The sequence below is a fragment of the Panthera leo genome, chromosome E1 (genome assembly GCF_018350215.1).
Source record: "Panthera leo isolate Ple1 chromosome E1, P.leo_Ple1_pat1.1, whole genome shotgun sequence".
Taxonomy (NCBI): domain Eukaryota; kingdom Metazoa; phylum Chordata; class Mammalia; order Carnivora; family Felidae; genus Panthera; species Panthera leo.
Genome location: NC_056692.1, coordinates 12618138 through 12687168, shown reverse-complemented (window position 1 = coordinate 12687168; position 69031 = coordinate 12618138). Strand labels below are relative to the sequence as shown.

Here is a 69031-nt window from a genome sequence, read left to right as displayed (position 1 = left end):
TCTGAATCACAACCCCACACGCCATTGAAGGGGTCCTGAAACAGCCTCCCGATAGATGGATGAGCTACACACGTATGACTCATTACCAGAGCCTCCTACTCAACCCTCCACGAGTGCGGTTCCACCCCAGTGCAGCCCTCAATCCTGCAACACTGCTGCCCGACCCTGACCTAGGTGCTCCACTACATGACTTCGGGAATCCTGGAACAAGTACACGGATTCCGGACGGACCTGACCGACCGGCCCCTCTCCGATGCTGAGGCTACTTGGTTCACTGATGGCAGCAGCTTTGTGCGAGATGGACACAGGTATGCGGGTGCAGCAGTGGTCACCGAAACGGACACCGTATGGGCGGAGGCTCTACCCTCTGGAACGTCAGCCCAGCGAGCAGAGCTCATAGCCCTCACCAAGGCGCTGATGCTGGGAGCTGGAAAACGGCTTAACATCTACACAGACAGCCGTTATGCGTTTGCCACAGCTCATATTCATGAGGCAATTTATCAGGAGAGGGGTTACTGATGGCAGAAGGACGGACTATAAAAATTAAGCAGGAGATACTTAACCTGCTTACGGCCTTATGGCTTCCTGCCAAGCTAGCCATTATCCACTGCCAAGGGCACCAGAAAGCTGATAACCCAGTAGCTAGAGGTAATCGAAAGGCTGACCAGGCAGCCAAGGCAGTAGCCCTTACTTCAGTCCCCACCATGACCATATAACTACTGGACCCAGGAGACCCAGTTTTACCAGACCAGCCCAAATACTCCCGGGAGGAGTTACAGTAGATCAAGAAACTCCCCATGGCCTAGGAGATAAAGGGATGGTGGTATACACCTAACAAGGAGCTCGTGCTGCCAGACCGGCTCGGAGTCTCAATATTAGAGCAAATGCATCGGTCTACTCACATGGGGGCCCGAAAATTAAAAGACTTAATCCGACATGCCGGAATCAAGATTCACCAACAGGACACCAAAATAGAGCAAGTTGTATCTGCCTGCAAGACCTGCCAACTCACCAACACGAGAGCCACATCAAATAAAAAAGGAACCAGGCTCAGAGGCACCAGACCGGGAGCCCAATGGGAAGTCGACTTCACTGAAGTCAAACTAGGAAAGGACGGTTATAAATATCTTAGTATTTACAGACACCTTCTCTGGCTGGGTGGAGGCATACCCAACCAAGCATGAAATGGCTCAGACGGTGGCTAAGAAGCTACTAGAAGACATCTTACCCAGGTATGGTTTTCCTGCCATGATAGGATCAGACAATGGACCAGCTTTTATCTCGCAGGTAACGCAGGCAGTAGCCAAGGCGGTGGGGGCAAACTGGAAATTACATTGTGCTTATAGGCCCCAGAGCTCAGGACAGGTAGAAAGAATGAATAGAACCCTAAAAGAGACCCTTACCAAATTAACCATGGAGACTGGCGGGGACTGGGTGACTCTCCTACCATATGCCCTTTACTGGGTTAGGAACACTCCTTACACCTTGGGTTTTACTCCCTACGAGATCATGTTTGGCAGGCCACCCCCTGTTATTCCCAACCTTCGAGCTGAACTTCTTGCTGAGTTTAAAGATCAAGAAATTTTTCTTTCCTTGAGAGGGCTCCAGAGGGTGCACGAGGACATTTGGCCGCACCTCCGTACCATCTACGAGGCTGGCCCGACCCCGACACCTCATCAGTACAGGCCGGGAAACTGGGTCTATGTCAAGAGACACCACCGAGAGACCCTCGAGCCACGCTGGAAGGGACCCTACATCGTGGTGCTGACAACCCCTACCGCTCTCAAAGTAGACAGCATCGTGACCTGGGTCCATCACACCCACGTTTGGACAGCGGACCCCTCCTCGATCTGGAAGGACTTCGTCATGTGATGGGCTGTCAATCGGGACCAACACAACCCACTCAAGCTCAAGCTACAGTGCATTTGACCCACCTAATATTGGTAACTCTGTTAGCTCTGCTTGTCACTGCTCATGCTGCCGGGAGTCCCCACGCCCCCCCAAAACATCACCTGACAGATCATAGACACCAGCTTGGGGACAATACTTAATCAGACCTCCCAGAGCCACCCCAGGGACACTTGGTTCCCAGAACTCTGCGTTGACCTCCAAACTCTGTTCCCCTTGTCACCATACACCCCCGGATTCCATGCGCAGAACCTTTACAAAATAGAAATGCAGCCAGTCCCATGATTGGGTCCGCAAGCTACACGACAAGGGGGGAATGAAACAGCGGACCTACACCAGCCAACTCCATCTTATTTTGTGTCCTCTACCTTGAGTGACTATGTCCCCAACATGGCCCCTTTCCGGGAAAATCACAGAAACCTCAGACCACACCTCCTCCCCTTGAGTAACCTCCCACTCACCCGTTCAAACTTCCCGATCAAAACATGCCTGGCGACCTGCGTAACGGGACTCCAACCCTTCCCCAGCCAATCGGCTGAGGCCACGACCCTTCCCCAGCCAATTGGCTGAGGCCACAGCCATTACCTCACCAACTGCCCCTAGACCCCTATAAAACCTTTGTGCTTTTGAAACTCGCTCTCGGGGCACCTGGGTGGCTCAGTCGGTTGAGCGTTCGACTTCAGCTCAGATCGCGATCTCGCGGTCCGTGAGTTCGAGCCCCGCGTCGGGCTCTGGGCTGATGGCTCAGAGACTGGAGCCTGCTTCCGATTCTGTGTCTCCCTCTCTCTCTGCCCCTCCCCCATTCATGCTCTGTCTCTCTCTGTCTCAAAAATAAATAAATGTTAAAAAAAATTAAAAAAAAAAAAGGAATTAGAGAAATCTGTGACTCATTAAAAAGGAACAACATCAGAATCATAGGGGTCCTAGAAGAGGAAGAGAGAGAAATAGGGGTAGAAGGATTATGTGAGCAAATCATAGCAGAAAACTTTCCTAATCTGGGGAAAGACACAGACATCAAAATCTAGGAAGCACAGAGAACTCCCATTAGAGTCAACAAAAACTGACCATCACAAGGCATATCATAGTCAAATTCACAAAATACTCAGTCAAGGAAAGAATCATGAAAGCAGCAAGGGAAAAAAGTCCTTAACCTACAAGGGAAGAGAGATCAGGTTTGCAGCAGACCTATCCACAGAAACTTGGCAGGCCAGAAAGGAGTGGCAAGATATATTCCATGTGCTGAATCAGAAAAATATGCAGCCAAGAATTCTTTATGCAGCAAGGCTGTCATTCAAAATAGAAGGAGAGATAAAAAGTTCCCAGACAAACAAAAATTAATGGAGTTTGTGACCACTAAACCAGCCCTGCAAGAAATTTTAAGGGGGACTCTGAGGGGAAAAAAGATGAAATACATACATACATACATACATACATACATACCAAAAGCAACAAACACTAGAAAGGACCAGAGAACACCACCAGAACTCCAATTCTTCAAGCAACATAATGGTAATACATTCACATCTTTCAGTACTCATGCTAAACGTCAATGGACTAAATGCTCCAACCAAAAGACACAGAGTAACATAATGGATAAGAAAACAAGATCCATCCATATGCTGTTTACAAGATACCTTCAGATTGAAAGTAAGGGGATGGAGAACCATCTATCATGCTAATGGTCAACAAAAGAAAGCTGGAGTAGCCATATTTTTATCAGACAATCTAGACTTTAAAATAAAGACTGTATCAAGCGATGAAGAAGGGCATTATATCATAATCACAGAGTCTATCCACCAAGAAGGCCTAACAATTGTAAACATTTATGCACCAAATGTGACAGCACCCAAATACATAAATCGATTAATCAGAAACATAAAGAAACTCATTGATAGTAATACCATAATAGTAAGGGACTTCAACATCCCACTCACAGCAATGGAGAGACCATCTAATCAGACAATCAACAAGGGGGCACCTGGGTGGCTCAGTTGGTTGAGCATCTGATTTCGGCTCAGGTCACGATCTCACAGTTCGTGAGTTCGAGCCCCATGTCAGGCTTTGTGCTGACAGCTCAGGGCCTGGAGCCTGCTTTAGATCCTGTGTCTCCCTCTCTCTCTTCTCTTCCCCTGCTCACACTCTGTCTCTCTCTCAAAAATAAGTAAATATTTAAAAAAAAATTTTTTTAAGAAAATCAACAAGGAAACAATGGCTTTGAATGACACGCTGGACCAGATGGACTCAACAGATATATTCAGAACATTTCATCCGAAAGTAGCAGAATATACATTCTTCTCCAGTGTACACAGAATGTTCTCCAGAATAGACCACATACTGGGACACAAATCATCCCTCAACAAGTACAAAAAGACTGAGATCGTACAGTGCATATTTTTAGACCACAACGCTATGAAACTCGAAATAAATCACAAGAAAAATTTTGGAAAGGTAACAAATATTTGGAGACTAAAGAACATCTTACTAAAGAATGAATGGGCTAACCAAGAAGTTAAGAAGTTCATGGAAGCCAATGAAAATGATAACATCACAACCCAAAACCTCTAGGATGCAAGAAAGGTGGTCATAAGAGGAAAATATATAGCAATCCAGGCCTTCCTAAAGAAGGAAGAAGATCTCAGATATACAACCTAACCTTACGCCTTAAAGAGCTGGAAAAAGAATAGCAAATAAAACCCAAAACCTGCAGAATACAGGAAATAATAAAGATTAGAGAAGAAATTATTGCTATCAAAACCAAACCAAACCAAACCAAACCAAAACAAAACAGTAGAACAGATCGATGAAACCAGAAGCTGGTTCTTTGGAAGAATTCACAAAATTGATAAACCACTAGCCAGTTGGATGAAAAAAAAAAAAAAAGGAAAGGAACTAAATAAAAAAAACCAATAATGAAGAAGGAGAGATCACAACCAACACAGCAGAAATAAAAACAATAATAAGACAGTATTATGAGCAATTAAATGCCAATAAAATGGGCAATCTGGAAGGAATGGACAATTTTCTAGAAACATATACACTACCAAAACTGAAACAGGAAGAAACAGAAAATTTTAACAGACCCATAACCAGTAAAGAAATCGAATTAGTAATCAAAAATCTTCCAAAAAACAAGAGTCCAGGGCTGGATGCCTTTCCAAGGGAATTCCACCAAACATTTAAGGAAGACTTTACACCTATTCTCTTGAAGCTGTTCCAAAAAATAGAAATGGAAAGAAAACTTCCAAACTCTTTCTATGAAGCCAGCATTACCTTGATTCCAAAACCAGACAGAGACCCCACTAAAAAGGAGAACTAGAGACCAATTTCCCTGATGAACATGCATGCAAATATCCTCAACAAGATATTAGCCAACCAGATCCAACAATACATTAAAAAAATTATTCACCACGACCAAGTGGGATTTTTACCTGGGATGCAGGGCTGGTTCCATATCCACAAAACAGTCAATGTGATTCATCACATCCATAAAAGAAAGGACAAGAACCATATGATCCTCTCAATAGATGCAGAGAAAGCATTTGACAGAATACAGCATCCTTTCTTGATAAAAACCCTGAAGAATGTAAGGATAGAAGGATCATACCTTGAGATCATAAAAGCCATAAACAAAAGACCCAATGCTAATATCATCCTCAATGGGGAAAGATTGAGAGTTTTCCCCCTAAGATCAGAAATACAACAGGGATGTCCACTGTCACCACTCTTATTTAACCTAGTATTGGAAGTATTAGCCTCTGCAATCAGACAATACAAAGAAATAAAAGGCACCCAAATCAGCCAGGAGGACGTCAAACTTTCACTCTTGGCAAATGACATGATACTCTATATGGAAAACCCAAAAGATTCCACCAAAACACTGCTAGAACAGATTCATGAATTCAGCAAAGTTGCAGGATATAAAATCAATGCACAGAAATCAGTTGCATTCCTATATATCAACAATGAAGCAACAGAAAGAGAAATCAAGGAATCGATCCCATTTACAATTGCACCAAAGTCCATAAAACACCTAGGAATAAATCTAACCAAAAAGGTGGAAAATCTATACAATGAAAACTATAGAAAGCTTATGCAAGAAACTGAAGAAGACACAAAAAAGTGGAAAAAGATTCTATGCTCCTGGATAGGAAGAACAAATATTGTTAAAATGTTGATACTACCCAAAGCAATCTACATATTCAATGCAATCCCTATCAAAATGACACCAGCATCCTTCGCAGAGCTAGAACAAATGACCCTACAATTTGTATGGAACCAGAAAAGACCCCAAATAGCCAAAGCAATCTTGAAAGAGAAAACCAAAGCAGGAGGCATCACAATCCCAACTTCAAGCTGTAATACAAAGTTGTAATCATCAAGACAGTATGGTACTGGCACAAAAACACTCAAATCAATGGAACAGAATAGAGAACCCAGAAATGGACCCACAAACGTATGGCCAACTAATCTTTGACAAAGCAGGAAGGAATATCCAATGGAATAAAAAGTCTCTTCAGCAAGTGGTGCTGGGAAAATTGGACACCAACATGCAGGAGAATGAACCTAGACCACTTTCTTATACCATACACAAAAATAAACTCAAAATGGAAGAAAGACCTAAATGTAAGTCAGGAAGCCATCCAAATGCTACAGGAGAAAGCAGGCAAAAACCTTTTTGATCTTGGCCGCAGCAACTTCTTACTCAACGCATCTCTGGAGGCAAGAGAAACAAAAGCAAAACTGAACTATTGGGACCTCATCAAAATAAAACTTCTGCACAGCTAAGGAAACAATCAGCAAAACTAAAAGGCAACTGACAGAATGGGAGAAGATATTTGCAAATGACATATCAGACACAGGGTAGTAACCAAAATCTATAAAGAACTTATCAAACTCAACACCCAAAAAACAAATAATCCAGGGAAGAAATGGGCAAAAGACATGAATAGACAATTCTTCAAAGAAGACATCCTGATGGCCCACCGACAGACACATGGAAAAATGCTCCACATCACTCTTCATCAGGGAAATACAAATCAAAACCACAATGAGATACCACCTCACACCTGTCAGAATGGCTAACATTAACCACTCAGGCAACAACAGACGTTGGCAAGGATGCAGAGAAAGAGGATCTCTTTTGCATTGCTGGTGGGAATGCAAGCTGGTGTGGCCACTCTGGAAAACAGTATGGAGGTTCCTCCAAAAATTAAAAATAGGAATACCCCAAGACCCAGCAATTGCACTACTAGGTATTTATCCAAGGGATACAGGTATGCTGTTTTGAAGGGCCACATGCATCCCAATGTTTATAGCAGTGCTATCAACAATAGCCAAAGTACGGAAAGAGCCCAAATGTCCATCGATGGATGAATGGATAAAGAAGATGTTGTGTATATACATATGATTATTACTTGGCAATGCAAAAGAATGAAACCTTACCATTTGCAACTACGTGGATGGAACTAGAGAGTAATATGCTAAGCAAAGTTAGGCAGAAAAAGACAAATATCAGTGACTTCACTCATATGAGGACTTAAAGACACAGAACAGATGAACACAAGGGAAGGGAAGCAAAAATAATATAAAAACAGGGAGGGGGACAAAACAGAAGAGACTCTTAAATATGGAGAACAAACAGAGGGTTGCTGGAGGGGTTGTGGGAGGGGGGATGGACTAAATGGGTAAGGGGCATTAAGGAATCTACTCCTGAAATCATTGCTGCACTATATGCTAATTTGGATATAAATTAAAAAAATAAAATTTAAAGAAAAAAAAGGGAGTTAGTAGTTTGAAAAAAAAAAGAAAAGCAGGAGATATGTAACAAAGATCTAAGAAATGGGAATACATTTTAGTTGAGGGTAAAAGAAAGTAATTTTGTCCTAAAGGAGACTGGTTCTTTGGAGAAAAGTGGCTTAGGTCAAAATCTGAATGCAAAAGAAAGTTGTAGAAGGTCTGTAAAGAGAAAGCCTTAGAAAGAATTTTGTGTGGTCAGACTAAGATTTAAAATATGAATTTTAGTGGCACCTGGGTGGCTCAGTCGGTTGAGCATCTGACTTCGGCTCAGGTCAAGATCTCACAGTTTTGTGAGTTCTAGCCCCGCATCAAGCTCTGTGCTGACAGCCCGGAGCCTGGATCCTGCTTCACATTCTGTGTCTCCCTGTCTCTCAGCTCCTCCCCTGCTCATGCTCTGTCTCTCTCTGTCTCTCAATAATAAATAAATGTTTAAAAATTTTAATAAAATTAAATAAAAAATTAAAAAATGAATTTTAAAAGCACACTGTCACAAAATTAAAATTCTGCTTTTCTCTCTATTAAAAAGACAACGTTTTCTTGGAATGTTGGTTTACTCTTGATATGAAAATGTAAACCAAGTTTGTTTGTTTGTTTGTTTTCTTCTATTTTGTCTGCCCAGAAAACCCAAGTTTCTGTGTTTTGTCTTTATCTGGTCTTTGGTAACTTAAAAAAAGTTAAAACTTCTCAGTATTGTCAGAGCTAAGTTTTGGTAACAACTATATAACCCTACATATTTGCCTTAAAAATCTCTTATTGCCACCTTGGTTAAATAAATAATTAAGTTTTATAATGATCCATAACTCTATTTAGGCATGTACTTTAAAACTTCCTGAGGTGGCAATAAACTTCCCTAATATTTGGATTGTAAATGAAGTCTTTTTGACAAATTAGGCTTATTTGGTTACTTCCAAAGCACTGTCAACAAATAATGATAAACCTTAGTTTGTGTTGCACTTGGGCAAATGTTGTAACTGTTCAAATACACACACACACACACATATATTTATACATACATATATATGTATAAAATTCCTGATGTTTTAATTTGTTTTGGATAGAAGGTCCTCACTTGATATCCTGATCATTGGAATGTTATGTCATAAATAACTAAATTTCTTTGTCAACTGCATTATAGTCTTTTGTCTTTTATAAAATGAATTTCATCTTCAAGAAGATTCATAAAAAAGTACTTTTTAAGACAAATACATGTTTTTGATATCTTTAAAATTGTAAAACTTGGGGGCGCTTGGGTGGCTCAGCTGGTTAAGTGTCTGACTTCGGCTCAGGTCATGATTTCACAGTTTGTGAGTTCAAGCCCCACATCAGACTCTGCTGTCAGCACAGAGGCAGCTTCAGATCCTCTGTCCCCTTCTCTCTCTGCACCTCCCCTGCTCATGCTCTCTGTCTCTCTCAAAAATAAATACGTAAACTTTACAAAATAAAATAAAAGCATAAAACTGAAATGGGCAAGAATTTCCTGAACTAATGGGAAAAGCTGCATTCAAACTGATCAAGAATTAGTAATATGAAACTAAATGAACTGAAGAAAATGAATATAGTTTTAATGATCTTGTTTTGAAACATTGCTGGTTCTCTAATATTTGCTCTTCCAGATTAAGGAAATTTTCTCTTAGGCTATCTATAATATACAAAAGCGTAATAAAATATTCCTTTGTGAACAATTAGAAGCATTTAACTTTTCTCTCTGCCTGAACGGTCTGAAATTCAGAAACCCTCAGTGAATATTCTTTCTTTCATAGCAATTATAATAATTTGTGTAAGTTCAATAACAATTTGTTCTGCTTGCAATAGGACACCATTGGAAAGATTGGTTACTTTGCCAAGGCTTTGACTGGAAATGTCATATTTGAGACACATGAATAGACTCAGATATGACCATACAACTTTAAGGAACTGAGGTTGACTTTCTGAAATATGAAGCCATAAAGCCCCTTGGAAATGTTGACCTGATACCTTGTTTATCCAGCAACCTTACCAAGGTGAATAAAGAATGTCACTTCCTGGCAGGTGCAGGAACCTCGGATATTTTGAGGAATTCACCCAAATCTACAAGTATTGTAGGCATGTCTGAGGACAAGTACTTGGCTTGGCTTCTGGCCTTGAGAGGCTACTAAAATTTCAACAGATTCCTTACAAAAAGTTCCAGAAAAGCAAATTTTAAAAGATTTATATGATCAATCGCGATTCTTGCTGAACTTACGTACATAATTAGGCCAAGTTTGTTAAAATTGGACCTGTTTTATAAACACATTAGTCTTGCTTTGGCTATCTCTGGAAATAAGGGTGATCATGAAAAATTAGGTTTCGATAACATATCTTTGCAGATGTTAAATTCTAGTTCTGATTGTCTTTAAATGTTTTTTATCAAAGCTAACACCTTGAGGTAAACCTAAGAGAAATTGCCACAAAAACTCACGTATAGACAATCTCTGTGCCTGTTGCTCTATAGACCATTCAAAAAGATCATCAGAGGTATTTGAATTACAAACCAGAAATACCCATCTTGCTTCCTGCTGCTGCCTGTTCCCACTCCATCTGAGGACACTTAAAACCTGACATCTAGGGGCGCCTGGGTGGCTCAGTCGGTTAAGCGGCTGATCGGCTCAGGTCATGATCTCACGGTCTGTGAGTTCGAGCCCCGCGTCAGGCTCTGTGCTCACAGCCCAGAGCCTGGAGCCTGTTTCAGATTCTGTGTCTCCCTCTCTCTGGCCCTCCCCCGTTCATGCTCTGTCTCTCTGTCTCAAAAATAAATAAACGTTAAAAAAAAAAAAAAAAAAAAATTTTAAAACCTGACATCTAAAAAATCTTCTCACCTGCAGCACACGAGACTAAGATACTGGGTTTATAATTTGCTCTAACCATTAACCTATATTTTTCTTTTGTTTCCATAGAAGTGCCTCTTATTAATTACCTCATTGCTTACTAAACAAATCATTTTGACAGTTAACACCACCTGCTACACAATTAAGGCCTTAAATGACACTCAAAACTGCATTATATTATTAAACACTGAAATAAATGCATGAAGCAGTTCTACAAAATAAAATGGCATTAGATGTTTTAACAGCTGCACATGGTGAAACTTGTGTTCTCATAAAAACAGAACACTGTGTATACATTTCAGATTACCACAAAAATTCTTCTGGGTTTCTGACATAAATACTCAAAGTTGGTGTTTTAAACAATCCCTCTCTTTCCTTTAATAATTGGTTAAATTCCTGGACTAAAGGAAGAGGTTTGTCAGCTATCAAAAGACTCTTTTTTTCCTAATGTTTATTTATTTTTGACAGAGGGAGACAGAGCATGAGTGGGGGAGGGACAGAGAGAGAGAGAGAGAGAGACAGAATCCGAAGCAGGCTCCAGGCTCTGAGCTGTCAGCACAGAGCCCGATGCGGGGCTCAAACTCACAGACCGTGAGATCATGATCCGAGCCGAAGTCAGACGCTCAACCGACTGAGCCACCCAGGGGCCCCTCAAAAGACTCTTATTTGGGCTTCTTTTTTCTTTTTGTTATTCCAATCATGTTTCGATGTTTTTTTCCCATGTCTCTCCACCTGGTGCTGAGACTCCCTCACTGCCTTAACTTCAAGCTGACAGATGATCCTTTCTACTCAAGGAGATACCCATAGGTTATCAACTCTAGATACAGCTGCCTTAACCTTTCCTAATCCTATTAAATTCTCAACTGACCAACCTTGACCCACAAGTAAGGATGAGGACATCTCTACCCTCCTGTTCAACAGGAAGGAGTTACAGAACTTGAGACCTTCCACCTTCAACAACCTTAAAGATTTAAGGGTCAAAGTTGTTGGCGAGGAGGGAAATGATGAGAGAAACAAAGGCAAGAGAAATAGAGCTTAAATTAAATCTTACAGCCTGCAGCCCACTGACAGATACCTGAAACATGCAGAGCGTGACCTTCCTCAAGGACCTCATGGCTGCATTCATGCCTTCATGTTTATGTTTTATTAAAGACTAAGATAAAAATCGTCTTATCTTAACAGCAGCTAGCCCCTCAAGGTCCTGAAAGCCTCACTTCCAAATTCTTTAGAGACTTACACTATCCTAACCCCCACTAATTAAAAGTATACAATCAGGGGCACCTGGGTGGCTCAGTGGGTTACAGTGTCCCTCTCCTGATCTTAGCTCAGGTCACGATCTCACCATTTGGGTTTGTGAGATGGAGTCCCACGTCAGAGCTCTGTGCTGGCAATATGGAATCTGCTTGGGATTCTCTCTCCCTCTCTCTCTGCCCTCCCCCTGCTCGCTCTCGCTCTCTCTCAAAATAAATAAACTTTAACCAAAAAAAAAGTATATAATCAATCACTCCTCACAATTCCAGTGCAACTCTCTCTGCCCACAGGTCCTGTCCCTATGCTATAATAAAATGACCTTTTTGTACCCAAAATATCTGAAGAATTCTTTCTTAGCCATTCACTTTCAAACCCAAAATTTGCAAAATTTCGTAATTTAATCATCTTCCACCTTCTTCTTTCTCAAGATTGCGTCAACTTTTCAGGGTCTTTTGTGGCTCCATACAAATTTTAGAATTATTCTATTTCCGTGAAAAATGCCACTGGAATTTTGATAGGGATTGCCCAGAATCTGTGCATTGCTTTGGGTAGTGTGTTTAACAACATTATTTCTTCCAATCCATGAGCAAAGAATATCTTTCCATTTATTTGTGTCTTCTTCAATTTCCTTCATTAATGTCTTATACTTTGCAGTGTATACGTTTTCACCTCCTTGGTTAAATTTATTCCTGGGTATTTTGTCCTTTTGGATGCCATTGCAAATGGAATTGTTTCCCTTTTAGTTGTATATGGTAGAAAATCAGTATGACTGTCTTCATGAACAGGTCCTGCTATAAAAGATGAGCTTCATTTCCATTCTGTTTATGATATGTTCCATTAAAACTGGAATACTTTTGGGGGCACCTGGGTGGCTTATTCGGTTAAGTGTCTGACTTCAGCTCAGGTCCATGAGATCTGGCGGTCCGTGAGTTCGAGCTCCGCATCCGGCTCTGTGCTGACAGCTCAGAGCATGGAGCCTGCTTCAGATTCTGTGTCTCCCTTTCTCTCTGCCCCTCCCCCACTCGTGTTCCCTCTCTCTCTCTCTCTCTCTCTCTCTCTCTCTCTCAAAAATGAATAAGTGTTAAAAAAAAAAACTGGTATAGTTCCCCATAGTTATCTCCTGAATAAAAGCAGTAATAGAATAAATAGATCCCTTTTGGGGCCAAGTTTCCAGTGAAACAAGAAGCTTATATAGCCTTAGGATTAAAGAAGACTGGAAAACAATTATTCCATGAAGCTAATGTGAAATCATCATCAAATGAAATGCTCCTTTGATCTGTACAATTAGTAAAATAATGGAAGTTTTTCTCTTTTTCACTGGAGAGTCAATTCATGACTTGTCTGCATAATCACTATGAAAGACGCTATAAATATCCAGTGCTTTTTATTAGCTTCACACAGCTCATACACGTGTTTAAGCACACCAGACTCAAAAGTTTCAACAAGCCCATTATATGAAGTGCAAGTTGTATGTACAATAAAAGGAAAGAAAATTATCTGTAGGCTCCTTGTCCAATGTGGGGCTTGAACTCATGTGTCACATGAGCGTCATATGCTCTACCGACTGAGCCAGCCAGGTACTTAGAAAATCCTTTGTGACAATAAAATAATAGTTTGGGATTGGTGGCTTTTCAATTAGAAAGTAGCAGTGAATCCTTCTGCTACTTTACACTTTTTAAAGAAAGCCTTTCGTCTACTAAGATTTTACAAGGTAATAAGTTGTCTGGGGCGGTATAAATTAGCTCCTGCTAAAATTTACTGGTTTAAAACAACTATTTACGTCATGCTTCTGTAGGACGGACAGTTTTAGTCTGGGCTCAGCTGGGTGGCGCTTCTCCTTTCAGCTGGGTTCTTTCACGTGTCTAAGGTCAGCTGCAGCTTGAGACATACTGGAGGCACCTGAGCCACGTGTCTCAGTATCCAGGAGGCTAGCTCAGTCTTCAAATGGGGTTCTAAGAGAGAACAAAAACTTGAGGTCTATGCTTGAAACTGGCACAAGTCACCTCTGTCGCATTCTATTTGTTAAAGGAAGTCACAAGGCCAGCCCTGATTCAGGTGGTGGGGAGACAGACTTCATGACTTAACGGGAAAGTCTTCAAAGTAATACTGTAAAGGGATTTAGACACAGAGGGAAAAATAACATACCATCTTCCTCTCCTCGACCATAATTATTCAAATAAGTCCCACATACAAAATATACTCCCTTCCTCTCAAGACCCCAGAGAGGTTTACCCAATCTTATCATGTTTCAAGTCTAGGATCTCGTCACCTACACTGGGTCTGGCTGCCACTCTCGATCGGAGGACTAAGTGATTGAAAACGCAAGTTATTTTCCAGTATGTACACTTGACATATAATAGTGAGACTGAGACAAAGTAAGCACATAGATCCTCCTGGTTTTTTTGTTTAAAATTTTTTTAACGTTTATTTATTTTTGAGAGTGCGGGGGGGGGGGGTGCATGCATGAGCAGGGGCAGAGCAGAGAGAGAGGGAGACACAGAATCTGAAGCAGGCTCCAGCCTCCAAGCTGTCAACACAGAGTCTGACGTAGGGCTTGAACTCATGAACTGTGAGATCATGACCTGAGCTGAGGTTGAACGCTTAACTGACTGAGCCACCCAGGCGCCCCTAGACTCTCCTGTTTTGAAGGGGGATGAATAGGTAGCATGTGCAAGTCACTGATCCATAACAGTTATGAAATTTCACTAGACAACTGTTGCCAAATCTCCCTACTCTATAGGCAGAAACTCTTTCTTTCTTCCTTTCTTTTTCTTCTTTTCTTCTTTTCTGTCTTTCTTTTTCTTTCTTTCTTCCTTTTCACAAAAAGTTCTATCCAAAAAAATATGACAAATTTCTTAGTATAATGTTAAATTGCAGAATAAGAAACGTATAAAACTAGAATTTAAACAATAGATCCTTTCACTGTGATCTTTGGTATACTTTTATTTTATATATTTATTTTATATAATTATGTGTATATTTATTTTATTTTTATTAGTATATATATTATCCTATTTTATACGATTATTTTATAATTTTATTGTATCAATTTTATATAATTTTTAATATAATTATGTAACTTTTATTTTCATATCATTGCATTTTTTATTATTTTATATAGTTGTTTTATTTTGATTTTACATCATTTTTATTTTCTACTTTGGAGAATTATCGATGGCCATTAGTTAGCTTGTGACAAATCATTGCTGATTTCTTCCATGTTATTCATGTACCTTTTTAGCCCTCACTGCAACCTTCACTCTCCACCTGTGTTCACCTTCCTGCTTCCCCTCCCTTCATCCTAGCCAGCCATACATTGTCATGAGAGAGCATATTCAACTCTTAATTTTGATTTAGGTAAAATCATGAAACTGGGTCACTTTTTTCCTCTCTTCACCTCAAATAACCCCTACTGATACCTTGCTTTGCAACAAAACTTTCTTGTCCATGCAGACCAATTAATGGACACTGGTTACACATGCTCACCACAAAATGTAAGTAAAATTTATAATATATTCATCAGAAAACGTAAAGTGTGCAACAATCTTTAAAAAATAGTGATACTTAGGGCACCAGTGCGGCTCAGTCAGTTAAGTGTTAGACTTTGGTTCAGGTCATGATCTCATGGTTCATGGGCTTGTAGCCCCATGTCAGGCTCACTCCTGTCAGTGCGGAGCCCACTTTGGATCCTCTGCCCCCCTCTCTCTTTGCCCCTCCCCCACTGGTTCTCTCTCTCTCTCTCTCAAAATAAATAAATAAACTTAAAAATTGATTTTAAATGCCATAAAAATAAAAATAGTCATACTTCACTGACTCATTTATATGTAAGGAAATGATCAGATTCAAAGTACTTGTCTCCTCTCTCGTTCTCTATTTCTCTAAATTACAAACTTCAAATTCACACTACAGATGATCAGAAATAACATCAAGTGTTCTGTGGGCCGTGTCAGATTGTGCAGGATATTCTAGTGAAATTGGGCCCACGAGTTACAGAGATTTATCATCGAGGGCAATTTGTTTTTCAGATGCTAACTCTGAGTATGTTATCATCAAAGGCATTATATTTCAAATTTGAAGATGCCAGTATTTGGATGTGGTTTCTAAATATGTCGGGGCGCTTGAGTGTGCTGACAGCACAGAATTATTTGTTTCCTAAACATGAGAAAAGATCATCACGTTGTGAGCGGTCAGATTTTTGGTGGTCAGGTTGGTTTTCACTACGGTTTAGTTTCATTAAGAAATATTGGTATCTAAACCTCATTAATAAATATCATGATTGTTTAGTCGGGAGATGCTGTTGTTTGTCTTGTTTTGAGAGAGAGAGAGAGAGAGAGAGACAGAGACAGAACCAGTGGGGGAGAGGCGCAGAGGGAGGAGAGAGAAAATCTTAAGCAGGCTCCATGTTCAGCACGGAGCCCAATGTGGGGCTTGATCCACAACACTGGGATCATGACTGAAGCAAAAATCAAGAGTTGGGACACTCAACCATCTGAGTCACCCCAGTACCCCTGTGTGAGATGCTGTTTAATATCCTATTCAAATATCTGAGACCTGCCATTCAAAAACATAACAGTGCCTTTCTTGGTCTTATCAGGGCCATGAAATAATCACACCTCATTTCTCATTTCAAACACCTGTTTGGGGCACTTGGGTGGCTCAGTCAGTTAAGCGTCAGACTTCAGCTCATGGTCTCACGGTTTGTGAGTTCAAGCCCCATGTTGAGCTCTGTGTTGACAGCCCAGAGCCTGGAGCCTGCTTCAGATCCTGTGTCTCCCTCTCTCTCCCCCTCCCCCACTCACGCTCTGTCTCTGTGTCTCTCAAAATATATACACGTTAAAAAAAAAAAAAAAAAACAACCCAAAACACTCGTTTGAGCCTGCTTCACAGCCAGAGCTCCTTGTGAGGGAGTAGCAATCTTGTACCTGCTGCTGTGGTGGTTGAAAACGATAGACAAAATACAAAGTCGTATCAGTGAAAACTGAGTAACAATTTTGTAAAAATTATATGTACGCATATACAATTTTCTTAAAGACTAACAAAAAATTACCAAAATGTTAACAATGGCCATCTCTGCATAGGAAAAATTTTATTTTCTCCTTTACACATGTTACATGTTCCAGATAGTCTACACTAAACACATATAATTTTGCACTCCTTAAAAAGAAAGAAGAAATGAGTGCTCCAACATAAGAAATAAAAGCCACAATGGGGAAACATTCCGGGAAGCCTACCAGTCACAGGTGTGTGGATTTGGGCAAGGTGCCTGATTGTGCCTGGTCACATTTATGCTGGTTGATCATTATTATATGTGTGTGTGTGTGTGTGTGTGTGTGTGTGTGTGTGTGTATATATATATATAAAGTTTTCAAGAGATCATTTCTTCATTAGAACCATTGTCTTTTGCTAGCATCAATTGGGAGCAGAAATTTAAGATACTTCACTGCCTTTCCCCAAAACAAGTCATGATCAAATTTCTTCCTGCATCACTAAAACTAAACTCTTCAGCATGCAGTGTAGATACTTGTATATAAAATTTGCAGTTGAGGGGCACCTGGGTGGCTCCGTCAGTTAAGCATCCAACTTTGGCCCAGATCACAACCTCAGGGTTTGTGGGTTCAAGCCCCGCGTCGGGCTCTGTGCTGACAGCTCAGAGCCTGAAGCCTGCTTCAGATTCTGTGTCTCCCTCTCTCTCTGCTCCTCCCCTGATCGTGCTCTGTCTCTGTCTCTGTCTCTAACTGAAAAATAAATAAAAATAAAACTCTGCAGTTGAAACCAGGAGCACTTGTGAATTCCTTAGGGAAGACCATCAGGAGCCTGAGGAGGACTGGTGATGCCCACACATGTGTGAAGTGCAGAACTGGAAACCAGTATCACTGGGCATCTACAAAAGACCCCGTGACGGTCATCTGTGTGCACAGGGAAAGGGAATTCGGAGTGCCAGGAACAAGCGGAAACCAATGCACAAAACACAAAGGCAGTTGAACTTCTTGTGATTCCTAGACAAGAATTATCTTCATCTGGTTTTAAAGGTATTAACGTAGTTAGCAAATCAAATCTATCCTCTTAAGTGTTCACTGTCAGCTCAGAGCCTGTCACGGGGCTCAAACCCACATACTGTGAGATCATGACCTGCACTGAAGTTGGATGCTTAACCAACTGAGCCACCCAGGCACCCCTGCTTCTTTTTTTTTTTTAAATGGTACCCCTGCTTCTTTTTTCCCTCTTGTATTGCCTTCCCTGCACTAGGTTCACATTCAATTCCCAGTTTTCCTATTCCTCTCTCCATCTGCTGTGAAGGCTCTGGCTTCTCCTGGGCTGTGATCTGCTCTGTGAAATCCTGAACCTCTAGGACATCTCATTCCGCCCTGGTCCCCCTGACCCTATTGGGTAAGACTTATTTGGTCACAAACATCTTTGCCCACTATGCTCATCCTGACTATGCAACATTGCTGGCCAGGTCCCTGCTGATCACTGTACTCTAAAGCTGGGGCTGGCCACGTAACTCACTGCCCCAGACATTCTCAGTATCAGGAAGAAGTTATCTACTTCCTGTACTTAGGGTGAGGAGCAGCAGACGTTGTGATATGTAGGAGGTCCCAGTGAGGCTAGGGAACAGGCAGAGTCAGGGCTGAAAGGACAAGAGGTTGTCTTTGAGGCAAAGCTGACCAGGGAGGCATGGCCAGCCCTTTGTCCATGGACAGCTGACATCCTGCTGACTCAAGCAAGCTCATACCAATCAGGGTTCTGATGTCCAACCCAAGTCAAGGAAAAACTTCACATCTTCAGTTCCCTGTACCAATTAGGTACCTGCGAATCAGGGACAGCCAAGGGGAGTCAAGGAGCACCGAGCCAGGGAGAGGTCAACCCTCCAAGCCAACAGGGAGAGCACAGACAGCCATGGGGCTGGCCAATCACTACCTCTCACTGAGGGGACCTGGTAGGAAGCTGTGGCCTGAACTCATTTCTAAAATGCTCCTAGATGGGGAAAGGCAGAACTGACCATTTCTAGATTCTGTGTAGCAGTGGCCCTGAACTCCTATACCTGGCTCTCAGTGGCCTAAGGTAAAGACAAAAGGAAATGTCATTCATTACAATCACTCATTGTTGCATTTATTTGTTCACTCGTTCAGTATTTAGTGAGCTGTGACCATTCTTATCACTAAGGATACAAAAATGAAACAAGTGCAATCTGTCTCTACGAAACTCACTGTCTAGTGGTGACACAGGGAGTTAAGGCCACCACAGTGTACTAGAGCTACAGCTTGATCTGTCCAGGAACCAGAAGAAGCTCTGAGTTGTTTCTTGAAAGGCAGGGAGAAGTTTTCCAAGCGGATAGAGGGATAGGGGCTGATTTGGAGAGAAGGAGTTTGTGACAATAAATCAGAATCCCGTCACCCTCTCCTCCTCACACACATGCTTCAAACACACTAGTCTCCTTGACATTCTTTGAAATCTCCAGGCACTGCCCTGCTGCAGAGCATTTCCATGTTCACTTTGGTCTGCCTGAAATGTGCTTCTCCTCTTGCATTTAAGTGGCTCGTTCCTTTTTTGTCTTCATAGCTTCTACTTAAATGCCCCCTTTTAGAGCTTCTCCATCATCCACTGCAAATAGCAGCCTCCCATCTCTCTCTGCCCCCTTGTCCTGTTCTACCTTTTCTTGTAGCCTCAATAGCCTCAGAGATGGAATCTTAAGCCCATATGTAGCTTTGGGTGAAGGTGGATATGGAGGGGGTGGTATGGAATTTCTTCCCCCAGGCTTTGTTGGAAGGGAAGCTGCCTTTCATCAGAGATAACGCATAAATATCAACTCTAAGTAAATTTAAGATTAAAGGTGGAAGACAGAAAGCATGAAATCTTTAGAAGTGTACATAAGAGAATGTTATTATGTCAGGGGAATGAAAAATGTCTTTAAGAGTCACACAAAGTGTAAAACATAAAGAGAAACATTGATAAATATGATCATATTATAATTAAGAACTCATGCTCATCTAGAGACATCATGAAGAGAAGGAAGAGAAGAGCCATGAAGTGGGAGGTGATACCTGTAAGAACTTTCACAAATAAATATTAAAAGATGGCAAAAAGAAAAAAAATAGGCATCTCATGGAAGGGGAACTATGGATGGCCAATGAGGATTTTAAAAGATGCTGAATGTTGGGGCACCTGGGTGGCTCAGTCAGTTGAGCATCCAACTTCGGCTCAGGTCATGAACTCCCAGCTCGTGAGTTCAAGCCCCGTGTCAGGCTCTGTGCCAACAGCTCACAGCCTGGATCCTGCTTAGGATTCTGTGTCTCCCTCTCTCTCTGTCCCTCCCCTGTTCACACTCTGTCTGTCTGTCTCTCTAAAATAAAATGCTGGGGCGCCTGGGTGGCTCAGTCGGTTAAGCGGCTGACTTCGGCTCAGGTCATGATCTCACGGTCAGTGAGTTCAAGCCCCGTGTCGGGCTCTGTGCTGACAGCTCAGAGCCTGGAGCCTGTTTCAGATTTTGTGTCTCCCTCTCTCTGACCCTCCCCCATTCATGCTCTGACATTAAAAATAAATAAACATTAAAAAAATTTTTTTTAAACAATAAAATAAATAAAATGTTAAAAAAATTTTTTTAGGGGCGCCTGGGTGGCGCAGTCGGTTAAGCGTCCGACTTCAGCCAGGTCACGATCTCGCGGTCCGTGAGTTCGAGCCCCGCGTCAGGCTCTGGGCTGATGGCTCGGAGCCTGGAGCCTGTTTCCGATTCTGTGTCTCCCTCTCTCTCTGCCCCTCCCCCGTTCATGCTCTGTCTCTCTCTGTCCCAAAAATAAATAAAAAATGTTGAAAAAAAAAAAAATTAAAAAAAAAAAAAATTTTTTTAAAGATGCTGAATGTCATTAGTAATACATAAAATGCAAATTGAAATCAAAGTCAAACACCCTTTCACATTTCACAGTTGGGCAAATGTTTAAGAATAATAATGAAAAGGCAGGCTTGGATGAGGAATAGCAGGAACCGTGATCCCTGTTACCAGAAGCATCCACTGTTGTCATTGTATTCTACGTTTGAATGAGTATCTTGCTTGTTTCATTAATTCTTATCTAAAGCATAAAGCAGATGCATTCCCATAATAGCAACAAGCTGGAAACACTTAAATGTCCATTAAAATGATGAGACAGATTTTGGTATAGCAAAGTATGGACTGGTAAACTGTAAAAGTATGTCAATTGCATGCCACAACATGGATGAATCTCAGAGACAACATTACACACAAAATAAAAATTATGTCACAAAAGGATAGTCCCTATGTGAGGAAAAGCCACTATACTGTTCAAGAATACACATGCAGGGCTGCCTGGGTGGCTCAGTCAGTGAAGCATCCAACTTCGGCTCAGGTCATGATCTCACCAGCTCGTGGGTTCGAGCCCCGCATCGGGATCTGTGCTGATAGCTCAGAGCCTGGAGCCTTCTTCAGATTCCATGTCTCCCTCTCTCGCTGCCCCTCCCCCACTCACTATCTCTGTCTCTGTCTCTGTCTCTGTCTCTCTCTAAAATAAACATTAAAAACATTTTTAAAAAGATTACACGTGCAGGTGAAAATCTGTAGTAAAAGCAAGGAAATATCATAGGCTGAGATACACAGAAGAAGTAGAATATTCTATTTCTGAGGCTGGGTGGTGACAACATGAGTATTTGTTTTATTAGTATTCTTTAAACTGTCATTTATGTTACCTATAAACCTTTCTTTATATTTTTCTCAATAAAAACCATGCCACACATCAAAATAAATTCCAAGTGGCATTGAAATATAAACTTTGATACCATAAACATCAAGATGAAACTATAAATCTTGACATGGGGAAGACCTTTATAAACTGTTATGGCCTGACTTGTGTTCCCCAAAATTCATATGTTGAAGCCCTAACTCCCAGTGCCTTAGAAGGTGACTGTGTTTGGGGGCGCTTGGGTGGCTCAGCCGGTTAAGCATCTGACTTTGGCTCATGTCATGATCTCAGGGTTCGTGGGTTCCAGCCCTGCGTTGGGCTCTGTGCTGGCAGCTCAGAGCCTGGCGCCTGCTTCGGATTCTGTGTCTCCCTCCCTCTCTGCCCGTCCCCCACTTGTGCTCTGTCTCCATCTCTCAAAAATAAATAAACGTTAAAAACAAAAAGAAGGTGACTGTGTTTGTAGATAGGACCTTTAAAGAGATGAGTAAAAAAAAAAAAAAAAAATGAAGTATCATTAAAGTATACCTTACTTCAATATGCCTGGTGTCCCTAGAGGAAGAGGAAATTTGGACACACAAAGAAACACCACGGATGAATATACAGAAAGACTACATGAGGACACAATGAGAAGTCGTCATCTGCAAGACAAGCAGAGAGGCCTCAGGAGAAACCAGCCCTGACCACACAGTGATTTTGTGCTTCTAGAGTCCAGAACTGTGAGAAATTCAGAATCTGTTGATTAAGCACATTGGTCTGTGGGATTTTGTTATGGCAGCCCCAGCCAAATCATACGTAAGCATCATCCTGAATGCTGAACTACATAGAAAAAAGCTTAATGGGTTTTGCTAAACAACATTGTTAAATATTTTCATGTCAAATATAATAGCAACACCACAAACTCAAAATGCTATTTGGGACATATTTGATAGAAGTCTGATATTCCTAATAAACAGCTTCTACAAATCTATAATAAAATAAACATTCCAATGAGAAAAAAATGGTAAGACACATAAGCTGGAAGTTTCTCATAAACAAATACAAATGCCTGCAAGAAAAGAGCAAAAACATAAACCTCTTGAATGAATGGAGACTGAGATGATGTTCTCTTCTATTGAAAGATAAGAATCTTTTGATATAATACCATACCACTTGACAAAGACTGGAGCTATATATTCTACAGCCCTTCGGGCTCGGCCCATTGGTGATATGTACAAATCACAAAGCTTTAAAAGGTTTCTGTTTGGCCTAAAATTGAAATTCTCATTTCTGGAAATGTGTACCAAATAAATAATTAGATACACTATTGTAATTATAAGAATATTTACTCTAACGTGAGAAATAACCTGAACCAAATCAACACTAAGGATTTGGTTAAAGAAAGCATAGTCTCTTTTATATCATGCAAATATTTAAAATGGAAAAGAAATAAACCAAAACATGAAGACAGAAAATCGCTGACATACAGATTCTCTGGACTGTGGAATTACAGGAGAATGTAAATTTCTTCTTTAATGTATGTCAATATTTTCAAAGTTTGCTACAATAAACATACAATACTTTGGTAACAAGAAAATATACAAAAGCTAGTTCAAGAGAAACAGGAACACACTGGCTGAATTGTGGGTGAAGACAGTAGTAGAGCTTTGTGAGACATAAACTTTGTGTGGCTGTGAGGGCCCAGGAATCAGACTCACCTCAGGCTGAGTCTTGGTCACTTCCTCCCCCTGTGGTCCTGGACAAGTCCTAAACGCACCATGGCTCAGTTTTGTCATCTAAAAAGCAAGGACGGTGTTAGTACTGGCTCAGAGCATTGTTAGTAAGATTAAATAAGAGACCCGGAACTTAAGGACTCAGGGTGGGCACGGAGGGGGCTGCATGCCGCCCAGCCCTCCAAACACACAAGGTCAGTGTGGATCAAGGGGGGCCTACAAGTAGAAACAGGCCATGAGACACGAAAAAGCACAGAAGCAGGACCAGAACCAACAGACCCCAAGACTGGTCACCCCGTGCCATTTAGGCAAGTGACTAAAAATGACCTCTAATCATTCGCTGACATTATTGGGGATTGCTACCTGTCCTTAGATATGTGCTGACGCACGCTCTGCCTCAGGTAAGTCTCGAACAGCTCTGTGGTGGAGGGATCATCGTCTCTGATTGAGAAGGAAGGACGCCAGGGTCAGAGAGGTCAGGTGACCCGTACAACATCACACAAGGAGGAAGGCATGGCACTGGGACTGGCGTTTTGTCTAACCCAGAGCCAGCTTGTATATTTCCTGTAAGCATCCCCATTTCTAAATGGACAAGCCACATCTAACACACGTTGCTCCATTCTGGTTTGGGGAACTGTGCCGATCAATGGTCTTCCACTCAGAAAGCTTATTCTTACTTTTTGTAAAATAAAAAATTACAGACGTAGGGTTAAGTATCAAATCAAACATGCTGTCACTTTCTCCTAAGGATAATATGGAATAGAAAGAAACGGACTTTAAATAAAACATAATTTAATCAATTAATTAATTTCCAAGGTTAACTCCCTGTCTTCTGTCAGCGGGCCATCTTCGAAGCTTCTGGACGCTCATAGCTTAGGGACTGTGCTCAGCTGCTGCTGAAGGTACAGATGCACAGACCTCAGGAGGCCCTCTTGGGATCTCCCTCCCCCAGCTCAGCTGCCCTCAGAAGCCCTCAAGCAAGGTCCCGGACACACAGCCCCTCTTTGCTTGGCCTGTCCTGAGGCTCCTCTGCTCATGGTCCCTGCCTGTCCACAGGGGAGGATCCTCAGCCTCTGCCCACAGCTCCCCCCTCTCTCTCCCAGGAGAGTGACTTCTCCATTGATTCTCTGAGGAAACATATGATCAGGGTTACCCTTTTTCATTTGAACTTCCTGGTACAAGGAAGCCCCACTTACCAATAGGACAGTATCTGTGCTGTTCAAAAAGATGCACCTCACTGGCCTCTGTTAGTTTCCGATCGCTGCTGCAACAAAACACAACACATATTCTCTTGCAATTCTGGAATCCGGAGTCCCGTGTGTCTTACGGTGCAAACCTCAAGGAAGGTGCTGACGCTTGGCAGGGCTGCACTCCTTCTGCAAGTTCTAGGGCAGAATCTCTTCCATGCCTTTACCAGCTTCTAGAGGCCACCCACAGTCCTTCCTCAGGGCCCTAGCCAGCTCTCACCTCACCCCTGCCTCTGCTTCTGTACTCATGTCTCCCGTGACTCTGATCCTCCTGTCTCCCTCTTTCACCTATGAGGTCCCCATGATTTATATCACACACACACACACGCACGCACGCACAATCACAATCCAAGAGTGTCTCCTCAGGTCCACATTCTTAATTAAAATCACATCAGGACATTTTCCTTCTGCTATGCAAAGTAATACGTTCATAGCTTCTGGGGATTAGCACATGGACATCTTTAGGGAACCATTATTCATGCCTACCTACCCTACCTGCCCAACTTGAAAGAAAATTATCTTATACAATTCAGAATTAATTTACGGGAACACCTGGGTGGCTCAGTCGGTTAAGTGACAGACTTCAGCTCAGGTCATGATCTCACAGTTCCTGGGTTCAAGTCCCATGTCAGGCTTTGTGCTGACAGCTCAGAGACTGGAGCCTGCTTTGGATTCTGTGTGCCCCTCTCTCTCTGCTCCTCTCCCACTCATGCTCTCTCTCAAAAATAAACATTAAAAAAATTTTTAAAGACTCAATTTGCCAAAGTATGAGTGGCAGATAATAAAACAATGGGGAGAATCAGCATAGATCACAACAGATGGATCTAGAACAGTGCTTTCCTAATTTTGCTCCAGGAGGCAGCAAGGAGACAGAGACTCTAACAGATGAAACCTGTCAGGGCAGGTTCATGCAGGAGAAGGTGGGGAAGGGCGGGCGGGGCAGCACAGCCTGGGATGAGAAAGGACAGGACCCGGGTATACACAGGCCCAGAGTCCAGGAAGACGGCCAGTCCTGCTCCCGGGTGTATGCAGGAGGAGACCAAGACATTAGGGTCGATGAGCAGGGCTTGGCACTAAGCAGCTTTGGGTGTGGATTCTCCCCGGATGCTATACGCTCCTCCCTTCAGTTTATTTGTGCAAGTACCCTGCCCTCTTTTACCTCTGCTCTCCCCTTGAGTCTCTGCTCTAGAATACATTCAAAACAAAGACAAAAACACAAACAATGACCAGTAGCGTATTGAGGGCCACAGAGGGAGCTCAGGACCACTAGGGTGGAGGAGAAAGACTGGGAAGAGGCAAAAAGCCGTTAGTTAAGACCGTGAAAACCTACTTTCTTTTTCTGCCGCGGAGCCAGGAAAGGGCAGGGAGCCGAGACTTGCTGCTGACCTGGGTCCGGGGGCGAATGGCCTTGGCAGTCACCAGCTCCGTGCGGGCTCCGGGCAGGGTCCGTCCCAGACTCCCCGAAGCCCATGCAGCGCAGCCACGGGGAGGCGAAGGCAGCCGCTGGGGCCGCCAGGCTTTCGGCAGCACCGGGCGCCAGCCTGTCCGGGAGGGAGTGGGGGCTCCGGGTTCCACCTGGGACTGGAGCCCGGCCGCCCGGCGGTTCGGTGAAGCAACGCGTGGCGGTGACGCAGGCGCTCCAGGTTCTCCGTCCGCGGGACGGGCGGCCTTCGGCTCCTCTTCCGCAGGGAGGCTGCGCCCGGCCGGCAAGTTCGCCCTTCACCGCGCGGGAGGAGTCCCTCCGCGGCGGGATTGCGCGGCGGCGCTGTGCGCGCGGGACGAGTGTCCTGCTGTAGGACGGCGTCCTGGAGACCCGGGGGCGCATCCGCGGAGCTCGGAGGCCTTGACCTGTCTCCTTGGGGACACCCCGCCGCCCAGCCTGGCCCGCGGGAAGCCCTGCAGCGAAGCCTAAGAGCCGCAGGTGCCGCCGCCGCCGCCGCCGCACGCCCTGCCTCCGCCGCTTCCCTCCGCGCGCCAAGGGCCCGGAGCAGCTCAGGGTCCGGAGCTGGCGGCCTTCTTCCCGCCACCTTCAGAGCTCTGGTCGCAGCGCCGGTGGAAGCAGCCTGAGTCCCCAGGCCCTTTGGCGCTTGGGATGGTGGAGGTGACGCGCTCCAGCTGGGTGCCGGCTGCCCCGCTAATTTCCATATGGGGCAAAAAATGTTCTTTCACATATTTTGTAGAAGGTGTTCTCTCCCCCTGCCAAAATAAGATGTTTGGTGACCCTCCAAAAAGCAGTAAAATTTGGTCCACCCCCGCCCCCCCCCAAAAAAAAGATATTTGGTGAACTGAAATGTCACAGTTAAGATTAGGCCCTTCCCTGTGAGCCCTAGGGCCCGTCACAGACCCCAACCCCATTTGTGGAGACAACGCACAAATGACCCGTAGGCTCCATTTGGCCCTTAGCAGTGAGAGAAGCTGTACTCAGTGTCTGAACTATAAGCACAGGAGATGGAGGGTGGAAAGTGTCTTTCTGTTCCTCCTGGAGCCCCAGAAGGAGGCGGTGACTTGATGGATGCGGAAACTATGCCCAGTAAGTAAACGGTGTCAGAACTACATGGGCACCCTGCACTCTGCAGAACTGTGGGCACCAGGTCTGGGCACCTGCACTCACTCCTAGAGGCTGGGGATGCCAAGATGAGGTGGCCATGCGTGAGCAGGGTAGATGGGCATCCTGGGTGAGGACTTGATCCTTCACACCCTGGTCAGGTCTTGGTAATTTGTCTGCTCTCAGTGTTTATGTTTTCAGCACGTGGCTACTGTAATCCATTCATTGTGGAATGGTAGTCTCTAAGGACGACTAGTTTGGCTCTTGCTCTGTAGCCAAATTCTTCCTATGGCCTGTTTTGGTAGGACCTACAAGCTACGAACTGCTTTCATGTTTTTTAATAGTTGAAATAATTTTCAGAAAGAAGCCTGAAGAATTGTATCATGCTTAGATGTCAGGATTCATAAATAAAGTTTTATTTGAGCACAGCCATGTTCCTTCATTTACCTTTTCTCCATGGCCGCTTTCTGGCTACAATGGCAGACTTCAGTGGATGCAGCCGAGGTCATGTGGCAAGCTCCAAAATATTTACAAAAGTTTGCCAAACACTGCTCTAGAAAGTAGTAATTTTTAAGCTTTATATGCTGAAAACTGTACTTAAAAAGCAGCTAAATTTTTAGTGAATTTTGCCACTTACAAACCACCTTTGGGTAAAGGTAAAAATGTTTACATTTCTCAGGAATCCTGGGTGGCTCAGTCAGTAGAGCATGCAGCTCTTGATCTCAGGATTGTTGTAAATTCAAGCCCACTTTGGGTGTAGAGATTACTTACAAATAAAGTCTTTGAAAATGTTTCCTTTCTCTCAGTGAGGTTGGTTAAAATAAATAAGAAAACACCAAATGTGCAATTATTGCTGTACTGGGGAGGGGAATCTCCCTGCTGCCCTGTTTCATCTAAGAAATAATCAGTGTAACTGAAATATAGCATCTGCATTAGCATCAACTACAAAAGCTGCCAAATACTTCTGTCCATCAAAACCAGGTGTCTGAATTGTAGAATTATTTACTTTTCACTCTGGTTTGGAGTCATCCTTTTCGACTGTGGCAGTGTTTGCCTAAATTCATTGATGATGGTGAATTTCTCAAATACTAATTTTTTGATAGAATACTGTTAGAAATCATTGAATTAGAACTGACACTTTGAGTAAAGCATGCTATACAATATGTTCACATCCAGCGGAAGAACAATTTACATAAGCTTATAAAAATTTTGCAACAGTGAGAGGCACCTGGGTGTCTCAGCCAGTTAAGTGTTGGACTCTGATTTCAGCTTGGGTCATAGTCTCATGGTTCATGATATCAAGCCCCACATTGGACTCTGTGCTGGCAGCATGGAGCCTACTTGGGAATCTCTCTCTCCTCCTCTCTGTGCCTATCCCTGCTTATGTGCTCTCTCTCTCTCTCTCTCTCTCTCAAAATAAATACATAAACATTTTTAAACATACACACACCCAAAGTACAACAATGAAAATAACCAATTATTAGAATTATATCATTTTTCTGTTAGTAAATGCAAAAGGATTCAAGCGTTTTCATGCACCTTCTAGGTATTCTTGAGCCTGATACATTTCCTCTTAAAAGTTCATTATAGATCAATACATTTTGTATTTATCTTAGGCATTTATAAATACATTTTGCTTCAACATTATCAATAGTGTAGGTAAACTATAAAACAGTTTGTGAAATGCTAGTTTTTATGGTAAGAGTGTGTTCTTTTGAATTGCTTTGGATTACTTAAAATTAAATTAGAATGCAATTAGGAGCCCAATATACTGATCCAAATAGACGTCTTCTTTTCTAGTACCCTTTAAAATGGGAACACATTGATCCTGAGTAAAATATAGGATAAATGGAACTTTTAAAAATGTTTATTTTTGAGAGAGAGAGAGAGCATGAGAGGAAGGGGCAGGGAGAGAGAGAGAGAGAGAGAGAGGGGAGACAGACTACAAAGGATATCCTGACCTCTGCAGGAAAATCTGCATGTCCCCTCCGGAGCTCAGAGGCAGCCCCCACCTGCAGAGAGTTACACGGAGAGGCTCCCGGTAGCCATCTCTGCAGAAAATAAATGTCTCAAGGACCTCCTGAAAAACGTTTCCAAGCCCTTTCTCTGCTGCCGGGATTGGCCGTGTCGGCCAAGGTCCTGGAGGTACACAGCTACGTTGGTGCTAGAGACACTCCACTTTTGTCTGGCTGAGAGGCAACAGGTGGGCGAGGGCAAGATGGGGTGTCTGAGGAACTCACCGTTCACCACTAATCCCTCCATCCGGATCCACCCCACTGATCTGTTACCAAGTGTCAGGCAACACCTGCTGTGTACTTTTATGTAACTAGTTCCTCCAGAGCGCTGGTGAAATTAGCAAGGGATGGGATTCGCCGCGTGGGAAGCAGCTTCCAGGAGGCTGTGCTGTGGTGTTGGCACATTTGCCCCAGTTGGATGTGTGGCAGTGTGCGCTGTGTGGCCCACACCGTGCTCTGAGGTTGTTAGGGGTTGGCATGTGTTGGTCAACCAGCAGGCTCTGGCGCCCCTCTGCCTGCAGGGGGACTAAGAGTACTGCCACAGGCCAACAGGAGACAGTGTCCAAGCCCTATGCCCTCCTTCGTGGGTCCCAGTGGTCCTTTCGTTTCCCAATCTTTCCACAACTTATCTGGAGGTGGGGCCTCCCCCCGGGGGTTGGGAGAGCAGCAGTAGCACGACAGTGGTGGATCCCAGTCATGGGAACGTCAGATTTACCATAAGTCCCCTCTCCCTAGCAGTGGAGGCAACGTGGCATGGCGGAGGCAAGGGACCGCGCAGAGGACCTCCCAGGGCCTCCCTGTCTTTCTAATGATGAGACTCTAGAAGACCGTGGTCCCACCTGGCCATGTGTTCCCCTCACCTCCTGTCCTCAATCCATCCAGTGCCGACTTACTGGGTCGTAGTGCGTTACCTGTCAGCAGTTCGGAGATTTCCCTAGAGCTCCCCGGGAAACATTCGTGGGGGTGGACCTGAATGCTTTGCCAGAGATTGACTTTGGGAGGCCGTCTGCAAGGGTGGGATCATCCTAGTGGCATCCTGGGATCCTCCTGGTGACATTCTCACCAGCTGGGTGTGACCTGGTGGCTGGTCCAGAAGAGCCACTCGATAGCTGGATAGCAGTGGGGGGTGAAAAAAAAGGGAGTGATTTAAGAATTTTCTTGCTGATATGAAACAAACAAGAAACAAGGTAGACATTAGCAAGGTGGCAAATCCTGAAGTTTGTGGTACTACCAACGACTATTGTCATTGTTTCATCATTATTGCTTGCAGTTGATGATAAAAACACTGAATAAAATTTCTGTATCCACACGGTTTCTGATTGAATGAAGATAACGAAGGAGGGACTTTGGTATGCAAAATGTTCTAATCCCCCCAGAGACCAGGGAATATCTCTTCTTCTCTCTCTCTTTCTTTCCCTCTCTCTCTCTCTCTCTCTGTCCAATCCCCAGGCCCTGACAGTAATCTGCACCATCGGCCCAGAAAGCCAGACCAGCACAACGTGTGCAGGGACAGCCCCAAACTGTCAGGACTTGCCCACTGACTGACAGCTTCCTCACTTTTAATCCTTCTTTCCATTTAAAACCACATGAGGGAAAGCCAAATCTGTTCCCCTAAGCCATCGGGTCAGATGCCTGCCTTGTAAGTCAGCCCGTCTCCAGCTTCTCCACACCACAACCTGAGATCAGCACAGGCTTCCTCCTTTCCCATCACAGAGCTGTCCCTCTCCTCCGCCTCCCTTGGCTTCTGCCAAGCGCACATGTGATGGCCGACTCCCTTGCTACGTGGAATAGCTCTGAATAAGCGCCTGGTCTTCGGGAATCTTCACGTCTGCATTGGTTAGTAGAGTGGGAACCAAGACAAGCACTCAGGATAATATGCATTTCTCATGTTAATACTTTTTTTAAGAGTTATTTTATTTGTGTATCCCAGTGTTTCAAATGGGGACGTAATTCACATACGATAAAATTCACTTTTGAAAAGCACACAATTCATCTCTCCCTAATCTAGAACACTTCACCTCAAAAAGCAACCCACTATCCATTAACGGTCACTTTCCATTCCACCCTCTCGCTTCTCTTGGCAACGACCAGGGTGTTTTTGTCTGTATGGAGTTGCCTATTGTTCTCACAACCAAGTACTGACTACGTCTGACCTTGCCTAGCTTGTGAGGTCAGGAGCCATTGGGTGTCTTCACAAGCAGAGATACCGGCAGCTCAGGCACCCTAAGAGTCTATGCTACGCAGCCCTGCCGTGCCAGGCTCCACCCACGGATGGGTGCTTCAAGGAGCCCTGTGATCTTCAGCTGCTGTGGGCAGGGTGCTGGTAACACCTCCTCCATTGCTCTGCGGGCCAGATCATCGGGTTGTGCCTTCTGAGTTCCTAGGAGATGGTGCACACTCAGGGTTTGTGGTCAGTGGTGTCAGCGATGGCATTTTGGAGTGCTGGGGGTCTGGAGCTGACTGCCAGGAAAGAATTCTTGAGAGGTCCTTGGTGTACAAAGGTGATTTTATTAAAGCAAGGGGACCCCTGGGCAGAAAGAGCTACACTGGGGTTGGAGAGAGTGACTGGTTATATACTCTGGAGTTGGGGGAGGTAAAGGTAAAAAGGAGGCCTCCAGAAAGACTTTCATATGCTAAAGAGGACTCCAAAGATATCTGAGGCCTAGCTATTGTCAAACTAAGGTGGTTTTTTTTCCTCTAGTAAGGCATTAACATTATGACAGTAAGGGGTTTCTGGAGAAATGTTATACTTTGTGTTTGCCCCAAGTATTTGTCAGTGGGCTGCAGGTTATAAAGCGATTTAATTTTACCCGCCATTTCCTTCTTGCCTTTGTTCCCCACATCACTATGGAGGGGAGGGTGATGTTGGGACTCCAGGAAATTGAATCTGTAGGTTTCTGGAGATTCAGCTATTGATAAAGTTGACCTTTTCTCGTAATTCACTAAGGTGTCTGTAAACTGATGGAGACTCTGTCTTGCCTGACTGACATCTCTATCAGTTAGCAACTTGTTTTCCTTTCTTTCCTGTGTTCTTGAGCAGTCGGGGTACCGGAGGGCTATCACACATATCCCACCTGGGGGTGGTGGTGATTGTGGGGTGTCAGCTTGCCTTCTGGCCCCTCATCATCAGGGCCTGGGTCAGCTGGAAACGGTTGAGGAAAGTCAAGTCTCCTGGGTTTCAATGCTGCCCCAGAAGCACCTGCGCTTCTCTGACTCACTCCTGCACTGCCCCATCCCGGCATTCCCCACGCATAGCTACGTTGCAGGCTGGGATTCCAGGGACAGTAGTCACAGGGTACAGCAAGAGTGGCAGCCTCTCACAGTGACCAGCGACCTGCCTCTGCCCCGCCCCACTTCCAGCAGCTGGTCCAGCACAGCATCACTGTCAGATTCACTTAGGATTAGAACAGAGGCTCCAGAGTTGCCAGCAACTGGTCCTAAGTCATACACAGGGCTTTGAACCTAGGTCAGGTGGCCTCTAAAGCTGTCCCCAAAGAACAGATCGTCTGCCAAGGACACGGGTTGGTCGCCAGGTAATTACAGTTAGGTTGGTTCGATACAAAAAAGGAGGCAGGTGTCACGATGGGGGAGGGGGAAGGGGGGAGCTTCTGCCTCCAGCTGTTTGTTTCCCCATTTCCTGCTGCCCTGAGACCCAGCCACTGAGCCATCTCCTCCTCAACATTCTAAGCTTCCATGTTGTCCAGTGTTGGCTCAGGCACCAGACACAATAGGGGGATCCCTGCCCTTAAGTGATCATTAAGTTTCTCAATATCGAGGGGTTCAGTCACGAAATGTCTTCAAAGTAGAAACAACAAGTAAAGTTAAAGATAAAAACCCTTGGGGCGCCTGGGTGCCTCAGTCGGTTAAGCGTCCGACTTCGGCTCAGGTCATGATCCCGTGGTTTGTGAGTTCGAGCCCCGCGTCAGGTTCTGTGCTGACAGCTCGGAGCCTGGAGCCTGCTTCGGATTCTGTGTCTCCTCTTCTCTGTGCCCCTCCCATGTTCATGCTCTGTCTCTCTCTGTCTCTCAATAATAAATAAACGTTAAAAAAAAAAAAAAAGATAAAATCCTCAAGAGGAGATGAGGGTGAGAGCAAGTCCCTTGGTCTGCTGGTCCTGCAGGAAGGGAAGGAGAAGAATCTGACTTTTGGTGAACTTGACCCATAAGTGGCCTACATTAAATCCTTTCATCTTTCAGTCACTGAGACACCAGCACATTTTCCTGAACCCCTTTCTGCATCTGGCCCAGTGTCCTCACAGAGTTTACAGGCTGAAGAGGTCATCAAGTGTGATCACAACATTTAGGGGTCCCACACGAGGCCAGAGGGTGCAAGGAGGAGGGGTGGGGATCAAGAAAGGCTTCAAGGAAGAAGTGACTTCTGAACTGGGTCTCCCAGATGAGTTATCATTTAGACAAAGCATGGCACTGAGCAGGAACCAAATACAAGATGAATGAATGAATGAATGAATGAATGAATCAGTGCATGAACGAATGAATGAATGAATGGCATTCCCCTAACACAACATGAGGAGGGCCAGCTCATTCAGGCCGAGCCATGGAGACACAGGACACACTGGGGGAACAGAGGGGAGGGGCTGCAGCATGATGCCAGCCTCACCCCCTTTGTGGGCACCTTGCTGCCACACTAGCTTGAGCCCTGGTGGCTCAGGGAGCCCTTGTCTGTCCTCTTCCCTGGGATACTGCTTCTCGTTCCCAGCAACCCTTGACTGTGTAGACTCAGTGTCCCCACGTGTAATTGTACTCCCCTCAAGGGAAATTGTCCCCACTTTCTGCAGAGTGGGGGTTGATGTATGGCCCAAGTCAACCAAAGGAAAGAGAGAGTGACAGTGGTGCAGCAGCACAATTATGGCAGGGGACGCGCTGGGGTGGGGGTGGGCAGAGCCTGGGCCTGGAGGCTTGAGGATGAGGCTATCAGGGGCTTCCTGCACTGAGAGGAACTTCCCAAAGAGGAGGCAATGGTGAGGCAAGGGAGGAGGTCAGTTTGGAACACACAAACTTTGAGAAGCTCTAGGGACGATTGGGCAGAGAGGGCTGGGAGCAGCTGAGCATAGGGGACAAAGCTGGGGACAACCCTGACAGAGGGCAGGGTTGGAGATTGTGACCCATGTGAGATGGGGAGGAGGTACAGTGGAAGGGGCCTGAGGACACAGAGGAGGTTCATTAACTGCAGTCATCAAGGTGGAGACCCATCCCTTCCATTTCACAGCCTCCTAGTTCCTCCTGGAGCACCAGGCTCAGGAAGGCCACTCAGTGAATATGTGTTAACCAGACCAAGTCCACCTCTGTTTCCACTTTGAATCACTAGAATAGAATTTGCTGAAATAAGAGGTGTTTCACAAAGCTCAGGTTATTCAGCCAAGAAAGTAATACCAAGGATTACAAATAAAAGCATTTTATACAGACTCAAGAGAAAACTAAGAATCCTGACTAACAACCAAGACTCTAAACATGCAGCTCACCATGGCCTCAGGGCCTTTGCACTTTTTTTTCTCCCAGCCTATAAGTCTGTTGAACAAACAAAAAACACCTGGGTAAGTTTTACAGTTGCTGTTGTTGTTGTTGTTGTTTTTTTTTTTTTTTTTTTTTAACATTTTTTATTCATTTTTGGGACAGAGAGAGACAGAGCATGAACGGGGGAGGGGCAGAGAGAGAGGGAGACACAGAATCGGAAACAGGCTCCAGGCTCCGAGCCATCAGCCCAGAGCCCGACGCGGGGCTCGAACTCACGGACCGCGAGATCGTGACCTGGCTGAAGTCGGACGCTTAACCAACTGCGCCACCCAGGTGCCCCGTTGTTGTTGTTTTGATAGCACATACACCCAACGTGGGGCTCAAACTCACCACCCTGAGATCAAAAGAGCTCATGCTCTTCTGACTGAGCCACCGATGCACCCCTAAAGATCTTTCGTTTTATTCAAGTTTTCATGAATCAGGCAGCAACCAATCTGGCAGATAGAAAGGAGCTCCAAGGAGCTGTACATAGTGAAAGACGTTTATAGGAAGAAAGGAATGGGAATCAGAAAGTTATGTTCCTAAAAAAGCTGGATGGTTACCACAAGGTTACTTCCCTTTGGGAAATCAAGGTCTACCAGGCAGATTACCGGACTTGTGCTAATCAGGGAAACCTGACTAGCTGGTTTCAGTTTCCTTTTCTGGGAGAGCTGAAACTGTTACAAAGTTAATTCTCAATTTGGTGATGTGGGGCTTACCGGAAGCAACTCAAATTGGGGCCTATTGCCTTGTTTTTAACAGTCTCTTGAGTGCAGTAACCCTGTCTAGCATTGGTGGGTCCTTGTGTTAAGCACAGTGACTGGCATATTCATTCCCCATAAGGCTTGGCGAGTATTCAGTATGTGCCAGGTCTGTGCTAGGGGCAGGGACTCAGCTAGGAAACATCACAGTCCTGATGTTCTAGAGGGCACAGACATTCACCCAACAGGGAAACCACAAACAGGAACGTTTCAAGGAGAAATAAGGGTTGTTCATTCACTGTTGATTGAGCCCCTGCCATGTGCCTGGCACTGGCCTAGGCCGTAGGCAAGGCAGAGAATGAGACAGACCACCCCCCCCCCTCCCCCCCCCCGCTGCTCCTGTGAAGCCAGGCTGTGGAGGGGAGACGAACATAAGCAGCCCGAAGCACATTGGAAGGATCTGGGCTGGGGAGACACAAGCGGGGTCAGGAAATCAAGAGTGCGGGGTGGGGGGGAGGGGGTGCGGGGAGTGGGCGGAAAGAGGAGACAGTGGGGGGGGGGAGGAGACTGTGCAGAAGGAGACTGTGCAGAGCCTTGCTCTGGATTTGCACTTCCCTGATGATTAGTGATGCGGGGCACCTTTTCATGTACCTACCTGTTGGCCATCTCGACGTCTGCTCTGAAAGTTTTCTATTCCATTCCTCCGTCTAAACTGAAGTTGGATTGTGTAGACCTTTTTCTATTGAGTTGTAGGAGTTGTGTACTTTGGATAGTAATCTCAATTTACGGTACATATCAAGCAATTCTACTTTTGAGTCACGTCATGACTTTAATCTGCTTCCAGAGAGCCGTTCAAGGATCGCTAGTGGCACCTTGTAGGCGTCCCCATGTTCTTTCCAGGTTTTCGGTATTGCGCTGACGACAATGAAAAGTATGTAAGACCCATCAGAGATGACTTTTACTGCAATTAAGAATTTTCCGGAGAGACAAGCTTCTCACGTGGAATGATTAGTGTCCCAGTGTTTTAAGCAGATACTCCCAACACCTGAGCTCTCAGTAATAGCGCTAGGAGGGAGTTATGAGGGGCACCGGCGTGGCTCAGGAAATTGAGAGACTGGCTCTTAATTTTTTTTTTACATTTATTTATTTTTGAGAGACAGAGAGAGACAGAGCACAAGTGGGGAGGGGCAGAGAGAGAACGAGACACAGAATCGGAAGCAGGCTCCAGGCTCTGAGCTGTCAGCACAGAGCCCGACGCGGGACTCAGACTCGCAAACCGTGACATCACGACCTGAGCCCAAGTCAGATGCTCAACCCACTGAACCACCCAGGCGCCCCAAGAGACCGAGTCTTGATCTCACCTCAAGTCTTGATCCCAGGGCAGTAGATCGAGCCCCACATACAGGCTGAGCTTGGAGCCTGCTTGAGGTTCTGTCTCCCTCCCTCTGCCCTTCTCTCCAGCTCAAGCTCTCTCTTTCTTTGTAAGATAGAAAATAAATAAACAAAAACCATGAAAACAGGAGGTGGTTATGAAATGACCGCAGCACAGTGTGACTACCGTGAATTTTATGCAGTTATGAGTGGATTCTGCACCTTTACCCTTGTGTACATTCCTCTAGACTAAGAAGGGCCCCCAGATGGTCTGTGTTTGTATGCAAAGGATTTAATAAATCCTAACTTTTTATGATGGATTTGTGCATATTTTATGATAGTAAGTGATAAAATAGATTCATATCGACATATATTTTTTGCATTCATCACATATCTCTTCTTAATTTTTAAAATATTTCTCGGTTATGTAGTTTATCCACAAGTTTTTTCAAATTGTCACAATGCTTCGAAACATTTTCCTGTGCCTTTACTGGGGAAAATTCCCGACATAAGTGAATCTGCACTCTTCAAACCCGTGTTGTTCAAAAGTCAAACGTACTTACAAATTATTGAAGGGATAAATATTATGTATATTTCATTACAATGAGAAAGTAAAAAGTCGAAGAGAATTTGCAGTAGCAGCATGTATGAGTGCATGGAAGCAGAAAGGGTCTTTAGCAGGAAGAATGAGCAAAATGGGTGACGGGGAGTGGGAGATACAGGCTTCCGGTTCTGGCATGAGTAAGTCATGGGGATAAAAGGCACAGCAGAGGGGATACAGTCAATGGTGTTGTCATAGCGACGGATGGTGACCCACGGTAGGCACACTGCAGTGGGCACAGCATAATGCATAGACTTGTCGAATCACTATGTTGTATACTGGAACCTAACGTAACATTGTGTGCCACCTATACTTTAAAAAAATAAAGAAGGAAAATGTCGTTAACGTTTCAAGACAGCAAGGGAATTTATCTGGGCTTTGAAATGAGATCTGTCCTTGACAGATCTTAGTGTCTATCTTAGTGTCATCTTAGTGTCTATCCTTTCAAGTTTCACAATTTCCAATTGATTACATTCCCTTAAGGTAGAAGCCAAAGGCCCCTTTTCCATTTCCTTCCTGCACCTGTCCCGTGCCTTCCGTTATCCACCGAGGAGATAAAGGAGGACAGACCGGCAGCACGCAGCCCTTGCCTGTTAACCACCCACCTCCGTCCCCTGGCTCCCAGGCCACATCAGGCAAAACTCCCCGAGTAGCTCCTGAGCAGCGCCACCAATGCGCTGACAGTTTCTCTGCATCCTCTAATCCCCCCATGGGGGCCTGTGACAAAACCTGCCTGGCGACAGGCAAAGGAAGAGGTTCCATCTCTGCCCAAGGCAAGCTTTCCTTTCCTTGTCTGACATAGAAATGCTGCTCCATTTCCATCTTTTGCAATCGGATGCAGATTGCATTTTCTGCATCACGCATGCAGAAGATCTGACCGTGGACATCATAGATGATATCCATGACTTCCTTGTTTGGGAGAATGTTGAGTGAAAATCTAGAACCAACGGAAACAAAATACACGTGAGAGATCTTCCAGGAAAAGCTTCTTCTCTATATTTTCTCCCCGGGCCATTGACTGTACCACTATGTCCTGTCTTGTCTGATTTTATAACGTCATCGAGAGAACAGAGACCTGTGCCGACAGTGCACAGCACAATGGCATCCTCACAGGGGTTTTGGTTTTTATCTAATCACGGGTGGAGGAAAGAATAAGCGGAAATAGTACATATTCTGGAATCACTCACTTTCTGAAGTAAAATCGAGGTGATGAACAAGGTGGGGCTTTCTTGCCTGCTTTGGTCTAGAGAGAAGCCCTGATTCCACCTTTCTGCTTTCAGAGAGGACTGGGGATGTAGTGAAAACATGATTATCCAGTAAAGAGCTACAGCCAGCCGTGTTCTACAGTCCCTGAAAACAATTATGACATGGAGGTGGTGTGGGTTCTTGTGTCTGAGGTTGGGGACTGTCTAAGGGACGTAGACTAAGGGACACTGGACAAGTTTTTTACTCTGATTTCGGGTTCATCCTCTCTAATGGTTCCAGGAACGTTTGGTCTTGTCTAAGGTTAAGATGTCTCCCAGGTGAGGTCACCGCAGGCACAGAGCAGACACTGCACAGGTGGAGTTGGTTGTCAGTCTGTCCCTCAGGTCCACAGGAATCCCAGCCCCCTTACCAGTGCTCCGGACACAGGAAGGGATGGATGGGTTTACTGGGGTAGGTAGTGGTGTCTCTTTTACCTTTCCTCCAGTGTTCCCATAGTGGACAACAATATGATTGCTGGAGGTGGACAGGCAGAAAGCAAGTGGACCATAATTAGGAGAGATGAGAGGAAGGTGAGCAGTGGGGGCAGAGAGCCAGGAGAGAGGAAAAACAATGCTCCCTCCCCCCCTCCCCCCAGACAGAAGGCCATGGGGACCGTGACTGCCTGTAGGAGGGACAGGAAGACCCAGGCATTCACTCCCGGTCATTTAGAGAATGGGAGGGCTGAGATCAGAGATCACCTCCCTCATTGCAGAGGTGAAGGGACCGCGACCATAGGAGGACTGCACGGCTGAGGACGTAATCCCAGGAGCAGTGGGAACCTGAGTTCTCACCTCAACAAAATCTCTTCCCGTTCCCTTGGCCACCCCAACACTGTTGCTGCCTGGACACCTGAAGACCACTCGTGGGTCTGGATGACTCCAGCGGCAGGAACAACATCCTTCAGGTGAGCATTTCTTCCCTCATCACTTTTTCATTTGTCCTTTCCATCCATAAGCTCCTCCTTGTAGCTCTTCCCCTTTTCCTCCCCTTATGATGCTCATCCTGAAGGACCAGGGCTCAGTCAGGTACTTGAGGTCCTTGAATCTTCAATGTCCATAAATCGCTCTGCAGCACCCCTCACCCACACTCACGGTAGTGTCCTGGCTCCTGAGCCTGGGTCTGCACCACTGAATCCTGCTGAGCAGCCCTGACTGTCCCCAGCAGGGAGCTGGGCGGGAGCCAGAAGAGGGAAGCCCATCCCTGCTGGGGCCCCCCGGGATGTCTGCTGTGCCCTGGGCACTCCCCACATGGTCTTTTCCTGCCCTGGGTGGCTCTGGATCTGCCCCCTCTCCTCTTCCTTCGGCTTGTCAATTCTGGATTCAAGAGGAGAGAACAGGAGGGAATCTGCGGTGAAGAACAGGAGAAGGAAGTAAGACTGTGGGGTGTTTGGGATGTGACAACGGATGGTGATGATCTGTGCAGGCAACTCAAGGATGCCCTGAGCACATCTTCCCCAGGGAAGGGGTGCCCCATGCATAGGAGCCCACTGAGGTGCTGGGCTACCTCCTCCGATGGCTGCTTCATTTGGAGGGAGGGCTGTGGGTGCCTGGAGGGCCACCATGGGCAGGACCGGAGGATGAGCTGTGCATTACTCCGTGTGAGGAGTGCCCCTGCACTTGCCCAAAGTCTTAGTCTGCTCCGTCCAGCCCTACCCTCCCAACCTGCTCGCGTCAGCAGGGAGCATCCCCAGTGAATCATTAGGTGTGATGAGGCTCCCCCAATTCAGGCCTCCTGCGAACAGCATGAAGGAGACACGGGACCCCAGCGCTCATGCAGACAACTCACCTAGCCCCATTTGCCATCCCTGTGGGCGCTTGGTAGGGCCTGGTATCGAGGAGGGGACACTGTAGGGTCCCAGCCTGACTGGAAGCTAGGTGTCCCATTCGTGGTCCTCTCAGCCTCCCTGAAGCCCCAGGGAGGGTATGGGCTCACCTGATGGCACCGTTCCTCAACCTGAGGTTTGAGGTTCTATAGTTTCGTTTGCGTATTTGTCACAGTGAAACAAAATGATAAACTAATTGTAATCATATACATGTTGTTTGAGAGATGTAAATGTTAATATCTATAAAATTGTATAATCTATATTTCTATCACACCACTTTATAATACATTTGTAATTATACATATTTATAATTATGATAAGGGCACCTGGGTGGCTCACTCAGTCAAGTGTCTGGCTTCAGCTCAGGTCATGATCTCACAGGTCATGATTCATCTGAATCATGATCTCATAGTTCATGGGTTCGAGCCCCTGCATCGGGCTCTCTGCTGTCAGCGCGGAGCCTGCATAGGGTCCTCCGCCACCCTCTCTCTGCCCCGCCCCCACTGCCTCTCTCAAAAATAAATAAACATTAAAAATTTTTATAATAAATATGATATTTATGAGCAATGTACTAAATTAATAAAGTAGTTGGTAAATCAACAAAGTGATAATCAAATTTTTATAATAAAACTCATTGGCGTACTGGCATCAGCGATGCTACTTTTGCCCCCTTGTTCCGAGCTATTCTCAGTACTTCGGGCTGCCAGATGTCTGCTCTCCAATAACTGAGGTGTTTCTGTACATGGATTATCAGTATTTTAGAGCACCTTGCTGTAAGGGACCGCCACCTCCATGACCAGACTAGGATCTGATTTATAGAGGCCTCAAGAACTCTGGCGAGACCAGTGTGTGGTCAGAGTTCCGTAGCAAAAGCCCTGACAGTGGTCGTGCTGACCACAGATTTTGTGTCAAGGCAGTGCCATTGGAGAATGTCCTCTTGAGGGCTGCCTGGCTGGCTTAGGCGGTGTGGCACACAACTCTCGATCTCAGGGTGCTCCCCACAGCGGGTGTAGAGATTACTTTAGAAACAAAGTGAGAATACCATTTGAATGTAAGAAAACTTGAAGGGGGATAATATCTTGAAAAACTGGAAATACTTCCAAGGATCTCAGAGGTAATAGTTGTGTGTCAGTGCCTCTTGGGAAGATGACTGTGAAATGCTAGAAATGAACTGCACTCAGCTGTTGTGCACCCACAATTATACAATGTATCCCTTTTCTTATTTACCAACGGTCCAAGACAAGCCATGTGCTCACTCAGTACAAGAGGCCAAAAGTATTTTGAATTTGAATCGCTGGTATGTGGAAAATGCTGGAATCTTCAGCTCGACTCAGCAGATGACGCGGCTGCACTGAAACACAGCTTCTCTCAGTTGATGAATTCGTTACAAGAAAAACATCAGTGTGAAGCCGTGAGAATGCGAAATCTGGCAAAGAAAATGGGTTCCCCAAGGTCGTGAACCTATCATGTTAGTTTCTCATGATGATTTCATTTTGATATCAAGTCTAGATTGCTTTCAATATGCCTCTACTTATCTCAGACTCTCCTCTCTCTATTCAAGTGAATATTCTGTAAATCGGGCGATTTATCATTGGCCTTAACATTAAGCACAAACAACCCAGAGAGAATGGATTCTCTGCTTACCACTGATTATCCTCACCGCATGCCTCCTCCTTCTGTTGTAAGTTTTTCCTCTAAATTCTGTGCTCCAATGGATGGCTTTTGTGGCTCAGGAAAATCAAATCCCTTTTGAAGAAGTCAGCCTAGGTCTGTGGGGGGAGTGTGCTGTGACCGGTGTTTTCCGTGCTATCTCGATTGGTTTCAAGATCTCTTGGGTTTTCATTTTTCATTTTTGGTATAGGAGCCTTATATGTCAGGAGAAAAATAAGTGCCAAAAATGTCAGTGAATCGCTTTGTCAGAAGGAGCATCCCGCCTTAGTAAAATTCACTTAAAAAGCCTTAAAGACAGCATGTCCATTTCCTTGATTACATCGGAAGCCTCACTCCACTCCTCAGAGCAGACATAGTTTAATTTTGGAGAGGAATTAGAGGAAACTTAGGCACAATGCATGTGGCATCACTAATTACGATTACATGACCTTCAAGTATTTTTTAATGGACTAGACCACTCCGCATATCACATAGGTAAATTTGCCTAAAAGTCTTAAACGTTTGAAATAGAGAAAAATGATTTTTAAAAGAATACATAAAAGAATTTTTTTATACCGCCAAAGGGAGGATAGTTTATACGAGCTAAAGTTTAAGCCGGCATGGATTTCACAGAGGTAACAAAGGTAGAATCACCTGTGTATTCATCCATTAACGGCTAGTGTATTTTACTGAGCTTCCCAGCCCACACTGGCTGTAAAGATGCAACACCGACAACCAAGGGGGCCTTGGAAAATTGGTCCGCGGGGCCCCGGGCCAGAGACGTCGGCCAGGTAAAGGATGGACTCTCCCAGGCACATCCTGGTCCAACTTGGACCGTTTCTTGCCCCCCCCCCCCAACCGGTGTGAGTGGTCCCCGGTCTCACGGGTATCATTCAGAAATTTCCACAGACCGAAACTCATTCTTTCCCCTCAGCTGCAGTCCATTGGATACCCTTCGTAGGTAGAGAAACCAACAAATAATATTCCTAGTCATCACGATAATGTGATTAGAGCAATGACAAAAATCGTCATTCTTTACTATTTCTAGTATTCCATATTTATAGTTTTAGAAATTCATAGAATTCCTATGTATTTAAAATGTCTACCATTTGTGTATTTATAATAAATTATGTTGGTAATAAAAATGATCATTGATGTGAATCTCGGGACACATACCTATTCCACCTGCCAGACAAATCTCACCCTTAACTGTCAAAGTGTCTATTTGGGGTTCCAGTCCTTCCATCTGGTCTACCTTCTGTGTGTGTGTGTGTGTGTGTGTGTGTGTGTGTGTGTGTGTGTGCGCGCGCGAGAGAGAGAGAGAGAGAGAGAGACAGAGAGAGAGAGACAGAGAGAGAGACCAAAAAAGTTTTGGATGCCTCATTTTGGCACCAGAGATGAAGTCCGCTTATTTCGAAGGCATCTTGGAGCCAGAGTTGAAGACGATTTTCTAATTACCCAGGGGGTGACTGTGTGCAAAGAATTATTCGAAACCTCAAGCATATTCAAACAATCCATGCACGAATCCTGACGGCTTGCTGGTCAACCGCCCAAAACCCCTCAAGCCCCAGCCTAGCAGACTGCTGGTCAACCTGGACTGCGGAAAGAGGCATGCAAGGCAGCGTCCAACCCGGCTCTTTGGTCACACACGCTCCCTGCAACAGCCACATCAGTCGCACACTAGAAGTCTCGAGCCGCCCCCCATCCCCTTTCTCCATCATTGCCAAGGCTCCCCAACCCCGTCCCCGCCCACGTTGAGCCACGGCGAGGTGGGGAAAGAAGCGGGAATCCAGGAGGATTCGCGCTCGCGGGTAAGTGCGACGGCAGTGGTCCACGTAGGACCACGGGAAAACCCGTGGCGCCCGGTCCCCGTCTCCGAGCCCGGGCCGCCCTCTCCCCTTACCCGCCGCGGCCGCGGTCGCTTCCCGCGAGCCGACAGGCGGCGAGCGGCGTGTGCTGGTCGACCCGTCTGGGCAGCCCCACAACCCCTGCCGGAGACGCGACGACAGCCTCCCTAAGAGACCTACTCGCCCAATCCCCAGCGAAGGCAAGACCCGCCGACGCCGTGGCACCGCCGAGCAGATCCTGCTGGCGCTGCCGGCCCCCTGGAACTCTGCGGCGCTCACTGCGGCCGAATCCCAGCCGTCGCTAGTGTTGCGGAGCTCCGGGGGAAAAGGCTAGAGAGGCGGGCGCCAGGTGGCGCTAGACAACCGGGCCGGCTCCGGACCGCAGGCGGGCGAGGGCGCACCACCGGCCGCCTGCGAGTCCGATCTCGTCCCGGTCCCCTCGGATGGCGCTTCCAAGCGCCAGGTGGGCGGAGGGTGTCCCGCGGGGCCCCGGGTAGTCTCCCCCCCGCACCTCCCCGTACCCAGGAGTTCCCTGCCTGGATGGATCGGCCCTGCCTGACAGGGCTCGGCACCTACAGCAGAAGGGGGAGTTTGAAAACATTTTTCTGGAAATCTCCCTGGAATCGCCTTCCCCTGCCTGGGACGGCGGACGGGAAGGGGACAGACTGCAGGCGGCGACTCGGGAGCCGGCACAAAATTCCCCAGAGTCGCCGGCACGTCCGCGTCCCCTAGCCCACCTTCTTTCTCAGAGCGACAGCGGTGCTTCTCGGTGTCCTAGATGGACAGGACATCTGCGGGGGTAGGGTGGGCCGGGACCGAAAAACTGAAACCATGAAAGTACAGGTAGAAAGCGTGGAGGGACGCCTCCCATTCTATGATGCTGGAGTGGAGGTCTCCCGAAAGCATAAAGCAAAGTCCAGAATCCATCAAAGAAATGATTCGTCAACTTGCCCGCATAATGAGTAAACAAAATTGACCTTTGCATATACCACAGGGAAAGTCCCTTGGCAACAAGGGGACGTGAGGAGCATTTGGGCACACGCATGGGCGATAAGAATATTGATGTCAGCACTATTTGTTACAAGAACAAAAAGTTGGGAAAAGATCATAGCCATTAAGGGGAGCCACGTGGAATTCTGGTGTACCGCATCCAATGCCATACAATCGATTGTCTTCTGGTTTAGGGATTCGTCTACCCAGTCCTCTATAACAAGTATTATACACTTGGTGACTTATACAACAATGGAAATGTATTGCTCACATGTCTGGAGGCCAGAAGTCCAAGATCAGGGTGCTGGCATGGTTGGGTGAGGGCCCTCTTCTGGGTCACAGGCTTTCCTTGGAATCTCATATGGTGGAAAGATCTAGGGAGCTTATTCTAGGATCTTTTATTTTTAGTTTTTCATGTTTCATCTTAGTTTTTAAACGTTATTTTTCTATTCTATTGTATTTTGTAGTATCTTAATTCATTTTTTGCATTTTATTTTATATTTTTCATTTCATTTATTTCCTGTAGAGGAACATACAATGTTGATTCCTTTCCGGTGTCCGATGCAGTGATTCGACACTCCATACATCACCCAGGGCTCAGCAGGACAAGTGCACCCCTTAATCTCCATCACCTGGTTCACTCATTCCCCCAGCCACCTCCTCTCTGCTCACCATCCTTCTGTTTTTTACAGCGAAGAGTCTGTTTCTTGGTTTGTCTCTCTCTCTCTCTTTTTCCTTTGCTCATTCGTTTTGTTTCCTAAATTCTACATACGCGTGAAAACATAGGGCATTTGTCTTTCGCTGCCTTATATCACCCAGTTCCATCTATGTGTTGTTTTTCTCCCCCTGTGAAGGAAATTCTTTATTTTTTTCTTTCTTTTTTTCAGGAATAGAATTTAGTGAGTCATCATTTACATGTAACACCCAGTGCTCATCCCAGTAAGTGTCCTCCTTAAAGCCTCTCTCTCCTTTAGGGGTTCCCCCCACCCAAGTCCCCACCGGCACTCCTCAGTTTGTTCTCTGTATTTAAGAGTCTCTTATGGTTTGTCTCCCTCTGTGTTTTTACATTATTTTTGCTTCTCTTCTCTTACGTTAATCTGTTTTGATCCTTAAATTTCACGTATGAGTGAAATCATATCACGTTTGTCTTTCTCTGTCTGATTTTGCGTAGCGTAATACACTCTACTTCCGCCCAATTTGTCACAAACGGCAAGATTTCATTCTTTTGGATCGCCAAGTACTATTCCACTGGGTCCATATACTACATCTTCTTCATCCATTCACCACTTGGTAGACATTTGGGCTCTTTCCATTCTTTGGCCATTGTTGATAGTGCCGCTAAGATCATCGGTGTGCATGTGCCCCTTCGAATCAGCGCTCCTGTATCCTTTGGGTAAATACCTAGTCGTGCAATTGCTGGGTCGCAGGGTAGCTCTATTTGTAATTTTTGGAGGAACCTCCATACTGTTTTCCAGAGTGGCCGCACCAGTTTGCATTCCCACCAGCAGTGCAAAAGGGTTCCTCTTTTTCCGCATCCTCGCCAACATCTGTCGTTGCCTGAGTTGCTCATGTTAGCCATCCTGACAGGTGTGAGGTGGTATCTCGTTGAGGTTTTGATTTGTAGTTCCCTGATGATGAGTGACCTCGTGCATCTTTTCATGTGTCTGTTAGCCATCGGGATGTCTTCTTTGGAGAAGTGTCTGTTCGTGTCTTTTGTCCATTTCTTCCCTGGATTATTTCTTTTTTTTGGACGTGGAGTTTGATAAGGTCGTTCTAGATTTTCGATACTAACCCTTCATCTGATACGTCATTTGCAAATATCTTCTCCGATTCCGTCCGTTGCCTTTTAGTTTTGCCGATTGTTTCCTTCGCTGTGCAGCTTCTTATCTTGATGAGGTCCCACTAGTTCATTTGTGCTTTTGTTTCCCTTTCCTCTGGAGACGTGTCAAGTAAGAAGGTGCTGCGGCTGACGCCAAAGATGCTTTTGCCTGCTTTCTCCTCGAGCATTTGGATGGCTTCCTGTCTTATGTTTAGTCTTTCCTCCGTTTTGAGTTTATTTTTCTGTCTGGCGTAAGAAAGTGGTCCAGGTTCGTTCTCCTGCGTGTCGCTCTCCAGTTTTCCCAACACCACGTGCTGAAGAGACTGTCCTTATTCCATTGGATATTCTTTCCTGCTTTGTCAAAGATCTGTCGGCCATACGTCTGTGGGTCCATTTCTGGGTTCTCGATTCTGTTCCATTGATCTCGGTGTCTGTTCTTGTGCCAGTATCATACTGTCTTGATGATTACAGCTTTGTACTACATCTTGATGTGTGGAATTGGGATGCCTCCAGCTGTGGTTTTCTTTCTCAGGATTGCTTGTGGCTATTCAGGGTCTTTTCTGGTTCCGTACAAAATTTAGGATTTTTTCTTATAGCTCTGTCAAGAAAGCTGGGTTTCTTTCGGTAGGAGTTGCGTCGAATATGTAGATGGCTTTGGGTAGTATTGGCATTTTAACAATATTTGTTCTTCCGATGCAAGAGGATGGAATACTTTTCCATTTTGTGTGTGTGTCTTCTTCAATTTTTTTCATAAGCTTTCTATAGTTTTCAGTGCATAGGTTTCTCGCGCCTCCGGTTAGGTTTATTCCAAGGCGTTTTATGGACTCGGTGCAATTGGAAATGGGATCGATTCCTTGATTTCTCTCGCTGTTGTTTCATTATCGGTGTACAGGAATGCAACCGATCTCTGCGCCTTGATTTGATATGCTGCGACCGCGCTGAACGCGTGGATCAGTTCTAGCAGTTTTTGGGGGGAATCTTTTGGGTTTTCCGTACAGACTGTCACGTTGTTGGCAAAGAGTGAAAGTTTGACTTCCTCCTTGCCAGTTTGGATGCCTTCTAGTCCTTCTTGTTGTCTGATTGCGGAGGCTAGGACTTCCAATACTAGGTTGAATAACCGTGGCGAGAGTGGACATCCCTGTCGTGTTCCTGACCCTAGGGGGAAAACTCTCAATTTCCCCATTGAGGATGATATTCGCATTGGTCTTTCCCATGTGGCTCTTATGATCTCGAGGTATGATCCTTCTATCCCTACTTTCTTAAGGGTTTTCATCAAGAAAGGATGCTGAGTTTTGTCAAATGCTTTCTCGGCATCTACTGAGAGGATCATGTGGTTCTTCTTCTTTCTTTTATTAATGTAGTGTATCACACTGATCGATTTGCAGACATGGAACCAGCCCTGCATCCCGGGTATAAATCCCACTTGATCGCAGTGAAGAATTCTTTTCACGTATTGTTGGATTCGGTGGGCTAGTATCTTGTGGAGCATTTTTGCCTCCATGTTCATCGGGGAAATTGGTCTCCAGTTTTCCTATTTAGTGGGGTCTTTGTCTGGTTTTGGAATCAAGGGAATTCTGGCCTCATCGAATGAGTTGGGAAGTTTTCCTTCCATTTCTATTTTTTTGGAACAGCTTCAAAAGAATAGGTGTTAATTCTTAATTCAATGTTTGGTAGAATTCCCCTGAAAAGCTATCAGGCCCTGGACTCTAGGTTTTTGGGAGATTTTTGGTTACGAATTTAATTTCTTTGCTGGTGACGAGTCTTTTCCATGTTTCTATTTCTTGCTGTTTCAGTTTTGGTGGTTTGTGTTTCTAGGAGTTTGTCCATCTCTTCCAGAATGCCCCATTTATTGGCATGTAATTGCTCATAATATTCTGTTGCGACCGGCGCAACAAACACCGAGATCAGGGTCCTGAGGGTAGGGGAATGTAAGAAAGAAAAGAAGAGAAGCCAGTTTGGGAACAGGAGGGTCCCCTGGGCTGATGGCCCAAGTGACGGCTTTATTGTTGCTGTACACAATCTTTTATATCAAGACTCTTACGGGTCAGGTCATTCTACGAATACACAGGTTTCGCATGATCGCTGCCAACCAAAACATTTAGTTCTGTGTACACTGTGAACTTTCTAAACGGGTCACAGCAAGGTCCTGTTGGTAGATTGCTAGCCAAACACAATTCCCATGTTTGTTTCTATTTGACCCGGGGTAGAAAGGGGGGTAACATTACTGCCAACACCCACAGACCACAGGCTTCAGGAATTAGATTTCTCAGCCTTGGGAGGTGGGAGAAAAAGTTTAGACCAGAGGGAGCAGTGAGGACCCACTCACTATGTGAGCATTCTTTAACATATTCAAGTTTTTATAGATTGTACTTGAACATTGTGAGAGCTTCAAAAAAAAAGATGAATAAAATTCCCTCCAAAACTTGTCTCTCTGTGTTATTAACCTTGTTCAAGCTTGAAAACTCAATGCAAATACACGCCGAGCACTGTTTTCTTGATTATGACTGTTGGATGAGGAGAAGGAATGGAGACCACAGAAGAAATGTAGGTTCCTGGTCACAGCACAATGACAGACTACGAAGCTTCGAGCTCCCTTCCCACAGGAAGCAGTAACATCAAACTGACAGAAACAACTCAACCAGATTGGAATCAGCTGGGGTTGTCAATTCAAGGGGCCAGGAAGTGGCAGCGATGGTCTCCTGAACATTTTCTGCCACCAGCACTGCTGGGCCCCAGGAGGAGGAACCCTTGGAGCCTGGGGAGTGTGTGTGTTTGTGTGTCTGTCCCCTGCCTTCTGGAGACCTGGGACCTGCTGAACGCTCAGGCTGCCCTGTGAGAGCAGGGGGGATGAGCGGGCCAGGGAAGGCCTTGGTCATATTGTTTCTCCAGAGTGGGGGGCACACAAAGTTTGTAAGATAGGGTTCAGGAGCAAAGAGACACTGTCCCTTTCGCTCATCCCTGCTGCAGGAGGGCATGCCCTTCCCCCAGAAGGTGGCCCAAGTCTCCAGGTGGGGGCTGTGCTGCCACAGGTGGGGGCCACCCGCCCTGGGGCTTGGATGGTCTGGGCTGCCGACTGAATTGCCAGGGGCTCGAGGTGTGGGAAGCGGCCAAAGACGTAGGGAGTTGGGGTCCTGTCCACCCCGGTTGGCTCCAGACCTGGAGGGAGCAGTGGGGCTCAGAAGTTGGGACGCCACTGCATGACTGGGCTTGTGGTGACGGGGACAGAGAGGCAGGTGGGGCTCATTTTTGTGTCTGAGGACACTCTCATTTCTGGCTCCTGACTCTAGGATCCTCTCCTTTTATTCCTAACTTTCTGGATGTTTCTCACAGCGCTGTTTGCCTGCATAGGCTCCCCGCCTAGATTTTTAAATTTGAAGTGCATCATGGTACAAGTCTGGGCACTAGTCTTTTCTCTCTACATTTTCATCATTTTAAATAATCTCTGTGTGATCTAGTCCATTTCTAAGGCACTCCCACCTCAGTGCTTATAAACCTGATTTATCTCCACCCATAATCATACATAAACTGCCTGGTTGATTTTCTGATGTGGATGCCTCCTGGACATTACATTAAAAAATGACACAAAAACTTGGGTCTCCCTCACCTTGGCCATTCTCCAGACTCCCCATCAGAATGGATGGTAGCACTGTTCACTTAGTGACCCTGTTCCAACTTCCAGAAGCCTTTCCTCATTCGGTCTCTCCCACGTTATAGAGAATGCATGGCCCCCTCCTGTCCATTCTTCCTCTCGTGTGTCTCCAAACGCTTCCCTACATTTTTGCCACTACCTGCCCTATACCCTCCTACCCTCCCCCAAGTATTCACCCCTTGAAGTACATCCATGTTGTTTCCAGTTTGGGGCTGTGAGGTACAGAGCTGTTGAGATCATTCATGTCCAGGAATTTGTGGGAACGTAAGTGTTGTCGGGCCTGGGATGGGGGTCCTCCAGACCACCGTCAGGCTGGATGTCTCACTCCCTAGAAGGACTCGCAGGACTCTCACAAAATTCCAAGATGCTGACCTCCTGGAGGTCATCCTGATACCACATGGCCCAAGGCCCCCCACCAGAAGTCACATTGTGGGCCTAGATGACCCAAGGCCCCAGCTAAACAAAGGTCCAGGCAGGACCTTCCAAGGGCTTAGATGGGCAAGGAGACAGGCAAGGTCAGGCCTTTCTCTGGAATGTGCAATTTCCTTTCTGAACATCCCAGACCTGCTGAGTCAACCCTTTGCTGCACAATCTCTTCCATTCGTCTGGGATAGTCGCAGGGTTATGCAATTTGCATGGTGTTTGTTTTGTTGTTGTTTGCTGTTGTTGTTTTAAACTGCCACCTTGTTTCCCAGAGCAGCCATTCCATTTTACGTCCCCGCCATCGGTGTGCGAGTGATCAGGTGTCTCCACATGTTTGCCAGCACTTGGTCCTACATTTTGAATGTAGTATGGAAAGTATGGAAAGAGCCCAAATGTCCATTGATGGATGAATGGATAAAGAAGATGTGGTGTATATATACAATGGAGTATTACTGGGCAATCAAAAAGAATGAAATCTTGCCATTTGCATCAATGTGGATGGAACTAGAATGTATTATGCTAAGTGAAATGAGTCAGTCAGAGAAAGATAAATATCATATGATTTCACTCGTCTGTGGAATTTAAGGAACAAAACAGATGAACATAGAGGAAGAGAAGGAAAAATAAGATAGAAACAGAGAGGGAGATAAACCATAAGAGACTCTTAAATACAGAGAATAAACTGACAGTTGGTGGTGGGGTATTGGGTGGGTGGATGGGCTAAATGGGTGATGGGCATTAAGGAGGGCACTTGTTGGGATGAGCACTGGGTGTTGTATGGAGGGATGAATCACTAAATTCTATTCCTGGAAATATTATTACACTATATGTTAACTAACTTGAATTTAAATAAAATTTAAAAAAGAAGTAAACAAAATAAGATGAAAAATATAAAACAAAAAATTAATAAAAACAAGAACTAAACCCCAAAACCAAAATCTACAAATTAAAAAAATATATATAAAATTTCAAAAATCAACAAAATTGCCAATGCTAAAAAAATAAAAATAAAATAAAAGGTCACATCACTTGCAAGCTTTCGTGTTGGAATATATTCGAGATAAAAGCTATGTTTTCATTACCACAGCATAATGCTTTTTTTTTTTTTTTTTCCTAAACTTTAAAAAGCACAGGCAGGTTAGGCTGGGGTCTTAGAAAGAAAAGGATTAGTGGGAGAAAAAGGAGGAGCTCCAGGGAACTACCTGTCCACTTTGTGCACGTCCCACGCTGGGTCTTATTGTGTGTGGGGACCAGGGGCGGGGTTCCCACCCCCGACCTTGTGTCCTCAGACCTGCTGCTGCTCAGGGAGCCCAGGGGTGCGACTGGCCTTTTCATCCTGAGTCTAGAGGCTCCCCTTTCCTGGGTGGCAGTTCACCATCCAGGGTCCAGTTACTTAAGTCGGCCTGGCCGAATGCCCAGGAGAGATCACTCCTGGAGGACATTCCTAGACATTCTCAGCTGACAGACAACACAGTCAGCTAGAGCCGCAAAAGGTCCTAGTGCCCAGCAGATCTGACTCCTGGGGATGCCAGGGCACAGAGTCACTTTCCATAGATGTGGCGCCCTCTGGGTCCCAGACACCCACCCCGGGGAGCCCTCCTCCATCTGTCTCTGTGCCTCCCCAGTCATTCCAGCACCTGTTTCCGATGCAGATTCTGGTCTGACACCTGTGAGGGAGGGGCCCTGGGGTCCTCAGCCTGGGCCTCCTGGGGGGTGGGGGTGGAGCTCACACAGGGCTGACAGGCTCACTCCCAACAGACACAAAGAATGGCCTCACTGCCTTTTGTCTCCCTGGGCACCTAATGTAGTACATTTAGGGTTTTATTGTATACGTGAAGTATATATTATACATTAGTATACATTAGTGTTAGATGTATGATCTGTATTTCCTATGGAAGGCTTTATACTAAATACTATTTATGTACTACTATTCGCTTTTAAAATATTTTTCTATAAAATCACTAACATATATAGAAAAATACCCCAACGGAAGTTAGAATTTACTGAATCCATATAAGGCAGCCACCATAGTGACTCAGGGCATCACCAAGGTCACTCCCTCTCTCAGATAATCTTCATTCAGGCTAATTAAACAAAGTAATTGCAAATTTAGTACTTGCCTCTGTTCTGATGTCAATGTCTTTATAGGGATTTCCTGTACTCAAGTCTGTTCATCTCACTGATCTTGGGAACAATGTTAACCTAGGTCTTTCCTGATGACTTGGACGTCAGGGTCTTTGATACTAAGAAGTCAACTAGGCTGGTATGAAATTCATGACTCATCAGTTCTTTCCTTGAGTATCTTCAATATGTTGCCCTAGTGTTTCTCTCACAATGGTTGATGAAATTCTCAATGTTGTTTCTGTACATGTCACTTGCTCTTGTATTCCAGATACCCAAAGATTTTTCTGTTTCTTTAGGGGCACCTTGGTGTCTCAGTTGGTTGGGTGTCTGACTTTGGCTCAGGTCATGATCTCACGGTTTGTGGGTTTGAGCCCCGCATCGGGCTTGCTGCTGTCAGCTCAGAGCCTGAAGCCTGCTTTGGATTCGGTGTCTCCCTCTCTCTCTGCCCCTCCCCCGCTCATGCTTCCTCCCTCTCCCTCCCTCTCTCTCTCAAAAATAAGTATTTTTTTAAAAAGATTGTTCTTTTTCGTTAAAGCCCACTGATTTTACTTGAATACCCATATTGCTGTTAGTTATTACAAGAGATGCTCAGTGTTCTCTTTCCTAAAAGTGTCAGGTGATGATGTTTTGGGTGATGGTGGGGTTTGGAACCAACAGCCAAGGAAGAATTCTTGAAGATGTCTTGGGTGCAAAAAGGTAATTTTATTAAAGCACAGGGACAGGACCCATGGGCAGAAAGAACTGCACTGGGATTGTGACAGGTAACTGATTATAGTCCTTCAGGTTGGGAGGGAATTAGGGATACACTAAGTCTCTAAGGTATTTTGGAAGCAACGTTTCCAGGACCTTGAGGGGCTAGCTGTTGTTAGGAAAATGCCATTTAGTAAAACCTCAGTCATGAGACCCTTCACATGTATATCGGGGGCCATAAGCTTGGAGTATGATTGCCAGCATATATCTTGGGGGAGTTGAGATAAAGGACATTTCCAAAGGAATTTTTATATGTTAAAGTAGATTTACAGGATCAGGGTGGGTCAGGATAATGTTAAGCCAGGTTTCCCTTTTGACCCTAGCAAAGTGTCGTCCTTGAGGCAGCTGAGCTCCTAGAGGGAGGTCACTCTGCCTGTTTCAAGGACTAGTCAAAGGGCTGTAGGCAGTAAGGGAATTTAAGTTTTCATGTGCTTTAGTTTCCCACATCACTACAGCAAGCACTTAAACCCCTTTACTCTGTTCTTGGGTAGCTGGGCGTGTGTGTGAGGAATATCACACGTATTCCACCTAGGTGGGGGGGGGGGCTGGTGTTAGCTTGTACTTTGCCCTCAGCTTGCATTATGCTCCCTCATCATATCCCTCCTGAACAATTTTGACCCTTACATCTTTAAGGTTGCTGACGGTGGAGGTCTCATTTTCCGTGGCTTCCTCCTGCTGAATAGGGGCGTAGAGATGTCCCCACCTATGGGTCAACATTGGTCGGTCGGGAAGGTATAGGGGAGTCATGAAAGGCAGAGGCAGCTGAATCCAACACTGACAATGTACACGAAGCTCCTGGAGTAGAAAGGATCATCTGTTGGCTTGGCGTTATTGCAGTGATGGAGTCTCGGCACGAGGCAGACAGACATGGGAGAAAACAGCAAAACATAATTAGAATAACTAGAAAGATTAGCCCAAATAAAAGTCCTTTGGTAGCTGACAAAAAACCTCCAGTCTAGATGTTTAACCAATCATTCAGGAAAGAGAGGGATTGTTTAAAGCGCCAGTTTGAGTATTCATGTCAGTTAGAAATCCAGAAATAGTTTTGTGGTATTCTGGAATGTATACGCAGCACTTTGTTTTTATGAGAGTATAAGTTCCACCTGTGCGGCAGTTAAAACATCGAATGTCATTCTATGTTGTAGAACTGTTTCATGCATTTGAGTTATTTTAGTATTTAGTAATATAATGTTATTGTGAGAGTCATTTAAGGCCTTAACTGGGTAACAGGTGGTGGTTAGCCATCCTATAGATTATGTTTTGTTTAGTAAGCAATCAGGCAATAAGTGCTGCCAGTGAGATTTTTAGATGTCAGGCTGGAAGCATCCTCACATGGGAGTGGGAACGGGCAGCAGGAATCAGATTGGTCTTTCTGGTATGTAACTCAAATATCTGTGGTGATCCTTTTGAGTGGCCCATTGTAAGAAGGAATTATTAGTAGAAATTGGGGAAAGGAGAATGAAAAAGAAAGGTACAACCATCATAAGAGAAGTTTGATTTCTCCCACAGGTTCACAGGAATTAGAGGTCACATTAGTTCGCTCATTGATTTCTTGTAAAGGGGTACAGGTTTTATTTAGATGCAGGAGCCCATGAAGAGTGCCCTCTAACTTTACGGCAGTGGAAGTACATAATATGACCCTTTCATTTTGGAGTTAAATTCCCTGTTGTATTAGACTTTCGATCCTTTAAATAAGCAGGCTTTGGGGTTTTATATGGCATGGGTTGCTAGTAACTGTCAGATCAGGTTTAGAGGCTATGGTTTGCATATTTAGAGACTCATGATTCAATCCTGCCGCAAGCGAATAATTTAATAAGGCACTATAGTCTTTATCTGTTGATAGACTTACAGTGAGAAAAGTCGTTTCATATACAATTGTTGGGGTAATCCATACCATTTTCCAGTTGTTTAAATCATATGCCCCTGGGGTTATTATTACCACAGAATAACAAGCAAGAAGATTGTCCATGTCTGTGCTATTGTGACCATTTTTCTGAAGTTTACCTCAAGTTGTCCAGTTTAGGCAAACAACAAACATTTAAAGACAATCAAAACTAGAGTTTAACATCCATAAAAGTGCATTATAGAAAATAGTTTTTCTGTCTATAAACCCTCATATTCGGAGACAGCCGAATCAAGACTAATTCGTTTGTAAAACAATTCCGGTTCTAGCAAACTTGGCCTAATTATTTACATAAGCTCAGCAAGAATAGCGATTGATCATAAGGACCTTTAAAATTTTTTTTTAATATTTATCTTTGAGACAGAGAGCGTGAGCAGGCGAGGGGCAGAGAGAGAGGGAAACACAGAATCCCAAGGAGGCTCCAGGCTCTGAGCTGTCAGCACGGACCCTGACGCTGGGCTTGAATTCAGAAATGGAGAGATCATGACCTAAGTTGAAGTCAGACGCTTAACCAACTGAGCCACTCAAGGAGCCCCTAATCATAAGGATTTCTTAAAGTTTGCTTTGCTGCAAACTTTTCTAAGGAATCTCCAGATTGAATTTTTAGTAGCCTCTCCAAGCCAGAAGCCAAGCCAAGTACTTGCCGTCAGACATGCCCACAATACCTGTAGAACTGGGCGAATCCCTCTTCACGAGGTCCCCAACGTACCCTGAGGTTCCTGCACCTGCCAGGAAGTGACGGTACATTCTTTACTCAGCTGGTGAGACTTCTGGGAACCCTGTAACCAAGGTATCAGGCCAACATTTCCAAGGGGCTTTATGGCTCCATGTTTCATAAAGTCAACCTTAGTTCCTTAGAGCTATCGGGTCATATCTAAGTCTATGCATGTCTCTCAAATAGGACATTCCAGGCAAAGCCTTGGTAAAATCACCAGTGTTTCCAATGGTGTCCTGTTATAAGGACAAGACTCTTATTGAACTGATGCAAATAAGTATGATTGCTAGAAGAATGCTCACTGAGACTTTTTGAATTTTAGAGGGTTTAGGTAGAGAGAAAAGATACATGCTTCAGTTCACAAATGAATACTTTATGACATTTCTGTATATCATAGATATCTTAAGAGAAAGTTTCCTTAATCTGTAGAGGAAACATTAGAGAACCAGCAATATTTCCAACAAGAGTCACAAAACTATAATCTTCCTCAATTCATTTAGTCTCATGTTCCTAATTCTTGTTCAGTATGAATGCAGCTTTTTAGTTCTGGAAATTCTTACCCATTTTAGTATTAATATTAAAGATGTCAAATACCTGTAATTGTCCTAAAAGTCCTTTTTATGAATCTCCTTGAAGATGAAATACGTTGTGTGAGGGAATAAGAACAATTCTAAATGACAAATGACAAAATGGACATTGGTAAAGATCTGATGAGAGTTCATTGTGATGCAATTGACAAGGGAGTTCAGTTATTTCTGTGGCACATAACACTTCAATAATCAGAATATCAAAACAACAACTTTAGGAATTGCACATATATTTGACAGTTACAGCATTTACCCATGCAATACAACCTAAGGTTTACCATTATTGGACAGTGCCTTTCCAAGTAACTTAGCATCCCAAATAAAAAGGCCTAATTGTAAAAAAAAATTCATTTACAATTTAAATCTTGGAAGTCTGTTAAAAACCTCAGACAGTTATAAAGCACATCCTAAATAGGATTGCAGATCAGTATTTATTTGAATTATTTTTTTCACCAAGGTGGCAATAAGAGATTCCAAAGGCAAATAGGTATGGTTCTACAGTTGTCAGCAAAGCTAAGCTCCTTTAACATTGAGAAGTTTTAACAAAGTAATCAAGTACCTGAAAAAGACAAAACGTAAGCTTTGGTTTTTCAGGCAGAGAAAAGAGGGAAAAAACCCAAAAAACCCAAACCTTTGTTTACATTTTCTTATCGAGAGCAGCTCAACAGTCCAAGAAAACTTTGTCTTTTGAACAGAGAGAAAAGCAGAATTTTAATCTTATACGTGGTGCACCTTTAAAATCCATTCGCCTCTATCTTAGTCCATCCTGACCACACATAAAATTCCTTTCCAAAGATTTCCCTTTGGGAACCTTCTACAACTTTCCTTTGCATTCAGATTTTGCCCCAAGCCATTTCTCTCCAAAGAACCAGTCTCATTTAGGACAAAATCACTTTCTTTTACCTCCAACAAAAAAATGCATTTGCCATTCCTTCTTTCTTATGTATCTCCTACTTTCCTATATACAGAGTTGCTTTCCTTATTTCCATCAGTCTTAATTATACTTAACAGACTTTTAACTCTAGAAACCTTAGTCTCCAATGAGAAGTTAGTAATCACTTGAGAACTGTTACACCAGTTTTTTTTTAAGATGGTAAATTTATCAGTTAAGCACAAAGCAGGTGTTCCATAGTAAAAGCTTCATAAAGCACAAAGCACGCTTACCAGACCCAAATAGTCTTAGTTACCGTGCAATAAGTCAAAAGCACAAACCTACATCTAGTAATCAGTGCTTTAGCTTTTTATCTCATTTGCTATCCAATGAATTCAATCCCATTTATTGCGCAAGCAAAACTTTAAAGTTTCAGGTTACCAAAGACTTTGAAAGCTATCTTAACAATTACCCATGAAAACTTTGAGACAAAATTAACCATTACCATTAGTCATCTTCTTGCTAACAACTTGCAGAGAGAACATGAGCTTTCTTGACCTTCAGCAAACCTAGGTAGAATAAAAAGTTTCATATTTAATGTTGATAATGCTAAAGACATGTCTATCTTAATTAAAGCAAAAGCTTAAGTTAGTTTAAACAAATATGTTCCATTTGGGTCCACTTAAGAGACAATCTGTTCCCCGTTGTCGATCTTTACCTGGGACGCCAGTCGGGGGATCTGAAGTGGGCGGTCCAAGTGGGTGCTCTTTGTTCCTTGACAGGAAGCTGGGAGGAGGAACCAGTGGTGCCTGAGTCAGTGACAAAGGCAGAGGAACCAGTTATGTAAGCCCCACCCAAGGTGGTGCAGAAACAGGACGGGGAGGGGAAGGCAGAAGAGGCGAGGTGCCAGCAGAAGGCACAGAAGGAAGATTCCTGGCTCTAAACCTTGTCAGCCTGGACAGAGGAGCAGACAGCATGGTTTATTTGGTTTTTTCTTTTTCTTTTTTGTTTTTTGTTTTGTTTTTGTTTTTCTTTTTCTCCACCAAAGGGGAAATATGGAATCCATGTCTGGCTGGAGAAGGCAGGGAAATGAATGGAGTTTACGCAGCTGCTTGCGAATATTCCTTAAAGTCCCCGTCCTGAGGTAGACTAAGCACAGTTGGCTCTAATTATCACAGCCATTAGCCCGGGAAGTGAATGAGGGAGACGCCCTCACATGTATTAGGAGGAAGAAGAGAGACAGTCAGTGTCCCCTTTATCAGGGGTGGCCTGTGTTTCCTCCAGCGACTGAGTTCTATCAGGAGGAGGCCTAGCTAGATAGTTATCATCCAATATTATCAGGAGGGAGTTTACTGGCCTGGTTACTGACCAGACCGTGCAGGCCTGCACCTAGGGTACCTCTGTCCATTTTCCCTGTTTACTAAGGCCATGCAGTGTTCCAGGAGATCAGCCCTTTTCTACATTTTGCAAGCCTAATTGTTTCCAGTGGGTTAAAAAGGCATCCCGAGGAAGAGTCCTTGGGGACCGAAAAGGAGCTCCCATGCTCCTCCCAGAGAGAGAGAAGTAGACAAGTTCCATTACCACATTGCTAGATAATGTTAAGCCAAGATTCCCTTTTGGCCCTAGCAAAGTGTCGTCCTTGAGGCAGCTGAGCTCCTAGAGAGAGGTCACTCTGCCTGTCTCAAGGACTTGTCAGTGGGCTGTGGGCAGTAAGGGAATTTAAGTTTTCATTTGCCTTAGTTTCCTGCGTCACCATGGCAAGCACTTAAACCCCTTTTCTTTGTTCTTGTGAAGCTGGGAGTGTCTGAGGAATATCACACATATTCCACCTGGCTGGGGCGGGGGGAGGGGTGGTTGGTGCCAGCTTGTACTTACTCTCAGCTAGCTTTGTCTTTGCTCTTTCAAGCACCTCAGTCATTCATATGGCCTATCTCTTTTCATTATCTTCAACTTTTGACACTTTTATCAAATCTCTTACAATCTCTTATTTAATTGCTTTTTCAATAGTTTGCTCTGTTTTGCCTTCTGTTGCTTGTAAAGCTTATTTGGCATTGTTTCTTCTGGTTTGAACTTCATTTAAGAGATGATTTTTCCAGGAGTGGCACCTGGGTGGCTTTGTGGGTTAAGCCTCTGACTTAGGCTCAGGTCATGATCTTGAGGTTCCTGTGTTTAAGCCCCACGTCGGGCTCTGTGCTGACAGCTCAGAGCCTGAAGCCTGATTCAAATTCTATGTCCCCCTCTCTCTCTGCCCCTCCTCCATTTGCACTTTGTCTCTCTCTCTCAAACATAAGTAAACATTAAAAAAAAAGAAGAAGCAACTTCCCTTTTTTTTTTTTTTTCTTATTCTTTCTTGGGTTCTGCCCCTTCATTACTAAATTTTTCTATTTCTGATTAATGATGTATATCTTACACTGAATCAGTTTCTTAATAACTTAAAATTGTTTATTTATTTATTTATTTATTTATTTATTTATTTATTTATGTTTGAGAGAGAGAGTGCCTGTGCAAGAGGGGCAGAGAGAGAGGGAGAGAGAGAATCCCAAACAGGCTCCGCACTGTTAGCACGAGAGCCCCATTGAGGGCTCAAACTCACAAATCTGTCAGATCATGACCTGAGCTGAAACCAAGAGTCAGACTCTTAGCCCACTGAGGCACCCAGGTGCCCTGCTTTCTTAATAACTTTTATCTTATTTAAAAAAAAAAATGTTTCTTTATTTTTGAGAGAAAGAGAGCACGAGCAGGGGAGGCGCAGAGAGGGGGACAGGGGATCCAAAGCAGGCTCTGCGCTGACAGCAGCGAGCCCGTTGTGGGGCTCGAACTCACAAACCCTGAGATCATGACCTCAGCCGAGGTCAGACACTTAACCGACTGAGCCACCCAGGCGCCCCGACTTTTTTCTCGTTTTTAAAAGCTGCACCGCACAGCACATAAGGTTCATCGAGATGGGGACTCTTCGTGTCCTGCAGTGGTTACTCCGTACTTCCTCCTCTTACCCCTGTGGTACCTTTGTGTGGAGTGAGCCCATTCCCACGCTGCTAGAGTATGCAGTATGCTAGCAAAAATACTGCTAGAGAAATAGTATTTTTCTGCCAGTCGTTTATGTGACAATTGTGGAAAGCAGTATGCTTCCGAAAAGCATTTCCAACCTCACAGGGTTTCTTTCTGATGGGTCTGGAAAATGCTCATAAATGTGGCGGCGTCTTTCCAGATATTCGCTGTGGCCATTCTTCTCCCACTCCCTGCTCTGGGGCCTCTCTCCCGTCACCTCCTCCGTGGCACCTGGCCTTCTCTGGTTTGACTCTGCTTCTGACCCCTGCTCCCCGTGTGGGAGCCTGTCTTGGCAGGGAACGGCTCCCTCTCGCCAAATTGGGACTCAGATGGCGATTTTTTGATGGATCTGCATTCTCACAGTCATTTACAGTTTAGTTAGTTTTCACTATTTATTTAAAACCTTATTACGTCTGAATTACTTATGTTCGTTATCTCTGCCAGTGTTTCACTCTTAGAGCTACTAATTTTTCGTGTCTTCTGGTTTATCTCAGTCATGGCATGCCTTTGCTTTTTGAGATTCACATTTGAGGCATTTGACTTTATAGCTATTCGTTGTCACTTTATTGTTAGCTGTCTCTACTTTCAGAGCAATCTGGCTTTAGCTGTGGGAATGGACTTTTGGTTGGTAAGTGACTGTTATTTCTTTCTAGCCCGTTAGATTCCTAGCTCCAAGCACAGAGGGCCACTTCTACCTGGACCTACAGTTCCATCAGCAAATGGCTTTGCTATTCCCAGTCACAGACAGCAGGCTCGCCATGGTGCCTGGTGAGTGTCACAGACTCCCCCAGGGTTGTCCTTAAATGCTTGCCCATGTTATATTTAAAAGCAGAATTTTAAGCTTATTTATATATTTTGCGAGACAGAGAACATGTGCGCGAGCTGAGGAGGAGCAGGGAGAGAGGGAGACAGGGAACCCCAGGCAGCTTCCACCCGCATGTGGAGCCCGACTGCGGGCATCTCACCCCCGTGAGATCCTGACCTGAACCAGTATCAAGAGTCGGTCGCTTAACCAACTGAGCCACGCAGGCACCTCTAAAAGCAGAATTTTAGAAATAACGTCTAAATGAAACAACTTTAAAGTTCTACTGATTTTTAAAAATCGAAGCCCACATATAAAAAACACGTCACCCATATTGTGCTGTGAATCCTATTATGGAACAATTTGAAAGCATGAATATAAACAGAGGATTCCTTTGCAGAAACAAACTGTTGGGCTCGTACCAATGGGATTACCTTTCAGGATTTCAGAAATGCAACTCGCAGGCTTCCCCTAACGGGGGTACGTCCCGCTGCTCACTGGCCACGGATTGTGTTTGAAGCAGGTTCACACCTGCATCGGAAACGCCTTCTTGGCTTCTCTCCTTAGCAAAAGGGAAGAGCTACATAATGCAAAGGCCTTCAAGCCCCTGACCCCTGCAGCCCCGAACAGGCCACCTGTCCCAAAGACTGGGTGAAGACTGGCTGCCTTGGTGGATGACGTGGGGTGTCCTGTGTCCTCACATACGCAGACGCAGCAGGAAGCACCCTGCATGGAGCCGAAGGGTGGGTCAGGCTGTCTGGTGCACATGTGTATGAGGGGGACAGTTCTGGGACAGTGGGTCCCCAAGCAGTGATGGCAGCAGAGGTGGCAGCCGTTATAGCCTTAGGAGAGAGGACCAGGACCTCTGCAAGGGGGTGTGCCGGGACCCGCAGTGGCAGGCTGGCTGGTCTGGCTGTCCCGCTAGCCTGTCCCCATGGCATCTGCACCAATACGAATGCCCACCCTGGATGCTGGCACGAGAACTGTGCTACTTGGGCAGCAAACTAGGTCAGTAGATTGCTGCAAAATCACAATTCATTGCAATACATCATATCGGGGACCACTGAAGAATATTAGAATTCTTCAAGGGCTGAGTATCTCTGGTATGAAAACTGCTACACCATTACAAATCCAGAAATCCACAACCTCAGAAATCATAGATTACATTTAAAGATCATTGCGTGCAGCAGAAAAGAACACTATTTTTTAGGAAGCTTCAGAAGAACCATCTGTTAAGGAGGAAGACAATTTTAAAAGTAACATTCCAGAAAATTGAAGGTACAGTGTTAGAATGAATTGAAGGGCATTTTGTATTATATACCAACCTGGAACCCAGTTTTGGGTATTCGTACACCCTCAGCACGTGATGAGAAAGGTCAGCGGAAACCTTAAAATGCCAAAGTATATGAATTTACACCTCAAATTGCATCCGGAATACCCAAAATCGATGGTTTGGCTTGCTTTGTTCGAAGTTGACTTTCTTTTTAGAAAACTTGTTCCTCAAGGATCATGAGTTCTGCGGGTGATGCAATTCATATTTTGAAATAAGTTATCGGAAACCCATCCAATTTACCACAGCCTCAAAGATACTCTGAACAGCTCCACCTGCATTCACACCACCAAAAAGACGCTTCCTCAAACCATGAACTACACGTGTGTGGGGTCTTCCATGTGCCAGTAGAGGCCAACACTACTCTCAACTACATCCACCAAAGATAAACGTTGCTAAAAGTATCTACATATTTTCATGACACAGTAAGGGAACTTGCATAGCAGTGAGCCCTAAAATGATACCACGTTTCCGTATAACATAGATAAGGTGTTATGTAGTGTATTCTATAAAAGAAGACCCTGGAAATATTGCTTTTAATGTGTCACCCTAGTTGTTGCTCATGTGCCTTTTATAACCTATTATGTTTCATAAGTAATATAGTATTAAGGAAAATGCCTTATATTTTAGTTCCAGTAACTGTATATTCCCCCTGCTTTTTGCACAAGGGATCTGAAAGTTCGCTTTGCCACGGTCCCTACAAAGTATGTAGCTGGGTCTGCAGACGGTTTTACGGTTTCCTGTCCTCGATGACAGCTCTAGCGAGTGGACAGCAGTGCAGCCAGCAGAGGGGCCTGGGGTCCCACACGTGGACCCCAGCAGCTGCGAGGGGTTCTGCCCTGCTGGGACCTGCCTCAGGGACGAGTCCATGCAAGACGCGGCCTGCCATGGTAGGGCGGACCCAGGACCAGCAGGCACGTCAGGACCGGCTCCATTGGCGCTGGGCAGGGGGCGGGGGGTAGGGGGAGACTCACTGTGCACACAGAACCTCCCTCCTTGCAGCCCCCGAGCCCAGGATGGACAGCAGCGGAGAGGCGGGTGATGTCTCAGATGCAAGACAAATAACTCCCTGGGTTTCAGAATACTTGCCTGTCTTCAGTAGAATTGGACACTAGAAAGAGAAATGAATGGAACTTTTGGAAAATGAGGGGAGGTCTGTTTGCATACCTAGCTTTGTGTTACAGACTGTCCACACCTCACACAACGTTTCTAACTGTGCTCCGGGGTCCATGGGGTCTCCTGGGAGGCAGGATATCCCTTGGAAGAGGGGAAGAGAAAGAGTGTTTCCTTTAAACAATGTTTCATTCATAAAAGATTATAGTCTAGGGGCGCCTGGATGACTCAGGGGGAGCATTCAACTCTTGAGCCCCATTGCGTGTAGCAAATACATAAAAATAATATATCTTTAATAAAGAGATTATAGTCTAGAGGACATACAGTGAAAACATAAGTCTCCCCTTTCCCTGCACAGAGTATCTTCTAAAAGCATTTACTTGGGTAGCGCTCCATAAATTCTCCATGCCATTCAAGCATGTCTCTATATACCTTTATAAACGTGTTTTTAACCCAACCCAACAAGGATTTTACCACACGGACTTCTTCAGTTGCTTTGTTCCCCTAGCAAGGCTTTTAGGACTTCCTTCAGAGTCCCTACATTTGGGACATTGTCCTTGGGTCTTTGACTTCCCAACTGAATTCTTTCTTCTATGTTCCTTCATTCCCATGGTTTGGACAATGGTGAGATAGAGCTAGATCTTGGGTCTCCTAGGCTGGTGTATCTGCAGGAAACCCTCTAAGACATGAAGTCACAGAGCTGACACACGGGACCGGTGGCACTTCAGAGAGGCTGGCCCCCTGAGCCCACTCACCCAGGGCGTCATCACCACAGCAGCCAGACCTGCCTGTGCCCTCGCAGAGAGGACGGGCCTGCGTCCCCGCTCGCCTCACCCTGCAGGGTCGCACCCTGCGTTCTCCTCAAACCCTGCGTTTCCTGTCTCATCCCCATCCTTCCCCTGCCCCAGCTGGTCCCCGCCGCCCCTGCTGCAGGACCACAGGACTCTTGGCTGCCTCACTGGCCCCACCCTACTGCCCTTCGGGGCCACCAGCCCCTTCTGCCATGTGCGACTAGCTCCCGGTCCAGGGGTCTCCAGACCGCAGCCACTCCCTCCAGCCCCTTCAGTGGCCCCACGTTGTGGGTGGACTCCTCTCCAGTGCTTGCAACAATATTCGTATAATTTGTGTGTTGCTAGACATCAACTATCTCATCTGTTTCCAAGTTCACCATCATGGAGTTATGTCTGTGAAAATCTCACATAATAAAAACAGGCCTATAGCTTATTTTGGCTCCCTGTCCCCGTAACCTAATTTACGCCTTGTATCCTTGGACCTTCTTAATGGGGTTTCTCTGTCATCACGAGAGAAACCTGAACGGCATGGACACCAACAATCCTTAAATCCGTCAGAGAACTGAGACCACAGGGTGAGCATCACCGCGATAAGTGGGGACACGGGTGAACACAGAGGCTCACGGCTTCACGGAGCAGAGGCCGCTGGTGGAGCGGGATCTGGGCAGCAGCACTCGCACGGTGGCTGATGACTGTGTGCAGGCTCCGTGTCCGCAAGACGGACAGGTTAAACCCCAGGGGGACGCAGCCTTTCGGGACTTCCACACTCATGAGCTCGCCTCCAGGAGCTCCACCGCATTCAGAGTGCAAAGCAAAATCCTCAGTACATCTGGCAGCGGGAGAAGGAAACCACCATTCTGAACACACTCAGGGTGCCCTTGGTCTCCTTAAGGAAGCCTTCCCTGGAGGGACACGGTTCTCCCAGAGCAACCACCTTGCCTCTGCCATCCACAGCCGGCCTGGGGGAAAGGAGATGCCCAAATCCAGTCCCCTCCAGCTTTCCCTGTGCAGGAAGGAACGCAGCTCCCTCTAGCATTCCCTCACCTGATGGGGAAAGAAGTCTGAGAAGCACTGGTAGGTGTCAAATCCCAGGGACACCGGCTCGTGTCACCAGGGATAACACAGGAGATCTGACTGCTACCCTTGGCCTGAACGAAACGGACGTTTACAGACTAACCACCTCACTGTTGCAGAAAACATACTTTTTCCTAGAAACATGGAACATTCACCCAGATATTCTGGGCCATGACACGGGCCCAATAATCATCGGGATAACGAACTATTAGAAATTATGTTCTCTGACACATTGGGAATAAAGCAGAAATCGACAATACTAAGACGTCCAGAGAATCCCTAAATATTTGCACAACAACGGTAGATTTCTTGAAGGCTCACGGTTTAGAGAGGAAATTACATGGAACACGTAAAACAGAACAGACTGATAATCAAAATACAACATGGAATCTGGTGGTGAGATGTCACTCGGGCAGTGCCCGTCGCTTCAAATGCTTCTGTTAGCAGAGGGCAAGGGTTGAAAATCACTTGTTCGAGTTCCGTTTTGAGGAGCTAGAAAACCCACCAACAAATCAGACCCACAGAGGGGAAAAGAAGGACAAAGGGCACATCAATTACACAGGAAAAAGATAAGCCACAGAGAAAATAAAAAAGTCAACAATTGGTGTGTGAAACGATAAATAAAATCGATAAGGCCCCGGCACCACCGAGGGGAAAAACAAAGGCTGGAGTTGTGAACACCCTGTGGAGTGTCCATGTACCCACGCACCATTCTGGGAGAACTCTCCAGATGTGAAGAGAACTTCCTGCTTCCGTAATGCCTCTTGAGAAGACGACGCCAGTTGGATAAGGGAATTTGAGGAAGCGATCTCTTTACCTGTGTGCTTTCATGGTCACTTTCAAGAGAAAACAGTGTGGGGGCAATCTCGTCAGTGCCGCACTCTCGTTCCGACCTGCCTACACAAGGAGGGAAGCATAGTGCTGAGGGGAGACGGAAGTCCATTGGCCTCCACTGGCCTCTTAGGCCACTCGGATGGGATCGATGATGGCCAAGTTCTTAAGGGGCTCCTGCCGTTGGGTCTCTGCCTCAATCTTGGTTTGCATGCTGTGTACTCTTCTTGTCCTCCCTGCTCTGCCAGTTTATCCTGAAGTCTCCACCAGCCCACACGTTCCAGTAGCCCGGTAAGCCAATGTGTGAGTCTGTTCCCTTCAGCAAGGGCAGAGCAGAATGTTCCCATTCCATGAGTAGGAACAGGAGGCATCCTACAGTCTAGCTGTCCAGAAACGAAACGGTGTTCTTGATATCTCTCTACCCTTTGTCCCCGGTTCTCACTTGGCCTGCACTCCAAACTGGAGAAAGGCTGGGTGCTGACCACACGCAGCCAGATGTGGGTAATCTTCAGGGAATTCGCACTGGGACCCAGGGACTCTAATTTGTCTCTTGCCAGCCCCTGGACCTGAAGTCGATCAAGGCAGATGACACAGTCCCAGATGAAATGAACTAGCTTGGAAGTGTAAGCTAACCCCAAACAGAAGATGGGAAACAAGAAAGATTAGAGCAGAAATGAACACTTTCGAAATACAAAAGAGAAACAGTAGCACCGATCAATGAAACCAGCAGCTGTTTCTTTGAAAGCATTGACCAAACTGATAACCCCCTAGCCAGGTTGATCAAAAGGAAAAAGGAAAGGACCCAAATAAATGTAATCAAGGATGGATGAGGAGAGATCACAAGCAACACTGCAGAAATACAAGCAATAATAAGAGAATATTGTAGGAGGCCGGACCCCGGTGCCAGGCTGAGACCGGGTCGAGCAACGGCTCCCTGTTGACTCAGCCAACCCGGTGGTTCCCCCTCCCATTCCCCCACTTGCAAAGGCATACGAAAGCCTTGCCAAGGCTGAGAAATCTAATTCCTGAAGCCTGTGGTCTGTGGGTGTTGGCAGTAATGTTACCCCCCTTTCTACCCCGGGTCAAATAGAAACAAACATGGGAATTGTGTTTGGCTAGCAATCTACCAACAGGACCTTGCTGTGACCCGTTTAGAAAGTTCACAGTGTACACAGAACTAAATGTTTTGGTTGGCAGCGATCATGCGAAACCTGTGTATTCGTAGAATGACCTGACCCGTAAGAGTCTTGATATAAAAGATTGTGTACAGCAACAATAAAGCCGTCACTTGGGCCATCAGCCCAGGGGACCCTCCTGTTCCCAAACTGGCTTCTCTTCTTTTCTTTCTTACATTCCCCTACCCTCAGGACCCTGATCTCGGTGTTTGTTGCGCCGGTCGCAACAGAATATTATGAGCAATTACATGCCAATAAATGGGGCATTCTGGAAGAGATGGACAAACTCCTAGAAACACAAACCACCAAAACTGAAACAGCAAGAAATAGAAACATGGAAAAGACTCGTCACCAGCAAAGAAATTAAATTCGTAACCAAAAATCTCCCAAAAACCTAGAGTCCAGGGCCTGATAGCTTTTCAGGGGAATTCTACCAAACATTGAATTAAGAATTAACACCTATTCTTTTGAAGCTGTTCCAAAAAAATAGAAATGGAAGGAAAACTTCCCAACTCATTCGATGAGGCCAGAATTCCCTTGATTCCAAAACCAGACAAAGACCCCACTAAATAGGAAAACTGGAGACCAATTTCCCCGATGAACATGGAGGCAAAAATGCTCCACAAGATACTAGCCCACCGAATCCAACAATACGTGAAAAGAATTCTTCACTGCGATCAAGTGGGATTTATACCCGGGATGCAGGGCTGGTTCCATGTCTGCAAATCGATCAGTGTGATACACTACATTAATAAAAGAAAGAAGAAGAACCATATGATCCTCTCAGTAGATGCCGAGAAAGCATTTGACAAAACTCAGCATCCTTTCTTGATGAAAACCCTTAAGAAAGTAGGGATAGAAGGATCATACCTCGAGATCATAAGAGCCACATGGGAAAGACCAATGCGAATATCATCCTCAATGGGGAAATTGAGAGTTTTCCCCCTAGGGTCAGGAACACGACAGGGATGTCCACTCTCGCCACGGTTATTCAACCTAGTATTGGAAGTCCTAGCCTCCGCAATCAGACAACAAGAAGGACTAGAAGGCATCCAAACTGGCAAGGAGGAAGTCAAACTTTCACTCTTTGCCAACAACGTGACAGTCTGTACGGAAAACCCAAAAGATTCCCCCCAAAAACTGCTAGAACTGATCCACGCGTTCAGCGCGGTCGCAGCATATCAAATCAAGGCGCAGAGATCGGTTGCATTCCTGTACACCGATAATGAAACAACAGCGAGAGAAATCAAGGAATCGATCCCATTTCCAATTGCACCGAGTCCATA

At 45.2% G+C, this 69031-nt stretch overlaps 3 long non-coding RNA genes across 3 annotated transcripts; all 3 read right to left on the bottom strand.

Annotated features, from left to right (window-relative positions):
- Nucleotides 1–13593: 13593 nt before the first annotated feature.
- Nucleotides 13594–26099, bottom strand: LOC122205967. Its single transcript, XR_006196318.1, has 4 exons — nt 25774–26099; nt 24393–24460; nt 23182–23259; nt 13594–13750 (listed from the first exon to the last, which is right to left on the bottom strand). It is a non-coding gene; the product is annotated as an uncharacterized LOC122205967 (long non-coding RNA).
- Nucleotides 26100–36668: 10569 nt separating this feature from the next.
- Nucleotides 36669–42698, bottom strand: LOC122207222. Its single transcript, XR_006196717.1, has 3 exons — nt 41898–42698; nt 40217–40399; nt 36669–39775 (listed from the first exon to the last, which is right to left on the bottom strand). It is a non-coding gene; the product is annotated as an uncharacterized LOC122207222 (long non-coding RNA).
- A 13913-nt stretch (nt 42699–56611) lies between these two features.
- Nucleotides 56612–58388, bottom strand: LOC122206791. Its single transcript, XR_006196574.1, has 3 exons — nt 58300–58388; nt 58087–58150; nt 56612–56793 (listed from the first exon to the last, which is right to left on the bottom strand). It is a non-coding gene; the product is annotated as an uncharacterized LOC122206791 (long non-coding RNA).
- Nucleotides 58389–69031: the final 10643 nt, after the last annotated feature.